The sequence below is a fragment of the Propithecus coquereli genome, unplaced genomic scaffold (assembly GCF_000956105.1).
Source record: "Propithecus coquereli isolate 6110/MARCELLA unplaced genomic scaffold, Pcoq_1.0 Scaffold243, whole genome shotgun sequence".
In the NCBI taxonomy this organism is placed as follows: domain Eukaryota; kingdom Metazoa; phylum Chordata; class Mammalia; order Primates; family Indriidae; genus Propithecus; species Propithecus coquereli.
The window spans coordinates 5,504,466-5,576,554 of record NW_012147986.1 but is presented as its reverse complement, the minus strand read 5'-3'; the positions used below and the strand labels follow the sequence as shown (position 1 = coordinate 5,576,554).

At 34.8% G+C, this 72,089-nt stretch overlaps 1 protein-coding gene and 1 pseudogene across 2 annotated transcripts; both read left to right on the top strand.

The window, feature by feature from the left end:
- The first annotated feature begins 23,916 nt into the window (after nucleotides 1-23,916).
- LOC105812120 lies at nucleotides 23,917-24,689 on the top strand (annotated as a pseudogene). Its single transcript, XR_001137598.1, has one exon. The product of XR_001137598.1 is annotated as an RNA-binding protein 3 pseudogene (transcript).
- A 7,150-nt stretch (nucleotides 24,690-31,839) lies between these two features.
- Nucleotides 31,840-44,544, top strand: ETAA1 (Ewing tumor-associated antigen 1). The gene is made up of 6 exons (XM_012646441.1): nucleotides 31,840-32,149; nucleotides 33,343-33,471; nucleotides 33,739-33,815; nucleotides 36,976-37,088; nucleotides 37,647-39,649; nucleotides 44,405-44,544. Exons 1-6 carry the CDS (start codon nucleotides 31,927-31,929, stop codon nucleotides 44,521-44,523), a joined length of 2,664 nt encoding a protein of 887 aa, XP_012501895.1. The 5' UTR covers nucleotides 31,840-31,926; the 3' UTR covers nucleotides 44,524-44,544.
- Nucleotides 44,545-72,089: the final 27,545 nt, after the last annotated feature.

Here is a 72,089-nt window from a genome sequence, read left to right as displayed (position 1 = left end):
ATTATTCCACAATCTTTAAATTTTTTCTCAAAACATTAAAAACCCTCTTATTGTCAGTTAAAATGTATAGGGAAATGGAAAAAATACTAAAATCATTATTTATTCAGGACATGGTAATTTAAAACATCAAAAACATTTAAAACATCAGAAAACCAGTGTTTTATTTATTTGTAAAAAACTCATCAAGAGTGGTTTGAACAGTGCTTTTCTTTTTTTTTAATTGCCATATAACTTACAATAATGGACAAGCATCTTACCTATGTCTTGGTGACTTATTTAATATTACACTTCTTTATAAATCTGGATCAGCTTCCAACATTTAATGTTTGCACTTTCAATGTCATGAAATACCTCTGAGAGTTTCTTTAATGTGAAGTTATTGCTCTGTGTCACTTTCTGTGGGGCATCTTCATCCTTTTTTTCACAACTACTTTCTTTATTTTTGTTGATTTGTCAATCTGAACTAAGTTCTTCTGGCTACAAACCTAGAGTCTTTTGAGGGATGGTAGTGCCAACATTCCCATGGATAGGTATTTCTTTTCCAACTCCATTTACATTTCATTTGAATTTCACTTCCAGCAGTGTCGTTTTTTTGTTTCTTTGCTGCACTTTCATCTTTATGGGCCAATTCCTTCTTTCAATTATCCATTTTTGTGAAATGTCATGTGGGGTCATCACAAAGAAGCAAGGAGGTAACACAACTACACACTTTGCTGTCTGTGCATGAACTGAATAACAGACGTGCAGTGACCAGTCACTGACAAGCTTAGAAAGAAGTCATGTGATTGGTCATTGATTATGATGAGCATCAGTTATTTGTGTAGGGATTTGTGGACTGAAAAGCCAGTAGTGAAGTTTGAACCTTATGTAACATTCAGTTAATATATTGCGGTAACTGAAATTTGAACCATATTGTTGGTGATCTGGTATTACGTAACTAAACTATGGAAACTGAAATTCAAGCCTATCGGAACCACAAAATGAAGACTGCCTATATTATGAAGTCAGAGACAAGAAGATTTTTTGGAAGAGGTACGTGGAGTGGGAAAAATAGTTTCTCTTTCATAGCATGTCACAAGTACAATTTTATATTCGTTAGTGATATCGATTATCTGATACTGACTGCCCCTCTTGACAGCAGTCTCCATAAAGGCAAGGACCATACTGACACCTCTGTTCACCATTATACAGTTGAAGTTCCACTTTCCCAAACTAGTCTCACAATAGCCCCATGCAGCAGGTATTACTAATGTCATTTTGCAGATGAGGAAACTGAAGCTCAGGTAAGTTAAGTAATTTATGTTCACACAACCAGTAAGTGACACACCAGGACTCAAATTCATATCCTCTGGAGTCAAGTCCAGTACTCTTTTTCTTCAACGACCTCCTCCTCCCTAATAGAAACAGAGCACATTCCTAAAAAGCCTTGCTTTGGAAACCATAGCACCATGTTTTCTGTGCCATAATGAATCATCATATGAAGCTGTAGAATATAAGTGAGAGCAGAAATAAAACAAACACGGTATGCTTGAATCTCCTGTCTATATAAGTGTTCTACAAATTGACATTTAATTTCTGGTCTTAACCTTCATGACAGAATTTATAAAAAGACAAAAACTGGCACCTATACCGATCAAAGGCAAAAAAAAAAAAAAAAAAAAAAAAAAAAACCCAACCACATCCTAGACTTCAGGGAATTTCCAGTATCTCCATAAACAATACAGATGAATGAAGAAGTGCTTTCTTGAATTGCTCAAACTCTAATGTGTGAATCAGAACATTAAGGACAGGTACCTGGAAGGCAGAAAAGGCTCACATCACTGAGCACACCTAACTCAAAGGTGTCTGAGTGCATTTACCAGAAATCCACCTCTTTTCTTCAAAGGAATTGTCTTCTAATCCATCAACAGCTTTCTGTTCTTTCACCACTTCCAAGGCTGTTCTTTTTCCACTTGCATCCAGATACCGTTCTTCTCAGGATGCAACAGTATCAGTAATCAAAAGCACAGAGCGATTTGAGGCAGACATGTTGATCCTAATACAGTGACTTAAGGAGACTCTTGTCCTGGCTATTTTACATCTAAAGTAGTCTTTCAGAATGTAAAATCACTCTTTGTTACTAGCATATTCTTATTTTAGCAAGGAAGATGCTTAGCAGAAATAACTCGACCACCCCAAGTAAGGGGCACTTTCACTTTTTCACTTTGATATGACATGAATTTTTTATAATTATGTATTACTTTAAGAACTAACAGTAATACTTCTTTAAATGTTATAACTGAATTAGCTTCTAAAGATGTACCAATAGCTCCTAAATCATTATTGTTCAATAGCCTAAAGAATTCAATTAAATGTATGTATGATATTGAAAACTCAAAGAACCGATGGAAAAAAAATATTTGAGAATATTCTGTATAATTTGGAGCTGACAATAAAACTACATAATGTAATGCAAATATCCCTCCCTTTACATTTTATAATTTTATAATACCCAATCAAAATACAAACTTTATGTAAAAAGAAACAAATTGATAACACCCCTGGCTGAACACAAAAAAAAGATGCTTTCTACTTGGGGAAAATTTCCCCTATATATATCAACAATAGGAATTAAGAAATGCATTTCTAAATTGTTCAAATTCTGCTTTGCAAATTGTAATCAAGAAGACTATCAAAAGCAGAGAGTTCTTTTAAATTTTCCAATGGAAAAATATGTACCATCATTAAGCTGATAAATGTATGCATTATTTAAAATTAAATGAGTATGACTATTGTTATTTTAAGAAAGAAAGGAGAAGATATGCATATCATGTAGGATACAAGTGAATTCTCAGAAAAGGAGCACATATTTTGCTCAGAATGGTTCTGAAAAAAGCTTGTGATTGAGCAGACATATGATTCTAGGTTTTATGCAGTTTTCTTCTGGATGTTGCCTGACACCCGCTTCATGCCTCACCATATGCACCAACCCCAGCCCATTCCAACCTCCCTGATCCTCAGACTTAATCTTCCTCAACCTCATGTCTTTCCCCAGGAGCTGGGGTGCCCTGGTTTAAGGTAAGAATATCCATGTAAATCATCACTTGAGTTTTCCCTTAAAACTGGAAATTTAATTGTTTCATAAAAAATGGACCTGCAGTCAAAATATCTATGTCAGTTATATAGCTAAAGATGGCAGATTGAACATATGCCTATAATTTTGCTCCCTTCAACTAAAAATGGCAATAAAGACATTCTTTTTTGCTTTTAAAGACATAAAATTCCAAAGCATGAATAGAACAGGAGAGGATATAACTTCATCAACCTTTTGGGAAAGGGAGAGCATCTGGTAAATGCAGGAAACCTGAATATGTTCATAGAATCCTCCAAAGGCTCAGGTGCTCCCGGAAATGGGGTGTTAAGATAGGCAAATGGATTAAGAGCAGTTTAAGAAACAATGAGAGACCAGATCCCCTTCTCTAACTCTGTGAGCTGGGCAAATTCTCCCTTATCACCAGACAAAACACTGGTAGTTTATTCTCTGCATATTTATCTTAGGTTGATATTCTCAAATATAAGTGGGATACCAACATTCCCAAACAGCTAAGGAAACCTTATAATATGAATAATCAAAACCAAGAAAACAGGAAAAAAAAAAAAAGCACTCAGAGGAAACAGAGACTTAGCAGAAAAAAAAAAAAACTTGAGAAAAAGACAATAATCCTAGAGAGAAAAGAGCATTAATAAGATGCTGTGAAAAGGAACATTTGTAGAACAAAAGAAAGGTCATGGAATTAAAAATACAAGAGCATAAATTAAAAAAAAACTGAATAGATTTCTTAGAAAATAAAATTTAGGAAAAATGTAGGAAATCTCACAGAAAGCAGCGGGAAAAAATAGAAAATAAAAGAAAAAAAATTAGAAAGCTTACGTGTTTGGTTGAAAGTCTTTGTTATTTTCATTAAGAAATAAATATACATGCTTTAAAATGTCAAATTGTACTAAAAGGCTCATAAAAAAAATTTATCAGTTCCCCATCCACTTTTTTATACTCCCTGCTAATTTCAGAGGCAATCACTTTTTATTCTTTCAGCTGTCTCTTTTGGCATTTACCTAACTTTTTATGTTTAAATAATATGTGTATTTTGCTGTGCTTGGATACATCAATGTTGGGCATTATCTAATTACTTTCTATTATGGTAGTTGAGCATTTTGCTCTCTTACTCTCACATTGCCTCTGCTTTCCCTTCTCTATATGATTCCATGTAGTTGTATTCATTTTTTAGATTAAATCAATATTCAGTTATGTCTGTGTAAATATTACTCACAGCTGAGCACTGTATTATGATTATGTTTTCTTTCTTATATTTTCACCAAAGTTAATTATTACCATCTTTTTTACTGAGGTACGATTTATACATCATAAAATGCACCCATCATAAATGTACAATTCAGTGAATTTTGGTAAATTTATAGAGTTATGCAACTATCATCACAGTGTAGCTTTGGAACATTTTCATCACTCCAAAAAGCTCCCTTGCACCTGTTTGCAGTCAATCCCCACTTCCACTCCCAGCCCCAGGCAAACACTCATCTGTTTTCCGTCTCTATAAATTTGCCTCTTCTGGAAACTTCATATAAATGGAATCATGCAATATGTAGTCTTTTGTGTCTGGCTTCTTTCACTTAGCATAATATTTTGAGATTCATTATGTTGTAGCATGTATCTGTAGTTTGTCCCTTTTTAACGATGAATAGTATTTTATTTTATGGATATACAACACTTTGTTAATCCATTCACCAGTTGATGGATTGTTTCTACTTTTTGCCTACTATAAATATTGCTGCTGTGAATATATGTGTACAAGTCCTTGAGTGGACTTATGTTTTCATTTTCCTTGGGTTGATATCTAGGCATGGAATTTCTGAGTTGTATAGTAAGTTGATTTTAACTTTCTAAAAAACTGCTAACCTGTTTTCCAAAGTAGCTATGTCATTTTTGATTCACAAAAGCTATGTATGAGAGTTCTAGTTACTCCACATCCTCACCTACACTTGATACTGTCAGTCTTTTTGTTTAAAGCTATTTAGGTGAATATAGAGGAATATCTCAAATCTGGCTGCTTACGACAATACAAACTTACTGTCTCATAGTTTCTGTGGGACAGACATCCAGGTGGACTCAGCTGAGTCTTCAGCCTAGGGTTTCACAAGACTGAAATTAAAGTCTTAATGGGACTGTGTTTCCTACTAGAGGCTCTGAGAAAGACACTTCTTTCCACTCACTCAGGTTGTTGGCTAAATTCAGTTCCCTGTGCTTCTAGGACTGACAACTCCATTTCCTAGCCGTCATCTAGGAATCAATCTGTTCCTAAAGGCTACCTGAATTCCTTCTCTTACTTTCTCTGTGGCCCCTTCCAGAAAAAGGGAATTGTGTTCCTCTCACACTTTGAATCTCTCTGACTCTATCTTTTCTAGATAGAGAAAAGATCATTTCTATCTTTCTAGTAAACTCATCTCTTCCTAGCTCATTTCTCTCTATCTCTTGCTTTTTTTTTTCATAATATATGCAGTTTTTATTATTTATCAGTGCCTGTCATCTGCACTCGAATGTTTATGGCAGCACAATTCACAATTGCAAAGATGCGGAAACAACCCAAGTGTCCATCAATACATGAGTGGATTAATAAAATGTGGTATATGTGTATCATGGAGTACTATTCAGCTTTAAGAAACAATGGTGATATAGCACCTCTTATATTTTCCTGGATAGAGGTGGAACCCATACTACTAAGTGAAGTATCCCAAGAATGGAAAAATAAGCACCACATGTACTCACCATCAAATTGGTTTTAACTGATCAACACCTAGGTGCACATATAGGAATAACATCCATAAGGCGTCAAGCAGATGGGGGGGAGGGGTATATACATACATAATGAGCACTGTCTGGGGGATGAACACTCATGTCTCTTGCTTTTAAGGGCCAACATGATTAGATTGAGTCCACTCAGATAATCTAGGATAATCTCTCTCTCTTAAAGTCAATAACCTTAATTGCATCAGCAAAAACTCCTTATGCCACGGCACATAACATATTCACAGATTTCAAGGATTGGGGCATGGACATTTGGCAGAGGAGAGTGAATTCTGCCTAAAACATCCACTTTTAATTGGGTTATTTGTCTTCTTATTAACGAGTTGTAAAACTATATTCTGGATTCAATTCCTTTAGCAGATCTATCAGGGCTCACAACCTTTTCTGTCAATAGATAGATAGTAAATATTTTTTCTCTTTTGTAGGCCATGAAGGATCTTTAAAAGGTACCCAAGGAAATGTATCATATTGTCATTATAGAAACATGAGGATTATAAGGTTGATGCAATACCCTACAACTGTCCATCCTAACAATACATTGGTGCAAATATTGCCAAAAAGGAGGTTCAATGTGCAAAGACTAGAATTTTATCAAGGTTGAATTAGTGCTGACACACAACCCTGTCTAAAAAGCATCCTCCAGATGTGCTTATCTTAAATTCAAACAAAAGAAGACCCTCAGAGCAGACCATGATAAAGCCAGGTACCCTGGAAACAACAGAACTGGCTGTGTCTTAGAGAAGAGGAAAAAAAAATAAGGCAGTACCTCTGACAAATGATTTTGTCCATTCCAGAATTGTTGGCCTTCTAATATTTTGAAGTATAATATGGATGAATTGACAACTATTTCCTTTACCTGCAGGATGCCATTTGATCCTAACATCCTTCTGTGTAGTCGAGCTCCTAGTTTTTATCCAATATATCCACACTGATGACATTCAAGAAAATTCCTAGTTCATGAACATCTTTTAAAAATTCTAACAGCTTCCAGGACATTTGAAATTGTAAAAAGTTCATTTGCTGAGCAAAAGTTCAATTCAACGGAACTATCTTGGTACCTAAGGTGCAGCTAGAGTGCCTGAAATAATTAGCTAGATATTTATTTTTGCTTCTAGGATGAAGATAAAAAGTGTACACACAGTGCTGAACCTCACTATGTTCTCCACTGGACTATGCTGGCATCAAGCAGCCATCTACATCCTCTATGCAGATCGTCTTCTGCAATGAAAATCATTTTATCAAAATCAGGGATAAATGTATCACCTTTTCAAGAGGTTTTATCAAGAATTAAAGGCAGAATATTAAGCTATTTTTTTTTTAATTTTTTTGAGACAGAGTCTCGCTCTGTTGCCTGGGCTAGAGTGCCGTGGTCAGCCTAACTCACAGCAACCTCAGACTCCCGGGCTCAGGTGATCCTCCTGCCTCAGCCGCCAAAGGAGCTGGGACTACAGGGGCACGCCACCACGCCCGGCTAATTTTTTCTATTTTTAATAGAGACAGGGGTCTCACTCTTACTCAGGCTTGTCTCGAACTCCTGACCTCACATGATCCTCCCTCCTCTGCTTCCCAGAGTGCTAGGATTACAGGCATGAGCCACCGTGCCCAGCCCAAAATATTAAGTTCTTAATCGCACAAGAGGTCATTATATTTCAGAAAAGTCATAAATGCTTTTTAGAAAGCTAGACAGATTTTTTGTTGTTGATGATGGAATGTTTGTTTGCTTATATTTACATTTTAAAACAAAAAAACACTCTCATAACCATTTAAAAAGAGCTATCTTTTGGTCTGGCTCACTTGGAAGATAATTGGGTCCATATGAATGAGATAAATCTTTCCCTTTAAGACAAAATTCAATGTGTTGTTACTATGCCAACCTGAAAACTCAACAGGGCCCATGACCTCCAAATACCACAAAGTGTTGTGCCAAGCAACAAGATGGACCACAAAGTGGCTAAGGTCTTCCTGGCCTCCATGTCTAAGTCAGCTTTTCCCTTCTTATTAAATATACTACGTACCTCCTCCTTATACTATTTTTCATTATTGTAATTTTACATTTTAATGGTCTTTTAAAAAACTGCTTTATTGATGTATAGTTAATATATAAAAACTGCACATATTTAATGTATACAATTTGATGAGTTTGGATATACGCTTACATCCGTGAAATCATCAATATAATAGACATATCCATCACCTACAGAATTTTCTTTGTTTCCCTGTGTTTTTCGTTTGTTTTTGTTTTTGTTATAAGAACACTTAACATGAGATCTGCCCTTTTCACAAATTTTAAAGTACACAAGACAGCATTGTTGACTCTAGGCACCATGCTGCACAGCAGATCCCTAGGACTAATTTATCTTGCATAACTGTGGCTTTATACCAACTGAATAGCTCCTCATTTCTCTCTCCCCTGATCCCTGGTAACCACTCTTCTAGTCTCTGCTTCTGTGAATTTCACTAATTTAGATTCCTCATATATGTACAATCATGCAGTATTTGTCCTTCTGTGACTGACATTTTACTTAGCACAATGCCCTTCAGGTTCATCCATGTTGTTGCAAATGTCAGAATTTTCTTCTTTTTTAAGGCTGAATAATATTCCATTGTATGTATATGCCACATTTTGTTTATCCACCCATTTAATGATGCAATTTTAGGTTGTTTCTATGTCTTTGCTACTGTAAATGACGCTCCAATGAACATGGGAGTGTAGATATTTTTTCAAGATCATGATTATAATTACTTTGGGTATACACCCAAAAGTGTGATTACTAGATGACATAGTAGTTCTATTTTTAATTTTGTGAGGAACCTCCATAATGTTTTCTGCTGATTGTAACCTATTTATATTCCCACCAACACTATACAAGGGTTCCCTTTTCTCCATATCCTCAACAACATTTGTTATCTTTTTTGTTTTTATTTTTGTTTTTTTATATTAGCCATCCTAACTGACATGAGGAGATATCTTGATTTGTATTTCCCTAACAAACAGTGATGTCGAATATCTTTTCATATGCCCACCGGCTCTTTGCATGTCTTCAACCATTCCATAGGCTGCTTTTTCATTCTATTGATTGTTTCCATTGCTGTGTCGAAGCTTTTCAGTTTGATGCAGAACCATTTGTTTATTTTAGTTTTTGTTGCCTGTGCTTTTGGTGTCATATCCAAGCAATTACTGCCAAAACTAATGAATTTGAATTTATTTATTTTCCAATCATGGTATCTGATAGCCTATAATAGTGCCTAGCTTACAAAACCTACCCAAAAATGTCTCACATTTTTACCTAAAAAATAACCCTGAAAAAAAGAAACAAGAAGAATTGAAGCAGGACTGTATCTTTCAAATCTCTGAAAGAAATGCAAATGAAAAAATATATAGTTTATTCAGTAAAAGGCAGATTATAAGAAAAAGAACAAGAAGAATAAACCTAGAAAAATAAAACAAAATTTTAAAAGTAGATCAAAAAGATTAATTATAACAATTAATGGATATGGATTAAAAGTTCCTTATTAAAAACAAAATGTTTAGATTTAGCTTTATAAAATTCAATTAGTTATTATTTGCAAGATACACATTTAAAACAAAATTCTTTAAAAATCTTAAAAAAATGAGATGGTCAACATTATTTTCAACAAATTTGTTTTAAATAATTTTTTGAAGTAGAAGCAGTGGTATTAATATTGACAAGAAAACCACCCAAGGAGGAAAAAAAAGAGAATATGGGACAAAGAGGATATTAATTTACAAGATTAAAAGGAGATATAAAAGTTAGAAAATTTTGTGCCAGGTTATAAAAACATAAAAAGTTGATGCTGATAAAAATAGAAGAAATTGGATTATAGCGAGATTATTGATAAACCACTATAAGTACAAAACATCAACTAGAAAGATATAATTGATGACAAATTAATTTAAAAAGCTGACTGACATATATTTTATCTATGACAAAAGATATATAATACTATTTTTTACAATGCCCTTAAAAATATAATTTCATCATTTTCCAGAAACAAAGAAAAACCTCAGTAAATTTTAAAAAATGGAAACTGTACTGACCATTTTCTCTGATCATAATTACATAAAACAAAACAAAATACAATATAACTAAAAGTTAAGAGTAAAAAATCAGACAAATATTCACAGCCCCTTAGTAATTAAGTAAACAATTCTTCTAAATAACTGTTGGCTAAACAGGAAATTAAATGCAAAATGACAGACTAATCGGAGAGTAATGAAAAGGAAAATAACATACACAGAATGATAAGAGATTCAACTAGAAGCAATATTTGAAAATAAATTGATAGACTCAAAAGCTTGCATTAATTTTTAAACATAACAAAAAATAGAATATAGACTGCTATGGACGGGAGTGGTTTGTCCATGCCAAAACTCACGTTAAAATGTGACCCCAATGTGGCAGTGTGGGGAGGTGGGCCCCTGTGTGAGGTGTTTCGGTCATGGGAGTGGATCTCTTATGAATAGATTAATGCCCTCTGGAAGGGGTGAGAGAGTTCTCATTCTCTTGGAAATGGAATAGATCCTGTGAGAGTGAGGTGCTAAGAAAGAGTATAGCTTCCTTGGTTTCTCTCTCTTGCTTTGTCTCTTACCATGTGATCTCTTTGCACACATCTGCTCCCCTCCTGCTTTCTGACATGACTAGACAGTGTGAGGCCCTCATCAGATGCAGCTGCACAACCTTGGACTTTTCAGCCACCAGAATCATGAGCCAAAGAAACCTCATTTCTTTACAAATTATCCAGGATCAGGTATTCTGTCATAGCAACACAACATGTAATAGACATAGACTAATCAGTTATTTTAAGATACTGTAAAACAAACAACTATAATAATGTTTAAAGTAAGCAAGAGGTAGAAAGCAATGATGGCTATATTTATAAAACAATGAATTAGAAAATAGAAAGAGACAACTGATAGATAAAGCCATGTCTAGTTCTTTGAGAAAAATATAATGCAATTATAATCCTTTAATAAATTTAATAAAAAGAGATTGTGACAAATATGGCAGTGATTTTCACAAGTGTATTCCACGTCCAATTCTATGCTAATAAATTTGACAATCTCAATGACAAGGAAGAAATTGAAAATCTAATTCAACTACAAAGAGACTTTTAAGTTATCATGAAATAACTTCCCCAAAAGACTACAGAGTCAGATAATGGATACTTGGATTTATATTATGCATAAATTATTTCAATCTTCTGAGAAATCAATAACTCCCACACAACACAAACTATTTTACAACATAAAAGATGAAAGTATTCCTAGTGTACCAAATAAATTAGGAATTAGTCTAGGGAATGAGAGTTTTAGAATTTCCTACATAGGTGCCCTTAGATAACCTCTCTCACACTGAGTTTTCTCTTCTGTAAAAGGAGAATAGTTAAAGCACAGACTTCATAAAATTGCTATGAAACTTAAATGAGATAATGCATGTAAACCTCAGCTTAGTAGATTCCCAGGGACATATTCTACACTTGATATTTTTTTGTACATCCAGAATAGCCCTGATATAAAAACTTAAAGTCAACTACATGCCAATTTATTAATGAAAAATGATGTAAAAATATAAACAAAATATATGCAATCAAATTCAATAGACCATAGGAGAATAAACAGACATAAATGCAATGATGATCTAGTATTAAGACATGTGCCAATACAATGAGTCCAGCTACATCGATACACCAAATAAGAAAAGCATATAATCACATTTAAAATCCTATTCCTTATATCCTTTTATTAGTGAGAAAGGAAAGTAGGTATCACCTTAATATTGTCAAAGAAAAACCAGAGCTGGAAAGTAGTTAAAACAGTAAAAACAGATTTTATTCAGGACTGTTAGAAATGAGACCTCAGTATAGAACTGGACTTAATTCCAAATACAACATGGACAAGTGGGAATTTGTAGCCAAGGAGCAGGGCGTGGGTTGATGGATGGAAAATTACTAAGAGGAAACATCAGGGGTAAGGGAGATTCTGGCTAACCCAACCCAACAGGATTCTTGCTGAAGGCAGCCCAGGGTGACCAGACATCACCTTGGGATGCTGGAAGATAAGGAACCCATTAAATATCAAGGGTGATCAGATATTGAGGGTGGAGGGTTCTGGTTAAACTAACTAAGTAGGATTTGTGCTAAAATCAGACAATGCGGAGATGAACACAAAAATCCAAAATTTGAAGAGAGCCTAAGTAGAGTTTGATCTAGGAGAGAGTCTTTATCAATACGGGAAGCCAACAACATCTTAATGATGAGACACTAAAACATTATCACTGAAATCACAAAGAACACATAAATGTCTGTCATATCCAGTTTTCTTCAGGGTAGCAGCGTACCCAGCTTAAAAAAAAAAATCTACATTGTCAAGTCACTAGTAAAGGTGGCTATGTGACAAAGTTCTAGCCAACCTAGATGCAGAAATCCCTAGGTGGAAGTTGCAGAAGGGGAGGGCAGTACAGATGGAGCCTGCTCCCCCTTCTTCCTGAACGGAACATGGAACTACAGGAGCCACCATGGGGGCATCAGGCGTAAAGCCACACTCTAAGGATTATGGAGCAGAAAAATTTAGGGAGCCGAGGTTCCCAAAGTATCACACAACCACAGTACTGGGCCTGCGGGGCCCACCTCTAGACTAGCGATCTTTTATCCATTGATCGTCATCAATCGCTTATTTGTTTAAACCAGTAGTTCTGAGTGTGGTCCTCAGACCAGCAGCATCAGTGTCACCTGGGAACTTGTCAGAAATCCCAATTCTTTGGCCCTGCCCCAGACCTCCTGAATCAAAAACTCTGGAGGAGAAGCCCAGCAATCTGGGTTTTACCAAGCCCTCCAGAAGATTCTGATGTTTATTTAAAAGTCTCAGAGCCTCTGGTCTAAGCTACTGTCTTTCAGATCTCTCTAAAAGCCAAATGCAATTCTAACTAAAAATGTATGCTACTGATGAGCATGCTAAGTCTTTCAGAAAAGAAAAAATCAAGCCAGATCTTCCCTTCATACACAAAATTGAACTTCGGATGGATTTAAGATTTTATATGAATATATTTTTGTGTGTGTATGTGCTTGTGTATATACACACATGTATGTATAGATATTTGTGTGTGTGTGTATACATGTGTATATGTATCTCTGGAAAAAGGGCAATTTTGTGGCTTTTTTTCGTCCTTGAGTTATGAAAAGATAATAAGCATAAGAGGAAGGAAAACAAGTCATAAACAAAAATGCCAATACATTTAACTATCTGGAAATTTAGATTAAATTTTAAAGCAAGAATATCCAAAATACAATCAAATTTAAAAGGCAAATGACACATTTATAGCTTTCTTTTTGGAAATAAAGAATTGACAGTTTTCCTATAAACAGTAGTATAAATAAGTAAAATGTTTCAGTAGCAAAGGAAAATGCTCATAACCTAATTTGGTATTAAATAAAAGCAAGCTACATATGCTAATATATACCACACATACATATGAATATGTGTATATACATACACGTGCACACCCCCATGCATATCCAAAAGTAAATATTTCAATATTAACCGTAGCTATCTCTGAATTATGGTATTTGACTAAATATTATTTTTTTTATTTTTCTGTGACTCCCAAATTTTCCGTAATGAATATGGATTGCTTTTAAAATCAGGAAAAAAAGGACAAAATATTATTGTCATGTTGAAAGGAAAAAAAAATTGTTTTCCTCTCTGCTCTCACACAAAATACAAAATACTCTGTGGCCAGATGTGTAGGGGTTTCTCCTCAAACACCAAGCAATTCTCGAGCAGACACTAATTGGGTGTCCTATAATTCAGTTCAATTCGGGTTCCACAGGTTAAGGGCTCTATCCCGCAAGACTGCCCCCCAACTTGAAAAACCAATCATAAGTCCCAGGTTGTGACCTGAGCTTCTCATGACCAGCTTAAATTGGAGTTTCCACAACTCCCTTCTTGAGTTTAATAATTTGCTAGGATGGCTTGTAGAATTCAAGTGTAGAACTCAAGTAAAGTGTAGAACACTTTACTTAAGTTTCTAGGTTTAATATAAAAGATATAAAGGCTGTAGATGAACAGCAAGATAAAGTGACAGACAGTGCCAGGTATTGTGGAGGCAGGAGGGGTGGGGAATGGAGCTTCCTTACCCTTTCAAGGTATACCACCCTCCCAGCACCTCCACATGTTCAGCCACCTGGAAGCTCATCAAATTTTGTTGTTCAAGAGTTTTTATAGAATCACCTAACCCCAGTGACATTGGCCTCTATCAAAAAATCCCAAAACAACAAATGCTGGCGAGGATGTGGAGAGACATGAACACTCTTACATTGCTGGTGGGACTGCAAATTAGTGCAACCTCTGTGGAAAAGAATTTGGAGATACCTCAAAGAGCTAAAATAGAAATACCATTCAATCCAGCAATAGCACTATTAGGCATCTACCCACAAGAGCAAAAGACATTCTATAATAAAGACATCTGCACCCGAATGTTTATGGCAGCACAATTCACTATTGTAAGGATGTGGAAACAACCCAAGTGCTCATCAATTCATGAGTGGATTATTAAAATTTGGTATATGTATACAATGAAATATTACTCAATTATAAGAAACAACAGTAATCTAGCACCTCTTATATTTTCCTGGATGGAGCTTGAGCCCATTATCTGAAGTGAGGTATCACAAGATCAGAAGAATGGGCTCCACATGTACTTGCCATCAAATTGGCACTGACTGATCAACACTGTGGTGCTCACACAGTAGTAATATTCTCCAGGGATTAGGGCTTTGAGGGCGGGGTAAACTCACAACTAATGGACGCGGTGAGCATTGTGGAGGGGAAGGACATGCCTCTAATCCTTGCTTGGGTGAGGCAAAGACATAAAATATAACCAAAATGTTTGTACCCTCATAATATCCTGAAATAAATAAAATTAAAAAATAAAAAAAATTGAAAAAAAAAACAAAGTTTTTATAGAGCTTAATCTCCAGCCCCAACCCCCATCTTCCTGGAAATTGGTGAGTGGAGCTGAGATGTCCAGCCCTCTAATCCTTTAATCACTAGGTCTTTCTGGTGAGTGGCCCCATCCCTAGGCTGTCTAGGGGCCCCACCCTAAGCTGTCTCATTAGCATTAATACAGGTGTGATCTGAAAGGAGCCATTAGGAATAACAAAAGACATGCTTATCACTCTGGAAATTCTAAGGGTTTTAGGTGCTCTGATGGGAACCAGGTACAAAGACCAAACATGTTTCATATTATACCACACATAGATACTAATAATAGGCATAAGAATACATACCATGTGAGGACTGAAGGGTACAAATGCTAAAAATGGACCTCCAAAAGATCTTACATAAAATTTCAGAATGGAATAACGAAGATTTGCAATTTTTAAAATAATCACTCTACTGTATTAAATATGCTCCCTGAAATGGCTATAGCTTCTCCCTAATTTTCTGGAGTTGGAAGCTTACCCCAACCAAATTTCACTGTTTTTTCTTTTTTGCAATGATTAATTTTATGTATCAACTAAATTTCACTTTTGACCTTACCCACACTTCTAGCCTCACAGGCTCCTACACTGTCTGGGAGAGAACAGTGCCTTTATAAGTATGAACTAAAATAAAATCTTAAGCCTCCCCCTTTCCCCAGCTGACTACACAGACCCTTCCTTGGCCAAGGGGATCCCAGAAATATGCAAAAGTTTAGTTGCTGGCCATGAGAAGGGAGGTCAGACAAGTCTCGTCATATCACCCTCCCTTCTTGGAGATATCCTTTGTCACTCATTAACGGACCTAAGGCTCTACAAGACAAAGCTTAAACCACCCTTACAGGTCATCCATTTACTTAACAGATCACTTGAGTCCGAGTGTATGTCCCATATATACCGGGTGGCTTGTCTCTGATTAACAGACTTCCTTATCTTAAAACATTCCAAGCTTTGAGACAGAGCTTCATTTCTCTCACCAATTACAAATCAAAGAATCTTTAAACCCACCTATGACCTGTAATGCCACACTTTGATATGTCCTGCCTCTTTTGGCCAAACCAATGTACACCTTCCGTGCACTGATTTATGACTTATCTGTAATTCTTATCTCTCTGGAATGTATAAAACCAAACTGTAACCCAGCCATGGTGAGATCACTTGCTGATGGCTTCTTGGGCATGGCTCTCCAGGCCATGGTCACACATATTTGGCTCAGAATAAACCTCTTTAAATTATTTTACAGAGTTTGGGCTCTTTTCCATTAATATAAGTGTGCCCAGAACAATAGCCTGGCAGCCTCACATAGAACAGGCTCCTTTAATGAGAGGAAGCAGCAACCATTATCATCCTTTATCTCACCCTCTCTCTGGCTGTCTAGTTTCCCATCCTGACTTACTCTCTGTCCATTTTCAAGTGTGTAACTCCAGTTTGTCATCATTCATTCTTATTTTTCAATATTCAAGCTTCACCCCTCTGGATTTAATCCCTGCTGATATGGCATCTCCATGGGCTTATAGTACCACCATGGCCAAGCCCAGAAACTCCCATAATTACACACTGCTCTCAGGCGCAGTTCTTATACTGGACAAGGTGAAATCCGTAGGTTCCGTCACGTAGAGTTCTGATAAATGGTTAACAAGCAGCTCCCCCCATGAAAAAAAAATTAATATAGATATAGATATAGCTGCTATTGAAAGAGGTCACATCAGAAGAACAAGGACAAGTGGCTTGAGGAAAAGGAAAGAGAAATTTATTAATTTGCCGGAGAATGGCAGACACTTGTCTTAAAGTACCATTGTCCTATCTATAAGCAGAAATACAGAGCTTTTATTAAAGGGAGGGTTTTCAGCTTCAGGCTATTACTGTTTAACTATAGTTGATGGTTCTGACCCACCCATCCCATCTCCACAAAGACAATCTCATGACTGACTTCATGACCTCTACCTACACAATTCCGTGAGCCATCTTCTGTGGTACAAAGAACAAAGGACACTTCCCTGCTCCTCTGATTACTGGCATTGGGCAGGGATGCAGGTTTGAATTCCCAAAAAGAATGTGGGGAAGGGAATTTTAAAGAGACAACTCATAAAACATTTTACCCCTTTTCAGGCAGTTCCCTCTGTTACATAGCTACATAGATCCATGTATACATTTATTATAAATTTTTACTGATATGAAAGATGCTTAGCATGCAATTTGGAAATAACAAAATACACAATATTCTTTACTGTGAATTTTATATAGCTAATTGAATCTTACAGAACGCTTTTGTTGATTTTTATTAAACTCTTGCATTCATTGCCAACCTGTGGCAGCAATTGATGAGTAAGAGTATAGTTCTGACATGAATGTTGGTTGATATATTTTTTTACATTAATGAGAAAGTGAAACAATGAAGATATATGTAGGAGCATCAATAGTTTGTCAATGATCTGAGTGACTTCTTCGCTCCATCAGAGAATTCTTTTTAAATACTGGGAGAGTATTTCCTCATTTTTTGTGTTATCACACTGTACTAGTTATAGTCAAGGCATACTTTTAAGTTTAATTTGCATTTCCTATATCACATGCTAAGGTCTAGACAATCAACAAACAATAAATCAAGTCTTGGTTTTGTAGTGTTCATCAGTTCCCACAGTGCAAATATTTGCATCATGGGTAATTTCAAGCTGCCAAGGTGACACTGCTGAATATTGAGCTGAGAAAATATGTGGAATGACAGCAGCAGACCAGGGTAGAGCACTTCTCCAATATAGACACAAGAGACACAAAGAAACTCAAAAGCATAGATATTAGCAAAATATAATAAAATAATTAGGAAGTAGTACATATTGAGTATTTATAAACTGTCTTTTTAATATCATTTATTGAGTTGAACTTTATATAAATTCATTTTTAATAATTTTTGAAATCTTTTTTCATGAGCAAACCACTGGCCCTAGCTCCCCCATATTCCCCTAGAAAAGTAGATTTCAACGTTATTTAAATACTCACAAAGAGAACTGTGTAGTACATACATTTGTGAGTAACCCAAGCATCTTCCATCTTGCTAATGTGCTCTTCTAAGAAAAAGATAAATATTGCAGAGCATTACGGAAATGTCCTGGAAATTTAGGTCATCTTGGCTGCATCAGGCCAACCCCATACAAGTAGTAGACCCCTACCAGAGGCTTGGGCTTTTGCCCTCATGGCTCAGCCTAAACATTTGTAAGAGGCCAGTGTTCACGAAGGGAGTCCAGGGTAGGACTGAATGATCATGGAACATCAGGCTGGGGTTGTCTTGTTGTAATGGACTCATGGAGCACGAAGCCAAAAACGTTCCTCTCCACCTTGACTGTGCTGTATCTTATTCTTATACATAGGACTAGGTTCTGGTCAAATAGGGACAATAGCTAAAAATAATAAGCATCATTTACTGAGTACTTATTCTATGCCAGGTACCATGCTAAATGCTATACATACATCATTTCTGTAACTCTTAAAGCAACCCTGGGTAGTAAGGATTACTTTTTCACACTTATAGTAAAAAAAAAAAAAAAAAAAAAAACCACAGAGTAATTAGCAAATTTGCCCAACATCACACAGACAGCAAGTGGATTTGAACCAGCCATGTACCTCCAAAAGTAATGCTTTGCTATACCAGCTCCTTCTCAAGTCTGAAGATCCAGAGTCCTTGAGAATCCATTGATAAAAACTTGGATGCTGGTTCATTCATCCCTCAACATTTCTCCTTGATCCATTAGTTAAATGCCCCTGGTATCCACCTTTTATCCAGATGAAATTGTTAACAGCATACCTTTCACTGTAAGAAGTGTCCTAGTTTGGGTGTTAAATCATATGTTCCCCTACATATAGAAGAATCTGTTCTGTGTGTAAGCAGGAACTGAGACAAGTTATGTCTCTGCCATGTGATTCTAGCAGGCCCAAGATAGCAGCAGTACAAAACCAGCATCTAGTCTGTTCATCTCCATAGAGTTTGCACAACCACACCTCCAGGGGACCATTGTATTCACGTGCATGTATAAAGAGGAAACTGGAATTTTCCAAACACAATTCCAGTAATTAAAATGTGGGGTCATGCCCTTTGACCTTCACAATTACCTTCACTGGTTTCAACCACCTAAACATCGTCTTGAATGAATGACTCCACCAGACTCAACCTCCTGTGAAGACCTAATCCTGACGGTCCTGAACACATTTCAGAGCAACTATCTCTATGCCAATCTTGAAAATTATAAGTTTTCACATCCAGGAAACCCAGTGATGCCTGCAAAAGGGGCAGCCCTCAAAATGATAAAGATTCTCTGAAGCTTCTGGGATGTGAGGTCAACTACATTCGGCTTACAGTGGACTTTGCAAACCAATCCACAGTGTTGTGAGATTATTAAAAATAATTCAAAGGAAGGAAAAAAGACGTGCAAATAAAATAAAAGTTGGATAGCCTTTAGGGGAAACGTACAAAAAACACTGTGGGAAAACAAACAAAAAGTACTTTATTTGATTATTTGTAGATTAGTTATTAACTAAATTCTTAAAGCATATGCAAATTAAAGTCCCTCTTCTCATGAATATATCAAGCAAAACCTAAGCTTAAAAAGATATGAACGCAAATAATCCACCTTTAAATCTTTAATATTATATAGTCTCTTTCTGTGTAGATGAACAACGTATTAAGAAAAATTATTTATCATGAGAATAGCAAAGTTTTCACAACTTTAAACTATATTCCATGTACTCTTAATTAAATTCAGATCTTCAAACATAGGCCAGTTCTTCCAATATCAGTGAAAAAAACAATCTATAGACTATATGAAAGTAATGTTTTTGGTGTTTCCTAACAAGAAAACTATTTTTTCTGCTCTTAAAAAAAAAGCTTATTACTGGTTTTTTTTACAAGGGTTAAAAAAAAAAAATTCACAAAATACCAGCCTAAACAGAAAAACCATTTCTCTTTCCAACATCGCCTGCAGCAGTAACACAGGTCAGCTGGCTCTCATGTGTGCGTGCCTGTGTGTGTGTGTGTGTGTGTCTGTGTGTGTGTGTGTGTGTGTGTGTCTGTGTGTGTGTGTGTGTGTGTACTACATATATGCTACATTGCTCTTTTTCCTGGAGCAACATTATTTCATTATTTGCTAACATTATTTCAATTCTTTAAGCATTAATACAATCTGGGAACTAATTCTGATGGATATGTATTAATACTTTAAACATAAGGGATAGCTCATAATGATAGTAAGTTGCAATCTTATGAGCACTTAGAAATTAAAGAATTAATACTGTGGTCAAGTCACAAAGTAGATACTGCCATACAAATTTTTAAACTAACTGCTGTGCCATATTATCTTTAATCTTTTTGCTATTGATGTAGTTATATTGGGCTAGAATAAATATCAACTTTTTTGCTTTTACCAATATGATCTTAAGGCAAACTTAAGAATTATGATTATACTATAAACTTTTAGCCAAGCGGGGACATCTGGTTTACTCTTATGTTTTGGCATTCATAACAAAATAAAACTATTAATATATATGAAGTTGTGTGAAATCTTCCATTCTTATTAATGGCTTCTTTCTAAAGTATGTAAATATTATCTTTATTAATATTAGGATAATTTTTAATAACTTTTTCTAAACCTGACCTCAAAATGTTTTGTAACATAAGACAGAAGGGAATATGAAATGGCTTTAACAAACAATGGAATAATAAGCATCAATTGCAAACCTCTGTAACTGTCAGCATTGTACTAAGAGCCCAGTATACAACAACATTGGCCCTGCCAACCCCAGATTTAGGGATATTGTCAGGAAAACAAGATATGCACAACTCCAATAATTATTGAGAAACATAAGATGATATAATCAAGTGTTAAATTATATAGAACAGCAACGTAACCTGAACATTTGTACCCCCATAATATGCAGAAATAAAAAAAAATTATGGGGGGAGGGGGAGGCAAGGGCAACATACATAACCTAAACATCTGTACCCCCATAATATGCTGAAATGAAAAAAATGATATTTGGAAAAAAAAATTATATAGAACAGACCAAAGGTAAAGTGAGAATCCAGAAAAAAGGGGCATTAATCATTGTGGGCAAAAATCATTAGGGAAAGTTCCTGCAGAGGGTCCCCTGTCCAGCTGCCTGTGGTTGTGAATGGCCTAGGATCTTGTCACCCTGCAGATTCTGAATCAGTAGGTCAATGACAGGCCCAAGGTTCTTCATTTCTAACCAGCTCGTAGGTGATGCCCGAGTTGCTCTTTCACATGCTATACTTTGAATAGCAGGAACTTGGAAGGCAGGGAGGGTTTGGAAACATGAAGAGTAGCAGGTCCAGGGGCCTTCCTCTTGAGCACTTAAAACCCATAACCGGCTTAGAAAAGCCATTGAACAGCAAAATAAATGTACACATGTGGTTTTCACACATTTTTTTGCCAATGGGATGACAATCCTAAGACCCAGTTTTCCCCAACGACTGTCACCTAGATTATTAATACTAGACCAAAGTCAAAGAGTCCTTTACATTCATGTGACATACACTAATCAACTTTTCTAGTAGTCTGAAAGATAGGAAAAGCCCTGTTGAAATGAAAATTTTCTTACGCTGGGAACTGAACTGAAATGAGTAGTGTTAGTTTTGTAATATAGGTTTTGCCATTTAACTAATGTCTTTCCTATCTATTTTTTTTACATTCAAATTGCTCTAAAATGTTATTTAAAATTTTAATGTTTTAAATGCAATGAAAGGCCATTTCCAGCTCTGGCCAGAATATTCTGTGTAAATAACCATTCACCAAAACAACTATTTGCATCTGGGACATTTCTAGCATTCCTAGGCATGTATTTGGCTAGGCTAACCTAAATACTATTAAGCTGTAAAAATTTTAAGATTTTATTTTTACTGCAAAATAAAGAAATTTATAATAGTCTCAGGCATGGTTTAGGAAGTTTAGGAGTGTTTTACATTAAAATTATGGTGACAGATTGAATGATCTGGATCTGGCTGCTTGAAGAAGAGTCAAGGACAAGCTTTAAAATCAGGCCATCTTTCTGGTATTCATAAAAGCAAAAACACATAGATGACGACTAAATTCCATTACAGCCAGTGGAAAGAAAGTTATTAACCCTGAATAAGACATTTTGGGACTGCTCAGGTTTTTTTATATTCTTAAGGTTTCACTTAAAGCAGGAGAGGAAAATGTCTTTTCAAATTACCTCTATGACACCCACAGTCATTATTCCTGAGTAGATATAGGCCAGATGGGGGCTGGTACCTGAAATGATCAGTGGGTTTGAATTCAATTAGTGCTACTAAGTGGTGCTTGCAGAAAGCACAGTGTGCAAAAGTTTGCCCCACACCAGGATTGGGTAACCTGCTTCACTTTGTCCTCTTACCGACATTCACAGACAAACTCCCAAGAGTGACTTACTTAGAAAGGGACCCTTTCTATGGTAGAGCTGTCTTTCCCAGCAACCTTCCAATTTCTCAACCCTAGTAAATTGCCCCAGGCTTTCTTTTCCTTTAACATTTACTGCTTGGCTTCATTTTTAAGCCTATAACCTACAGTATAGGACAATCTAGGCCCCAGTCTGAGCTCAACCACTGAATTGAGAGGCTTAAAACTGATGAAAGGTTTGAAAAATAAGTAAGAGGAGAAAATGTCAAAGAAACTGAGGTTACTTAATGTGGAGAAAGGAGAATGAGAGGTAGCAATCAGTGGCGTGCTATATCCACTCATACTAGCTCATAAGAGCTGATCATTAAATTCTTAGGAACTTTTCAAACTGGCTGCCAAACAGCCACGAATCAGAAGTAAATTAAATCAACTTACATATTACAAACAAAAGTAATACAAAGGGGCACAAAGAAACTTTTGAGGTGATGAATATGCTCATTATTTTGATTGTAATAGTAAAGATTTCAGGGAGTATATTTGGTACTATAGAGTGATTGCCAAAAACATTGCAAATCTTGCTTATTTCATTATGAACTTTTATGTACGATTTCTCTTAAGTCTATTCTTAATTAAAGCCTTCTCACATGGTGTCTATTCTAAAATCTATTATTTTCATGCCTAATATATAATACTTTATGCATATTTTTCTGGTTTTCAAAGCAGTACATCCTTATTGTAGATAATTCAGAAGAAAAAAAAAAAAACAAAAGAAAATAACCATTAATCAAATACCATAATCCAGAGATAAATACAGATAATATCTTGAATATTTTCTTTGAAATGTATGTGGGTATATGTACATACTCATGTGTATATGAATAGTAGATAAAGGATGCGTAACTTGCTTTTCTTCCATACCATATTTACATTATAAGCATTTAAATTTATTACACAAGTTCTTATTTTTTTACATTAGCTGTTAGTATAGTACACATAAGAATGCTGTTTTTTTTAAGGGTAGCCAATTTTTTCAGCACCATATATGCATAATAAAACATTTTTAATTTGCATTTGGATTTTAGAAAGACTGAAAGACAGTGGCTTAAACTAGGGGTTTAAGGACATAAAAGGAGCATCAAAACCACCTGGAGGGCTCATGTTATTTAAAATCTGAGAAAACTCAGATTTCTGGACCCACACTCAGTTTCTTAACCAGTAAGTTTGGAGTGGAGCCCAAGAATATGGCTTTCTAACAAGTTCCCAGATGACAGTGATGCTGCTAGTCTGGGCACCACAATCAAAATTACTGGTTTAAACAAGTAAAGGACTAATGAGTGTCAAAGGATAAAGGATTGACAGTCTCAAGGTAGGTCACTCAGGCCAGGTACTGTGGTCTTGTGATATCCGGGGAACACAGTCTCCTTGAATTTTTCTGCTCCACCATCCACAGAGGTGTGGCTTTAGACTTCATAATCCCATGATGGCTTCTGCAGTTCCTTATTTCTATCAGGAAGAAGGAAAACAGGCAATTTTTAAAGATTTTTTCCAGAAGCTTCATCTAAGGACTTCTGCACTTTGTCATGTGAACTCCTTTACCTGTAAATAGGCTTAGAAATATAGTGGTTTCTGTGGCTGGTCGATTTGTTTTAAAACTCGCTACATCGCTGTTCTCCCTGCTCGCCAGTGCTTGCGGTGTGTCCGGTCCAGTCCTTTTGCTTTTTAATTTCCAGGACTCGAATTTACTGTCATGTCTTCTGAAGAAGGGAAGCTCTTTGTAGGAGGGCTCAACTTTAACACCGATGAGCAGGCGCTGGAAGACCACTTCAGCAGTTTTGGGCCTATTGCTGAGGTGGTCGTTGTGAAGGACCGGGAGACTCAGCGATCCCGGGGTTTTGGCTTCATCACCTTCACCAACCCAGAGCATGCCTCAGATGCCATGAGAGCCATGAATGGAGAGTCCCTGGATGGTCGCCAGATCCGTGTGGACCATGCTGGCAAGTCTGCCCGGGGAACCAGAGGAGGTGGCTTTGGGGCCTATGGGCGTGGTCGCGGCTACTCTAGAGGTGGTGGGGACCAGGGCTATGGGAGTGGCAGGTATGACAGTCGACCTGGAGTATATGGATATGGATATGGATATGGACGGTCCAGAGACTACGGTGGCAGAAGCCAGGGTGGTTATGACCGCTACTCAGGAGGAAATTACAGAGACAATTATGACAACTGAGATATGCACACATAATATAGACACAAGGAATAACACTTCTGATCCAGGATCGTCCTTCCAGATGGCTGTATTTATAAAGATTTTTGGAGCTGCACTGAAACATCTGTTTTAATACACCAACTTCTATTTTTGAATTGCTCTCCCAAGGTAGCTTGTTAAAGACCTTTTAGAAAGCTCTGTGTATTTTTTAAGATTTTTTTTCTCCCATTTAAAGGCAAATTCTGAGACATTTGTAAAGTCTGGGTATTTTTCCTTTTACCAGTTTTGTTTGGGCTCTTAGGATTATTGGTTCTGGCAAGCTTAGCCAGACTGATTTTTCTTTTCTTTTAATTAATGATTATGTAGTATATTTTATTTTTTTAAGGGACATTTAAAAACACATACACAATGTTTATCATGGTTAGAAAACAATTTCTAAATGTACCTGAGAGAAATCTGCATTATGAACATGGTTGCCTGGTTTTTTTGGTTTTTTTTAACTGAAGTTAACCAACCTGATTATATAGAAGAGCTTCTTAAAAATGTTTGTAAATGTTATTTTTTAAAAAATACTGGAAGAAAAAAATATTCTGTTGTGTCTCATGTAGTATTTAGGTTATCTTTCATGAAGCTGATTAAAAAGATGAAACTTCAAAAAAAAAAAAAAAAACTCGCTACATCCCACCCTGAACAAAACTGGACATGATATGCATTCTTATCTTCTTCATAATTTTAATGAGGAATTTTACATTTCATAGGACAATTTTTTTCTCTAGGATGTAGGATGCAAAGAACTTGAGCTGATCAGTGACACTTGGTCATGTGCCATTGAAAACTCAGGTGCTAACTATAGGTTCATGGTGGTGCAGTTGAGAACCTCTCCAACATACTCAACAGCTCAGGTGTAAGAGCTGAGAAAACAAATGTCATGATTGATCCAAAGTTGGAGGTCAGTGAGAAAAATGCACTGATGGGTTCAGAAGGTGAGGAAATTGAGGATAATGATAAAGCAAGGGTCACAATGTCATCCAGTAGTATGGGCTACAGAGAAAACAAATACATTACTTATTTCTTTAATGTTTAGGTCTTTACAAAATAGTTGAACCAAAAAATTTAAGAAAAAGTGATTCCAGATGACAGCCAGTGCCCAGTATTAATTGGTCTCATGTTCAAATGAGTCCCTGAAATATCTTAACTTCCAATTCTATCTCAATTTTTTTATTTATTTTTTTATTTTAGCATCTCATGGGGGCACAAATGTTTAGGTTACATATATTTCCTGAGTCAGAGCTTCAAGCATGTCCATCCTCCAGATGGTGTGCACCAGATTCATTAGGTGTGAATATACCCATCCCCTCTTCCCTCCTTCCACCTGCCTGACACCCAGTGAATGTTACTACTATATGTGCACATAAGTGTTGATCAGTTAATACCAATTTGATGGTGAGTACATGTGGTGCTTGTCTTTCTATTTTTGGCATACCTCACTTAGTACAATGCGTTCCAGCTCTATCCAGGAGTATACAAGAGGTGCTATATCACCATTGTTTCTTAAAGCTGAGTAGAACTTCATGGTATACATATACCACATTTTATTAATCCACTCATGTATTGATGGGCATTTGGGTTGTTTCCACATCTTTGCAATTGTGAATTGTGGTGCTATAAACATTCGAATGCAGATGTCTTTTTCATAGAATGTCTTTTTTTCCTTTGGGTAGATGCCCAGTAATGGGATTGCTGGATCAAATGGTAGTTCTACTTGTAGCTCTTTGAGGTATCTCCATATTGCTTTCCACAGAGGAAAACTAGTTTGCAGTCCCACCAGTAGTGTATGAGTGTTCCTATCTCTCTCCATCCACGCCAACATTTATTATTTTGGGACTTTTTGATAAAGGCCATTCTCACTGGAGATAAGTGATATCTCATTATGGTTTTGATTTGCATTTCCCTGATGATTTTAGATATTGAGCATTTTTTCATACATTTTTTGGCCATTGTCTATCTTCTGTTAAAAAGTTTCTGTTCATGTCCTTTGCTCACTTTTTGATAGGGTTGTTTGATTTTTTTTCTTGCTGATTTTCCCGAGTTCTATACAAATTCTATTTATTAACCCTTTATCCGATGTGTAACATGAAAATATTTTCTCCCATTCTGTAGGTTGTCTGTTTGCTCTTGTGATAGTTTCCTTGGCTATGCAAAAGTTTTTTAATTAAATGTAATTCACCACATAAATAGAAGCAAAAATGAACACCATATGATCCTTTCAATAGACACAGAAAAAGCATTTGACAAAATTCAACATCCTTTGATAAGAATGCTTAACCAAATAGGCATAGGCAGGACTTATCTAAAATGACACAAGCCATATATGACAAACCCATAGCCAACGTCATACTGAATGGGGAAAAATTGAAAGCATTCCCACTTAGAACTGGAACCAGACAAGGTTGCCCTCTATCACTGCTTCTATTCAACATAGTGCTGGAAGTCCCAGCCAGAGCAATCAGACAAGAGAAGGAAATCAAGGGCATCCAAATGGGGGCAGAAGAGGTCAAACTATCGCTCTTTGCTGATGATATGATCTTATATCTCGAAAACACCAAAGATTCTGCCATGAGACTACTGGAATTGATAAACAAATTCAGCAAAGTCTCAGGTTACAAAATCAATGTACAGAAATCAGTAGCATTCCTATACGCCAACAACAGTCCAACTGAGAACCAAATCGAAGACACAATATCCTTCATAATAGGAACGAACACAATAAAATACCTAGGAATATATTTAATTAAGGAGGTGAAAGACCTCTACAGGGAGAACTATGAAACACTGAGGAAGGAAATAGCAGAGGATGTAAAAAGGTAGAAAGCCATGCCATGCTCATGGGTTGGCAGAATCAACATTGTTAAAATGTCTATTACTACCCAAAGTGATCTACAGATTTAACACAATCCCTATTAAAATACCAACCCTATCTTTAAATGGGATTCTGTTGCATTCAATTTTGAACTTTTCAAAACAATATTCTTTTAACTTATTATAAAAAGCCACTCAAATCATTTATAATTAAGTGTGATTCTGCCAATTTTACAGCAATCATCATGTCCATAAGGGTGGCTTTGGTGTTTTGCAAATAGTATTTAAAAATAAAGCATTTTGTACCTTGCATTTCTCTGTTCCTAATTCATTCTCAAGAATTGAGAAACAGTTAGACTATAACCCTTGATCCCAATGCTGGTGTTTTTGCTCTGTTTTAGGAGGTTTTTTTTGGATATAAGGAATAGAGACCATCAAAGACAGGAAGTTTACTGTAAGGGCTCACATTGAAAAAGAAAAGAAAAAGATTGGAATCGCAATAGAATGTGGCCTGAGAGACACTGGAGCTGAATGGTTGTTTGGGTTTCAAGATATCCAGAATCAACAGTAGTTAATTCAGCAGTTCTCAGTCTGCATAATTTTGCAGCTTCATTTGGTTCCACTCTGAGCAGGCTTCTTCATAGTTTCTGAATCCCCTTCCTAAGCTCCCTCCCCTAACAACCTGTGGTTTTGCAAAGGCTTTTTAGCAAATTCTTAGTTCAAATCTTCAAGAGAGAATATGGTTGTCTCAATGTGAGACAGTCAGATCTGGCCAGACACATCACCTAGACAGCAGAGGCTCTTGATGGAGCAGTTAGGCATGGTGGGTGGTTCTAGTTACAAATGCAGATAGGTCAGGACTGAGCAGAAAACAAGCTCAGCACTTACCCAGGTGCATTTTGGGGTAAAAACACAGCAGTAACAAGGCTGTAAAAAAAATCTCTACTCATTTTGTTGCTTGTTCACTTTCTGCCAGTTGTACCCTCATAGGTTTTCAGCTGGAGCTTTGTATGTATGATGTAAATATAATCACATAATTAGTGATCATATTATTTTTTTCTTGAAACAAAGACTGCTCACACTTAGACATTGATCCAGCAGATAGCATCATTGTCATGTAAGTGAGGAGAACAGCACAGGCAGAGAAGCTCCTTAGCAACTCTCAGTGTCACAATGTTTGGCTTAATAGTTACCTTCAAGTTTGTGAATAATTTCATAAGTGAACCAAGCAAGAATTTTACTTACTGAAGTTTTCAGTTGTATTAAAGCTTACTTATATATATAAATTATTCAAATGCCCAGAAATGCCAAATTTTGGCTCTTTTGCATTCGAAAGTCTATGGGACTTTTGTTTCACATTAAAAACATTTTATTAAGGAGTTAATTGTACCATACTTATTTCAGGAGTTATATTAAGGAAGTACATTTAATGTGAAGTACATTTAGAACTGTAACAGATTGTGTGAAATAAGTAACTTTTAAGCTAAAACTTATGATAGTTTCCTACCAAATAATAATTACAGATTATAGCCACCCTGGGTGTGCTAAAATAATAAGCCTGTTCTTTAGGCTTAAGTTGTTCCTTAGTACAATGGTTACTTAGGCCCTATAGAATTTGGACAGTCATGGTAAATTATTCACTGTTATTTTATTTGCAGCATTAATGTTTTAAAGGATTATCACATGGTTATTATTCCTATAAGTACCACTAAATTATTTAAACCATTTCAACTATTTTCTAAATGTAAGTTGGGTATTTCTTTGGGTAAATGAAGTCTTTCTTTTTTATGCTTTTAGTATTTGGGGGCAGTTCAGAGGTAGGAGAGATTGCAGAGAGAAATAACAATATTCCAACTCAGTTAGACAAGTGGAGGTTCAAGTAATTAATTTGAATTTTAAGACGTAACATTACTTATACTCTTGTCATATCCAGTTACAAAAACATAAAACAAACAATAGTGTGTGTGTGTGTGTGTGTTTGTGTGTGTGTGTATAGATAGATAGATATATACACACACGCACATATATATAAATATATGTTAAAAACAATCATGGAAAGGGAATATATTAGTAGAAGGTCCAAGAAAATGGAATTATTTGGTCATAACAGTTTTTATAATTTGCTAGAACTGAACCTCAAATTTAGTTCTAGGATTTCTGTCAGCCAAGCTGAAGAGTAAAAACAGAGTAAGTTACAAAGATAGAAGAAATATATTAGTTCATCAGTGGAAACTAAGATTTTTGCCTTACATTAAAATTTTAAAACATTTTTTCTTCATTAATATAATATATACAGAAAGTACACAAAATAAAATGTACAGCTCAACAAATTATCACAAAACGAGCACTCCTGTAATCAACAACTAGAACAAGAAAATAAACAAAGCTAATAAATATTAATACAAGGGATACTCCCCTCCCTGTCCATTTCTAATCACTATCCCTTGTCTTCTCCCAAAGGTAACTATTATCCTGACCTTTACGGTAATCACTTCCTAGATTTTTCCTTATCATTTTAACACTTATGCTTACATCCCTATACATTATAGTTGAATTTTGCCTGTTGGAATTTATATAGTATTTATATAACATAATGAAGGAGGGATGAGGGCATTTAGCCTTTTTTCCTCAACTTTATGTTTGTGAGATTTATCCATGTTCTTGCACAGAGCTGTAGTTTTTCATTTTCTTTACTATGTAGCGTTTTGTTGTGTGAATATAGCTCAATATATTTACCATACTACTGTTGAAAGGCATTTGGTTTGCTTACAGTGTGGGGTAATTTTGAATTTTACTGCTAAAAGTATTTTTATAAAATGTATCTTGATGAACAAGTCCATGCATTTCCACAAGGTATATTTCTAGGAATGGGACTCCTAGATCAAAAATTATTTTCCAAAGTTGTACCAAGTTATACTCTTACCAGCAGTACACAACAGTTCCCCCATTGGTCTACTTCCTTGATAGCTGTATTGACAATCTTTTTAATTTAAGCCATTCCAATGTAGTTTTTATTTGCATTTTTCTAATTAAAAATGGAGCTGAGCACCATTCTACAACTTTGTCGATCATTTAGATCTTCTCTTGTGAAGATCCTGCTAGAGTGTCTCATCCATTTTTCTTAATTGATGATCAATCATTTTCTTAGTAATTTATATCAGTTATTTATATATCCTCTATATGGGCCCTAGACTATATGTCTTATAAATATTTTCACCCAATCTGTGCCTTGCTTTTCATTCTCTTTAATGTTGTCTTTGAATGGACACAAGTTCTCAAGTTATCAATTTAATGTAGTCAAATTTATAATCATTTTCTATATAGCTGGTGACTTTTATGTTCTATTTAAAATTGATTCTCTGTCATGAAGACAATTTACATCTCCTAAAATATTATTTTACCTTTTATAATTAATTCATAATAAATACGCACTTGATTTGGGGATATGGTTTGAGGTAAAGATCATGTTTCTTCCTTTCTTTATGTGAATGCAAAATTGAGCACTATTTATTTTCAAAAGTCCTTTTCCCATTGCTCAGGAGGGTCACCTTTATCTTCAGTCTAGTGTCCTTTGATGTGGAAGGCTGTTCCTAGGCTATCTATTCTATTTCTTTCATCTTTGTCTATCCTTTCACCATTTTAACACTGTTTTATTAATAATTACCGTAACTTTACATAAGTCTTGATATCTGGTAGATATCCAATTTCATTATTCTTCAAGACATCTTCAAGAATTTCTGGTATATTTTTGGTCCTTTGCATTTTCATACAAATTTTAGAATAAATTCGTCATGTTTTATACACACACACACCCCTCTACTGGGACTATGAATATATTTTCATTGAATCTATAGGTCAATTTGGAACGAACTGACATTGTAATAATATTGATATTCACAACCCATGAACATATTGTAGTATAACCCTTCGTTTATTTAGGGCTTAAATTTCTTTCAAAAATGTTTTACAGTTCTCTCTGTAGAAGTGGCAATCTTTGATTTAATTTATTCCTAATTATTTGCTATTTTATATGCTATTATAAATATTTCTTTAAAACTTCAGTTTTATGTTACTAATCTATTGAAATACATCGATCTTTGAATATTGACCTTAATCAGCAATTCTGTTAATTAACTGAATTTTGTTTACTTTTTTGGATTTTTCTATGCACTTATCATCTATGAAAAATTAGTTTTATTTTCTCTTCTTGACAAATTCACAATATGAATCGAATGTGCAATTTTCGTTGTAAATTCAATACAAAGCTGCTAGTGTATTCAACCTCCTTTCCACTTTAACAAGTTCCCCCCCTCAGCTAAGTAGACCTGATCACCTGCAAGCTCTTTCTTCCAGTCCAGAGCAGAATCTTTTCCCCCTACCGGCCCGCCCCAACAGAATCAAGTTCAGGTTGCGGAAGCAAGCGCGCCGCCTGCACTCTGACAGCTCCGCCCCTCTCCCGGACGCAGCCTATGAGCGGCTGCCTGTTACGCGCGCCCCTTCGGCCAAAATGGCGGCGGCCGTTTGCTCGGAGTCCTGCGTTTAGTGCTGTTGCCCTACTCGTCCCGTTGCAAAATGTGAGGAGAGAAGTGGCTGGTGGAGGCTGGTCATAGGCCATGAGTCGGCGAAGGAAACATGGGGACAGCCCTGGCCTGAAGAACACGCCGCGAAAAATAGAAGCGGCTGAGGAATGCGGCTCGGTGGTCGAGCCAGGGAGGAGGCGGCTGAAGTCGGCCCGCGGCTCTGGGCTCCTTGGGGCTGAAGATAGGCCTCCCGGGCCAATGCGGCAGCAAGAGCAGCCTCCAGCAGCCGCTTCGTGCAGTAAAAGTAACCCCGAGGGTGAGACGCCGGCAGCGTGGCCTGCCTGGGTTTGGGCGCTGCACCCCCACAGCCCAGCTCGCAACAGGGAGATCGGGGAGGGGGTGGGGTGGAGTCCGGAAGTGTGTTTTCTTTCTCTGGGGTTCCAATATAACCCTCGCGAGTCCAAAAGTAACCGCGTACCACTGCCCCACGGCTTTTGTCCCCGAGTTTGAGCACTGCCCCGTTAGGTTTGACCAGCCACAGGAATACGTCGTGTGGTTTACCTGTTTGTGGGAGGGCCGCTGCTGTCTAGGCTGCTCCTCCAGTCAGCAGCGGTGGTGGAGCCCGGAGAAATAGCTGATAGGCTTGTTGCCCTCAGCTTATTCCCAGGGAATTTATTTGCCCTTAAACTTTTTGCCCTGACGTGCTTTAAGGACGAGGCCATGTGAAAAGCTATAGCTTGTCTCCTCAGAGCTGTGGCGATGTCTCATCTCATTATGAATAAACCGGAAGTTGCTGTGTGTAACATCCCTGGAAGTAGGCAATGAAGGGTCTCACATTCTGATCAGTCTTTGGTGTTTCATTTTAAAAGAGTTCTAAAAAATCCTGGTAGGGGTTGAAACTCATACAAAAGCCTTTTGCTAGAGCGTGTTCTTAAAACACTGCTTTTGTTACCTTACATATCTCTTAATTTACTCCCATAAAGCAATTCGGGAATGAACAAAAACAAAACATTGTAGAAATATAAAAATGATTCTAGGCAAAAGTTCCCAAGGATTGGATGACTAATGCTTTCTGAAGTACTGTAGTTGATATTGGTTGGACAGAGTTGGTGAAACAGACTTTTACTGAAGTTTCTGTTGGGACATTTAATTTTTGAAATCCACCTATAAGTTACATAGAGGTGGTTCCCCAAAACCTCCAAGTCCCAGTGATAATGAGTGAATGGAGTGACTAAGTTATACAGTATTGTATAATGCATTCAAAGAGCTTCTAGATCATCTAAGAATACTTGCTATTTACAATGTCAAATTTGTGAAGTGCTACATGGATTTTTTTTATGTGAAACAAGCATTTCAATCGTGGTTCAAGTAGTACAGTTGTCTCTGGGAAAAAATTTTGTATTTGACTGTAAAAATTAATCTAATCTAAGCTATTTGACTTTGGGATATTATGAAGTAAAGTAATGCTTTAAAATGCAACAGTTGTTATTTTAATCATATTTTATGTAGAAAGGTATGAAACACCAAAGAGAATGCCGAAAATGGATTTATTGTCGTCTACCTTCAGTTCTCCTAATGATCCAGATGGACAGAATGATATCTTCTGGGATCAAAATTCTCCATTGACAAAGCAGTTAGGTAATTTATTAACATTTTTATGTGGGTAAATCTTGGATAAATGATTCGGATTTAACTGCGGAATTTTAGTTGGGTAACAACATCAGAAACTTTAATACAACAGATGTTTTTTGAGAATCTTATGTGATTTTTATCCATATGTATGTGATATCATATAGTGTGTAGTCATCTAAGCTACACTAAAATCATTTTTGAAGAAGTGACAGCTATTTTTTAAAAATAAGCTTTTTTTGTTTAAAATTTATAGAAACGTCTTTGTTTCTTTAGGTAAAGGAAGAAAAAAACATATTTACACCACAGATAGTGATGAGATTTCACATATTGTTAATCGTATTGCTCCTCAGGTAAATATCAGTTTTATAGTTTGTAAAACAGTGAAAAATGTGCCTCTAAGTCCTTGTACAGTTCCTTTAAATGAAAAATAATGTTTTGTCTTTTGTAATTCTCTTTCCCTAAAATAGAACAGCAAAAATTGCTTTTACCTTTTCTACTTCTGAAATACATGTTTTGAAAAAACAAACATCATATAAAATTGGTAATATATATGTTTTCTCAGGCATATATCTTGCTTTAATTTTTTTAGAGTAATGATTTTTGACTAGAGCTTTGTGTTTATTTTGTCTTTTAATGTTGTGTTTAACATATGGCATCATTTTTCAAGTTACTAAAAGAATAGGGAAATTAATAAAAATTTAAACTTTTATAATTTTTGTGATCAGTATTTGTTTACTATCTATAGTACAACGTTTCTTCATTGAAACTGCTCTTGTTAATACTCATTGACTTACCAAGAAACACTTATAAAAGTGGGAAGAGCACTGGATTTAAATGTAGTCCTCATTCAGCCTCCTATGCTGTGTGACTTTAGGCAAGTTACTTAAACTCTCACAACTTCAGTTCATTCAGCCATAAACTAGAATTATTACTTGTCTTGCACTCTTCATTAGATCACTGTGAGGATGAAATTAGATAAAAATTCTTTGTAAACTATAGAGCACTATAAGGTTATGTTAAGGTTGTTACTTACTGAAATAGAACCATTTTCAAAAGTTTTTTTTTTTTCTTCAGTTCTTGGACTGCTTGGGTGAAATAGAAATATAAGTTTAAGTCAGTCATTTGACACAAAGGAATTCAGTGACTCTAATATTATTCATCATACCACTAGAAGAAGCACAGGCTTGACACATGAAACTGTTCTGAGCTTCTTTACTTTTCTGCCTTCTTTTTTCTTATTTAACAATATTTAAATCTAGAGAACACCCAATTTTTACTTAGTGTCTTTTCTGAAGGAAGTATGGTATTTTTCCTTAACATATCCTTGGAAACATAACATTGTTACCTTAGCCATAAACAATTGATGGCTGTGGTCCAAAACATGGTTATAAGGAATCACCATCATCCAGGTGGAAGAGACAGGAAATAAAGTTTTTCTTTACAGCTATAAAATATCCAAAATTACAACTAGCACAATCAAAACAACTCTGTTGCTACTAGCTCTACATTCCACATTTGGCATGTAATAGAAATTCACTTTACGTATGGTTCATTAGTTAAATAGCATTTGTGCCATAATACTACTTACTCTATAAGTTAACAATAGATCTTCATTAATTGTGGGTTTCACATCAAAGAAGCATAATAAAATGTGTTTGGGCTGGCCAGCCTAAATAGTGATAAAAAGATAGTTGAGTAAATTATTGGAACCTTTACCTAAATGGGCTGGAAATAATAGCTCACATAAAGAAATGGCAACAGTACACAAGTGGTAACTTGTAACAAAGAAAAAATACAGTGAAATTAGTTGCTTTTAAATGTTACCCTCTTCAACTGAGCACTTTTAAAGCATTATCAAGGTCTGTTTAAAAGCTTGTCATGTTCTCAGAATGACAAACACTTATGTTTATTTTTAGGTGAGTTACCTTCCTCAAATCATTATTTCATTTCTTCTCAGTGTTTTCAGAGATAGCATATTTTTTAAATATGTACTTCCATTTTAATTGGGTAGTTATTTCACTTTTCAGGGATACTTTTTATACAAATGTTTATTTGAAGATGGTATATATCTTACCATCATTCATAAAACTTTACGTAGTATACTCTTCAGGATGAAATTAAATAATTAGATACCTTATACAACACCTGGATTGTAATTGGGAATCACTAATTTATGTAATTATTAATGAAAAAATTTGTAAAATATGACACTTACAAATAGTATACAGACATACATAGGACCCATGCATATATAAAGTTGGACACATAAAGTTGTCATAATTTAATTCTTTGAAAATCGGTTGAATTTTAAATTATTTGGTAAATGGTAGAGTCCATAATTAAATCATTAAGAATGTTATTTTTCTTAAAATTCAAAATTGTTGGTGAAAACAAAAGGGAAAATAAATATTGAGTTCTAAAGGGAAATTATTTTCTTGAGTATTTTTAAAGCTAAAGTCAACTAGATTCAAGTGGACATTTAAAAAACTGCTTGTTGATTCTATGAGGATTTTGAAGTACCAAGTTGTAGGGGTCTTTTCACCTAAACCTTCTAGTAAATAAATGTAAACTAACATTTTTATGCCCAGTGTTGTGGTAGATGCTAAGCTATCATAAAGTCTTTGCCTTTCAGTAACCTATAATCTAGTGATAAGACTATTTTTACCTTGTGTTATAGTTATTTATGTTCATTCTAGGTACTATAACATGGAGTAAAAAATAGTTAATCAGTTTGATTTGTTGGTTTGGTTTACAGTTAATGCATAAAGTTCATCTTCAATTTTTTATGTGATCAAGTGATTGAAAGGCATAGCAAAAATATCCAGATCTAAAATGGCTTTTTCCTAGATTTTATCCAGATCTGGAGTAGGTAAACTTTTTCTATTTCTCTTCTTACTTTTTGTTCTTATTCTTACCTCATTCTTAGCATCAGTTCTAACCTCGCTCCTATGTGTAACTTAGCCCTGACCTTATTTCTGAGTGTTCTCAATTTAGGTCAACATGGATTGTCCAACTTTAGATAAAGATTATAATGAGGATGAGGAAAATTTGGAGAATCAGATGATACAGAAATAATTCCATATGTATTTCTCTTTATTCTCAATTCTGATGATTTCTGCCACAGTTTGTTGTTTCTGATACTAATGTTTGTATATCTTATGACAACTGAAATAAGTCCATTTTATTTTGATAAAAACATGTGCTCTTGTTATTAAATATGCATTTGATAAATAATTTAATTCTTAAACCTTAATTGTTTTGAAAATAAGCAATATCTAGTTCAGAATGTTTTCATTCTCTGAAACATAAATGGATCACTTCTTGCAACTTTTTATTGCCATCCCCCAACTTCTCATGGTTTTTGACTATCACCCACCAGAATTTATTGCTCTAAGAAAAGAATTCAAAGTAGTTAGGTTTTATTTTCTTCCTTCCTTTTTTCACTTCGCTCTCCCTCTCTCTTTTTTTTTTTTGGTACTTTATACCTCTTTTTTCCCCCTCTGCCAAAAGGATGAAAAACCAACAACAAACTCTATGCTGGGCGTGTGGATCGGCGAAACTGCTATTCCTTGTACTCCCAGTATAGCAAAAGGAAAATCGAGAGCAAAAATCAGCTACACAAAGTGAGTTCTGACTTTTCAGATTTTCTGAGTTTCAGTGAAGTAAATATTTTTTTATAGTATTCTGTTTTGCCAGGCATGGTGGCTTACACCTGTAATCCCAGCACTTTGGGAGGCTGAGGCAGGAGGATCACTTGAGGCCAGGAGTTCAGACCAGCCTGGGCAGCACAGTGAGATCCCATCTCTACAAAAATAAAAAAATTAGCCAGGCATGGTGGTACGCACCTGTAGTCCTAGCTACTCAGGAGGCTGAGGCAGGAGAATTACTTGAACCCAGTACTTTGGGCTGTAGTAAGCTATGATCATGCCATTGTATTCCAACCTGGATGACAGAGTGACACTGTCTCTTAAAAAAAAAAAAAATTCCGTTTTGGTTTTGTGAATATATCAAAATAGTTAATAAGATTTCCTTAGTTTTAATCTGTAAAATTTTGGAATTAAAGTAATTATAATGTTAGTGCTAAAATTTTTGAGTGTTAACATCAAAATATGTTAAATAATAATTGAATATAATGTCTTTTAGAATATTTCTTAGTTATAATTTTTAATGTTGTTTAACAGGTTAAAAACACAAAATCAAGAGGAAGAACTTATGAAATTGGCTAAACAATTTGATAAAAATATGGAAGAGCTAGATGTGATTCAAGAACAAAACAAGAGGAATTATGATTTTATCCAGACAATTTCAGAAACAGAGACTTTAAATAATTGTAAAGATAATGTACAGATGCAGTCATTATATAATGTAGGTACTGAAATAGATAGTGCTGTAATAAAGAAACCAATCAAAGAAAACACCAAGATATCCATGGTAGATGATCAAAATAGCAGTCAGAAGCCATTCGACCAAAATGCTGAAGCAGCCTTTAATGCCATTTTCGATGGTTCTACTCAGAAATGTAGTGGACAGTTAAGCCAAGAATCTTCTTTGAACACCAGTAATACTACCTTTGGAAAGAAAAATGCTTTGAAAGAGGACAAAGTCATTAATGAAACTCTGGTCACTGAAAAATTACCAAATAAAAGCCTGGGTTCACTTTCTCCTCAAGCGGATACTACCATAATGACAAAATCATGTGTGACTTCCTGTACTAAGGAGCCAGAAACTTCTAATAAGCCCATTGATGCATTTAATGCCAGTGATTTTGAGGATGAGTGGGAAAACTTACTAAGTAATGAAGCTTTGGTTATGCAAAATGTCAAAATGCCTGAACTATTCCCTTCTAAAACAGCCTGGGTTACTGATCAAAAGGGAATTTGTACCTTTAATAGTAAAAATGATAAAAGTAAGTCAAGAACAAGTCTAGATGTCAGATTAAGAGATTCAAATATATTACAGGGTCTTCCTTCAAAGACAGATAACAGAGAATTAATAGATGCTGGAGAATATAGATTTTCACCAAATCCAAATGATAAATCAAACAAATTACCATCCACTGAAAATAATATGAAATTTGAGAAATCTTTCAATAAAATCGTTCAAGATTATGCAATTGCATCTAATCTGACAAAAGTAAAGGAAGATATTCATACTAAATTTACTTCTAGTGTAAATGCTTCTGAAAAGAAGTCTGCTTTGAACACAGGGTATTCCAATGAACAAAAAAATAAGCCCATTTTTAATCAGTCTATTAAAGCACCTGTTGATATTGATTTTTTTGGCTCTGCAACTCTAGGCAATGAAACCAGTGTTAGTAATGCAAATCAGACTAATGCATCAAAATTGGGTTCTTTCTTTGATGATTGGAATGATCCATCATTTGCCAATGAAATTATTAAAACATGTCATCAGTTAGAGAATACCTGGGAAGCAGATGATGTAGATGATGATTTGTTGTACCAAGCGTGTGATGATATTGAAAGACTAACTCAGCAACAAAACGTTAGAAAGGATAGCAAGACATCAGAAAGCATACTTGTGATCAATAATAATTCCAAACATGTAGCCAAAAACATGTTTACTGCATCTAAACAAGGAAGTCATTTGGTACAATCAAAGCAGTTGAATCTGGGCAGCATTTCAGTGCAAACATCTTCCTTAACAAATAGCTCAAAAATAGATAAATCAGTAAAGATGGACAAAGGGGAAATATGTGGAAATTCTCCAGGTTTTTTAGGCGCTACAACAAATTTCACTATGTATTCTAAGAACTCAAATTGTCAGATCAACAACCTGCATGCCTCTTGGAGTAACACTAATGTTCCAATACAAGTGAATAGTTCCAAATCAGCTCTTGCAGGAAGTTCAAGTTTGAATGTGAATTCAGATCATTTGAGTACAGAAATTGCTGCTTATGAGAAGAAATTGAGTACTCAGCAGCTATCCCATAAGACCATAACAGATGAAGCTCAGAGCAACCTTAACAATACAGTTAGATTTTCAAAGTATACATTTACAAAGATGAACAATTCTCAGATTGTTTCTCAGTTTAATCAAAATTGTGTAACAGGAAGTATGTCTGATACCAATATTACACAGAGTTTGGAGAAAAAGAAAACTACTTCTGTCAACCCATTACTGGGAGAGGCTGTTCTGCAACAATCTTTGGAACAGTCTTCAAAAGGTATGTATGAAATAGTTTTCGTTGAAAAGTAGTAAAACTAGTTATTTGTTGTTTTGAGTGTAATAAGGTAAAACTATTCTATGATGTTTAACTAGAATTCTTAAAGTGATTCTTACAAATAATTATGCTGTAGTACGTGAAGAATAAGTGGTTTATTTTTCAAAAGTTTACATCAAATTCTTTCCCAGCACTTAATACAGTGACTAACATGTAGTAGTTACTAAGTAAATATTTACTGAATGTTTTATGAATTATTTTCTGGAAAATTATACATTTAGATATATGTCTTACACTGTTTTAAGATTGTATTTACTAAATATGCCATTGTTTTAAAACTTAAGTGATCTTACTCCTACTTTTAGTAGAACAGTGGGCTGAGCGATACTTTAAAATTTAGAGCATTCTAATTAAACACTTTTGCTAAGTATAATGTCTAATATAAAACATTATAATTGTGATGGTTAAAATTGTGATTTACTTAATTGATAGAACCTGTCATTTCTGATTCCAATTCCTCTTTTCCCCAATTCTCCATTCTATCAATGAGTGCCACTGTTTCTACCTCAAAAATTATGTCTCAAGACTGTCCATTCTCACTTTCTACTGTTGCCACCCTTATCCAAGCCAGCATTTCTTGACTTTTGCAGTTCTTTTACATGTCCCCTTTCGATTCTAGTCTCCAAATAGCAGAATAGTTTTTTAAAACCAGATAGGCAAACATGGCATTCCTATGCTTAAGACAACCTTCAATGGCTGCCCATCATATTTCAAATAAAATCCAGACTTGACACTATCATCTACAAAGCCCTGGGTTATCTCTCCTTAACGTGCCTCCTTTTTTTCCCCTTACCTACAAAGCTTCAGCTACACCAGCTGTCTTTCCATTTCTCACATGTTCTTTTTCTAGTTCAGGAACTTAGACTGTGCTATTCCCTTTGACTGAAACTACTTCTTCCCAACGTTTTACTCCCCCACCCTCACCTTTTTCTTGGTGCTTTCTTATATCTCAATAAAAGCATTAATTTGTCACAGAGGCCTCCCTAGAAGAGTCTGTAAGTAGGTCTTTTCCTTGATTATTTTTTGTTTCTTAATTTCTTTCATCACAGTTGCATTTAAATATTCAGTGACTCTTGTCTGTCCGGTTGTGGTGTTACTGCTATAACTTTACTATTTAAGTGACTTTATCCTTTTTAACTTATAAGAGTAATATGTTGATTGTTTAAAAAGAAAGAAGTAAAACAGTATAGAATAATTTGAAGTAAAAAGTTAAGTCCTCTATTTCTCCTTTCCCACAACCATTCCTCAGGGGAAACCACTATTAACAGTTTGGTATACGTCATGTAGCATTCTCTATGCATATAAAAAGAGAGTTTGTGTGTACATACATACATGTATATGTGTGTGTGTGCCTTTAAATTTATTTAAGTAGCTGGAATTATATACTATATACACACTATTTGGGGCAACTTGCCTTTGCCTTTACTTAATATATTATAGCTATCTTTTCCTGTTAGTATATATAGATTTACTTCAGTGACCTTTTAATGACTACATGGTATATTATATGGATGTACCATAATTTACCTTTCTCTATGATGTTTAGGTTGGTTGCAGTTTTTTGCAATTATAAATAATACTCCAGTGAATATCCTTCTACATAAATTTCTGCATGTTTATATGATTTTATCTAGTCAAAAAAATTGATATAAGAGAGAAAGTTTTAAATTTTGACAGATATCATCAAATTTCGCTCCAAAAAAGTTATACCAATTTATATTATCAACACTGACAATGGATAATTCTCTACATTACAGCCCAGACTAGATATTTGAAACTTTAAAAATTGTTGTCAATCTCTAATAATTTTAAATATTTAAGTTTACACTAAAATGAGTATATTATAACTAATTCAACCATGTTCTCGGCACGAATTTACTTAGATATACAGTTGACCCTTGAACAACGTGAGGGTTAGGGGTGCTGATCTCCCACATAATCGAAAATCTGTATATAAATTTTGATTCCTCCAAAACTTAACTACTAATAGCCTGCTGTTGACTAGAAGCCTTAAAGTAACATTAAGAGTCGATTGACACATATTTCTTATGTGAATCATATACTGTATTCTTAAAATGAAGTAAGCTAGAGAAAAGAAAATGTTATTAAAAAAATCATAAGGAAGAGGAAATATATTTACTATTCATTAAGTGGAAATGGATCATCATAAAGGTCTTCATCCTTGTCATCTTCATACTGAATAGGCTAAGGAGGAGGAGGAAGAGAAGGGGTTGGTCTAGCTGTCTCTGGGATAGCAGAGGCAGAAGGAAATCTGCATATAAGTGGACCTGCACCTGCACAGTTCAAATCCGTATTGTTCAAGGGCCAACTGTCATTATAATTCCATTAAAGACTAAATCTTTCTGGAGTATTTGAGTTTTTCTAAAACTCCTATCATTCTATATGAATTTTTTATGGATAGTCTGCCTTTTAGCTTACTTTATCAATTTTTACTTTAAGTTTATTGATAGTATGTAATCTCTTAATTAATATTAACCTTGTTGATGTTTTCTAGTGTTTCTACTTTCTTTTACTTTGGTATATAGCAATCTGCTGTCCAGGGAATATCTTTGAAACAAAACGCACTTCCTCATTGATTTCAGGAAGGAGTTGGCAAACTATGGCCTGTCCAAATCCAGCCTGCAGCTTGTTTTTGTACAACCAGCACACTAAAAATGGTTTTTACATTTTAAATGGTTGAAAAAAAATCAAAGGGAGAATATTTTATGACATTTGAAAATTATATGAAGTCCAGACAGATTTAATTGTCCATAAACAAAGTTTTATTTGAACACAGCATATCATTTGTTTATGTATTATCCATGACTATTTTTATGCTACGGTGGTGGAGGTGAGCAGTTGCAAAAAGAGATCTCAAAGGTTAACGTACTTTCTGGCCCCTTATGGGAAAAAAATTTGCTAATCCCTGCACTTTAAGATAAAAATGAAGAAGAATCACCTTTTCTTAGTACCTTGAAATAGTTTGAGACTTTGCTGTGTATTTTTATTATAGATTGGGGTGAAGGAAAGACCGATGGGAAAAATGGATGACTCCATAAATCAGTTTTCATGGTGTGACTTGATATCATTTGAAATTACTTTCTAAAATATCACCAAGCCAATTATAAGACCAATTTTAGGAAGTTATATTGTTTTCTGCTGTTGTGGATTATTAATCTGTTTTCCCTTCATATAATCAATTGAATGAAAACTCTCTGTGTATATGTGTATCCTGAGTTTTTTGTGTGTCTCAACTTTGAGACTAAAATATTAAATAATTAGTCAAACTAATTATAAAGTATCTTCTAGTATCTTTCTGTAAGGAAAAATAGCTACAGTCTGTTAGATAACTAGCTTAGGAAATAAAATACATCAAAATTATCTGGGGAATTTATTTAAAGTATATATTTCTTACCCTGAATACCCTCTCCCATTTCTGATTATACCAAGAAAGACAGGAGAGACAGAATGTATTTTGGAAACTGCCTCTTTTAGTTAACAAGAGAAATGTCTTATAATAAATTCTGAATCTTGATGTCAGTATAAATAATATTTCTCTTCTGACAGTATTACAAATTCTTATTTCTTACAAAGTATATTTTACGACAAACAATTTTACCAATAAAAGTTCACTTAAATATGTATTAGGGGATGGTCTTAAACTTAAAAATATTATTTAAATGAGAAAATAATTCCTAATACAAAGCTTCAACTTTCTAAGTTAATAGAGACTATTTTAAAGTTTCTACAAAATACATCCTTCAAATAAAAATCTAGCAGTGAGTCACAGGTGGCCAGTTTGACATGAGAGATTTCATTCTATCACTCTAAAATATTTTTTCTCAATAGATGAAATAAAAACTTTATAGAGAAAAAAAATAGATATGAATATTCTTTTTTTTTTTTTTTTTTTTTTTTTGAGACAGAGTCTCGCTTTTGTTGTCCGGGCTAAAGCGAGTGCCGTGGTGTCAGCCTAGCTCACAGCAACCTTAAACTCCTGGGCTCAAGCGATCCTCTTGCCTCAGCCTCCTGAGTAGCTGGGACTACAGGCGTGAGCCACCATGCCTGGCTAATTTTTTTATTTCTATTTTTAGTTGACTTGCTAACTTTTTCTATTTTTAGTAGAGATGGGGTCTCGCTCTTGCTCAGGCTGGTCTCGAACTCCTGAGCTCAAGCAATCCTCCCCCCTCTGCCTCGCAGAGTGCTAGGATTACAGGCGTGAGCCACCGCGTCTGGCAATGAATATTAATATAGCTTATTTTATAGTACAAACACAGTATTTGAGATATTGATATCCAATTCATTATATTTGAGCTAGTTTTCTGTTAAAGTTTATATAACATTTAAAATCCCAGTCCTTTTTTAAGATATTTGTTCATAGGTCATATAAATTAGATGTCATTATTCACAAGAATTATTTGATGGGGAGTCAAAATAAACAGTTTTTAATCAAATTGAATTTTATCACACTGTGAAAAGAGTGTATCAGATAGGGACAGATCGATCAGTGCTTGATTTCCTATTGACCTGGAGCATTGTATCTATTTGTATGCACTTGGAATCTTGTATTTAGTAATTTAGTTTGATTTAATAGCCAGTATGGCAAAACTGGGTAATAAAATAGCGAAAATTAAAGCTCATATTCAGAATGACTTTATAGGCTATAAAACTAAAACCTGTATTTTTTTTAATTTTTAGAAGAAGAAGAGAAAAATAGAAAATGTTCTCCTGAAGAAATTCAGAGAAAAAGACAAGAAGCACTGGTTCGGAGAATGGCCAAAGCACGAGCATCATCTGTAAATGCAGCACCCACTTAATTTCTTTAATGAAATATTAGTTGGAAGACTTACCAGACTATTGATAACTATCTATGATAGGAAATTTTTTTTCTTTAATTCTCTATGAGAAATGTAATGCTGACTTATAAAGCATGGACTTTATTATTTAATAAATCAACGTTTGCAATGGTAAATGAAAACTTTCCTTGGATACATATGGGAAAGTAATTACATACAAGTTTTGGAAATTCAGGAAAGTTAGCAATTATGCACTAAAATCATGCAGAAGAAAGTAGTTATATTTTTAAGTACTGTGATTACAGAGGTTCATCAAAAAATAGGTAATCTGCTTAATTTTCTAGTGTAATACCTTTTTCTAATGCAAAGCTTCAACTTACTAAGTTAATAGAGACTATTTTTACAGTTTTACTTTCATTAATTGTTGCTTTAAGGTTTTTATACAGTTCCAGTTTTTAAATAGTGTTTCCATATTTCTAGGAACATGGTATGAAATAAAGGACTTTATTTGTAAGGAAATTATTTTTAATTCTTAGAAGTAGATTTGAATTTTGGTATTTCTAAAATGTGAGACATTTTGGAAACTTTCCACTATAATTAGGAAAAACACTGATTTAAGAAGTATAGTTTATGAAAAAGGAAGTAGTGGATTAGCTATATAAGCAATGTAGAATCATTAACATTTAGAACTGGCAGAAATTTCAGATATCATCTGGTCTAGCTTCTTTCTTATCTAGATGAGAAAAATTAATACTGTTATTTTCCAAGTAACAGGCAAGCTGTTCTAGGATTAGAATGATTTCTTTGGACACTTAGACAATTATACCATTTGCTTCAAAGTGTGAGTATGTAAAATAGTTCAAGGGGAGCATTATTTTATAGAATAAAACAAAATATAATTAAAAGCATATTAAGGACTGTTTAATAATAATCTTTATTCCATATTTTGTCTTAAAGAATTAATCTTTCCAGGATAAAAAATGAGAATCTTTGTCTTTCCAGTTTTCCTGTAACAACGTAATTCTCCCCTCAATTAATTTCCTCACTTTATAGATTTTTTCTTCTCTGTTACTCTTTTTCCCTCCTTTTTGCCTATTTGGAATTTGCTGAGCCAGTAATAGATATCTAACCAAAGGGCTTAAGGCAGTAAAGATGCTTTATGCTTCCTAAGTGGCTTTAGGAGACCTCGGAAAAGTTAAGAGATATGAAACACCTATCACGGTGTGATTTTTACTACTATTCAGGTCTTAGAGCTATGATAATATGGTAATTATTGCTCTGTAGATATACAGATACTCCTCGACTTAACCATGGAGTTACATCCCAATGAGCCCATCATAAGTCGAAAGTATCATAAGTTAAAATTGTATTTAATACACTTAACCTACCAAACATGACAGCTTAGCCTAGATTACCTTAAACATGCTCAGAACACATATTACCCAATAGTTGGGCAAATCATCTGGCAACACAGTACACTGTAGAGTATCAGTTAAGCTACTGCCCAGCATGATGAGAATATTGTACCACATACCTCTAGCCTGGGAAAAGATCAAAATTTAAAATTCAAAGTACATTTGCTGCTGAATGTCACTTTTGCACCATCTTAAAGTCGAGCTATCTTAAGTCAAGGACCGTCTGTATATCATTTTGTAAATGGTATTTTCATATATACAGTGGACTAACAAATTTTTGCTAAACTATATTATTTGTCTAAAAATATATAATAAACCTAAATAAATGCAAGTAGTTTCTATGTAAGAAAATAAAAAAACTGGAAATCCTTTTTCTCTTTCTAAAGTATCTTCACTGTGTTCTGACCGTGTTTTGGATATCTCTAACCTCGCTTAAGCTCCTCCCTGCTTACTGCTTGCTTGTATTAGTGTTTTTAGCCTCTTCTGTCCATTCATTTAGACTCAGCCTAATAATTCTCAGTTTCTTTGAATCTTGTACCTAACCATCTTCACTGGAATTGATTTCTTCTCTCTGATCATTATGGTACTCACTTCTTCTATCTTTCATGGGGCAATTTTATAATGCCTTATATGTTGTTTAGTTGTATATATCTTACAGTAGTATTTTATAATTTGCCATTTTATGTCTCTCATAATTCTGCCATATTCTCATATAGCCTATAATGTTATTTACATAATAGTTTTCTCTAAGTGACTCCCTTTTTCTAAAAGGAAACTTTATAGCACTTGTAGGTAGGTGGGGTTATAGTGGCCCAGTCCATCTGAACCTGACTGTGATTGGGTTTCTAGGGTAATTCCTGCCATTTATGCCACTCTTCTTTCCTATCCTGCTTCTTCTTCCTTCAGCCCTTTTTGCAAACACTAGAGGGTGAGTGGCCCATGAATGAGCATGCAGAGGGCTGTCTGTGGGTGAGTGGCCCATGAATGAGCATGCAGAGGGCTGTCTGTGGGTGAGTGGCCCATGAATGAGCATGCAGAGGGCTGTCTGTGGGTGAGTGGCCCATGAATGAGCATACAGAGGGCTGTCTGTGGGTGAGTGGCCCATGAATGAGCATGCAGAGGGCTGTCTGGTTTACCTGGCTTGGCTCTTTACAGTCTGTAGGGAATCTGTCTCCACAGAGGGAAGGGGGCAACTGGTAGGCCTGGGAAGTTGGAGCTCAAGTTCTACTGCTGTTTCTGCATCTCAGAAAGACTGATACCAGTAGTGCCATTATTACAGAAAAGAGCCTATTGCATAGTAGTGGCTATCATTACTCATTTCCTATTGTACACAGACAACCCTGATCCCAGGAATACTTGGGTTGCTTATTATAGAGCCAGCAGTATGCAAACATGTACCATACCATGGGAAACACTTGCCTTATATCATTATACACAACTATTATCACCAGCTTTTAAGTTCCCAAGAACAGAGACACCTTATTGGTCTGTGTCCACCTGATACTGATACTCAGTGGTTACTCATTAAATGTTGAATGAATTTAGACAGATTATGGTGGCAGAGATTATGTCTTCCCCTGCTTGAAACAGTTTGACTCTGCTGCCCTGAGCTTCAGGGTTGTGAAATATTTCTCGGAACAATTTTAATTTAGTCTAACACTGATTAGTATAAGTGATAATTTATTTAAAATCTGACCAGGGTTCGTTTTTGTTTTGTTTTTTTTAAGAGATGAGGTCTCACTGTGTTGCCCAGGCTGGTTTCAAACTCCTGTGGTCAAGGGATCCTCCCACCTCAGCCTTCCAAATCTCTGTGATTACAGGCATGAGCCACTGTACCCAGCTGACCGTGCTTTTTAATTCTTGTCAGGTATAATCGTAATCACTTATGGGATTCAGAAAACATCAAACTTGTCCTTGTGCCTTCTCTTAGAGCTCATAAATGAGTATGTGTAGAAGTTGATTTCAGATGTGTCTTTTTAAAGTACATTGACTAATAGGCATATTGAAAAGAAATCATAATTGCCAAACTTATATAACATAGCTAAATGTTTTATTTACCAGAAATGGTTTAAGCACTTTAACTATTTAACTCATTTACTTCTCAGAACAACCATAGAAGTAATACTTTTATTCCCATTTTACAAATAGAGAAAATAAAGTAAGCACATTGAAGTGACTGCCTCAAAATCACACGATTAGAAATTTGAGCTGGAGTTTGAACCCAAGTAGTCTTAATTCCAAATATTGTGATCTTAATCATTGAGTATTCTGTCACCTGGAAACAACTCATAAGAACCAGTGATCTATGGAAATTATTTGTATAGGAAAGAGAGCATTTCAGGCATTTATGCCAAAAATATCATGATTATAGGTCTCCTAATTTTATAGGTTAGGAAAACTTTTTTCCAATTCCAATTTCTATTACAGATGACTGCTGCTATACTTTATGTATGTGGATAGGTAGATATTGATTATATTAATCTACATAGAAGTTGCATTTTTTTCATTCAACTGTTAAACAGAAGAATAGAAAAATACATAAAATGCATAGCTATTTTGAAGTGCCATCATTTTAATTCATTATTTTACTAACTTTTAGGTGTTCTAGTTTTAAATCTATTGGGGAAAACTTAATTTCCTTGTCCAAGATATAATGGTATACCTCAAGCTGATAATAAAACTTCAAATGGTAAAATTAAGGTTTCTGGTTAGATAAACACTATATAGAGTACTGGTATTCAAATATTATAGTCCTAGGGCCTGAGGACTCCAAAAACTTTTGCTTATGTGGGTTTTATGTATTGATATTAACAAACATGCTTTTTGTTGTTGTTGTTAGAAACAGGGTTGCCCAGGCAAGAGTGCAGTGGCACAATCATAGCTTACTGTAACCCTGGGCTCAAGCAGTCCTCCCACCCAACACAGGTGGCACACACTTGTAGTCCTCTCAAGGGGCTTATTTTTTTGTAGAGGTGGGGTGTGGTTATGTTGCTTAGGCTGGTCTCGAACTCCTGGCCTCAAACAGTCCTCCTACCTTCGCCTCCCAAAGCACTGGGATTACAGGCGTGAGCCACGATGACCAGCCCAAACATTCTTTTATGAAAAATATATTTTCTAAAACAAAAACTTGAGTGAGAAAAATAGCATAGTTTTTATTTTTGACTAATCTTTGATGACTGACTTTATAGAAGATAGCTACATTCTCATACTTGTTTCTGCATTTAATTTGATATAATATGTTGTTATAGTTGAAGTGTACAAAATAAAGCCCAGTCTCACACAGAAACATAGTTGGGAAAGAAAGAGGTCTTATAATAATCTCTTCATTTAATTGTGGATATTCTTTTATATTACACCAATACTTGAAAAGTGGTAATTTCTTAAAAGTTAGTTGTGTTAGTTCCAAGATGGAATAACAAGGACTGCATGTACCCTTCATGCTGAAACAACCAAATAAGAGAGACAAACTATGTGAAAAAATAGGTTACAAGATACTGGATATCAGACAATTAGGAAAGTGGAAATAATGGATCTACACAAAGGAATGATGAGTACTAGAAATGATAAATATGGGTAAATATGTAATTTTCAAAAAGTTATAATTTAAGTCTCTTTAAAAGGTAATTGACTGGTTAAGCAAAAATAACAGTGTTGTGGAGTTTATAACATGACAGTAGCATAAAGGCCAGGAGAAAAAAAATGAAAGAATAGGTATTCCTTTTTTTGCACTCTTGACGTGCATGAGGTTTATTTACGTGACACTAGTCCCTGAACAACACTCTTCAGATTTCTGTTAACATGGTATATTAACTATGAATAATTGTATGAAGTACAAACTTTACCACTTACCCAGTCCATGAATCACTACATAAATGACAGATGTGAATCCTAAGTGACCAATCATGTCACTTTTGAAGTCTGTCAATGATTGATGACTGCACACTTGTAATTCAGTTTATGCACAGACAGCAAAGTTTGTAGTTGTGTGCCTCCTTCTCTCCTAGTGATAAACAAAATTTTATAAAAATGGGTATTTGAAAGATGAAATTAATAAAGATGGAAGTGCAGCAAGAAAAGTTATAACATGGAAGTGAAATTCAAATACAACATAAATAGAGTTATAAAAGAAATAGCCAGTGATGAGAATGTTGGCACCATTCAAGTATCTAGGCATTTAGGGAAGGCAAACTTATCAACATGAATGGGCAAAGTAGTTGTGATTAAAAGAATGAAAATGTCCCAGGGGAAATGACATTGGCAAAAACTTCACATTAGAGAAACTGTTGGGGCTATTACATGACATTAAAAGTATAAAGTTTAAAATATTGGAAGCTAAACAAAACTTAGGAGTATGACGAGCCAGGTGCAGTGGCTCACATCTGTAATCCTAGCACTCTGGTAGGCCAAGGCAGGAGGATCACTTGAAGTCAGGAGTTCAAGACCAGCCTGAGCAAGAGCGAGATCCCGTCTTCACTAAAAATAGAAAAAATTAGCTGGGTGTGGGAGTACACCTCTGTAGTCCCAGGTACTAGGAGGCTGAGGCGGGAGGATTGCTTGAGCCCCGGAATTTCAGGTTGCTGTGAGCTAGGCTGATGCCACAGCACCCTAGCCCAGACAGCAGAGCAAGACTCTGTCTCAAAAACGGAAAAGAAATGAGTATGACAATTCACCATGGCCTAAAAAAGATGTTCACCTCATATATGGGAGGAAGAAGAAGGCAAGCACTGTTCAAACCATTTGATAAACTTTTTACAAAAACTGAAGATCTCAACATTTCTAATGTTTGTATTGTACTAACTTTTAGTTTTTCTATTTTTTATTTCTTCATTTACCACTAACCCTGAGGGCTTTTTGTTTTTTGACAAACATTTTTAAAGATCATGAAACATTTGTAAATTTTCCCATTGATTATTATTGTTTTATATAGTTTAGCTTGCACAGTCATTATTATGGTCTTGCATTCCCGTGCAAGGCTTCAAGTGCCTATAAACTGTGGTAAACTTTTTATCCTATGCATGAAGTGGTATATTATCACTTGAAGATAGACTGCTAAGTCGAAGGTGTATACTATAAACCCTAAAGCAAACAACTAAAATAACAAGAGTTGTAACTATTAATAATAATCCAGCACAGAAAATAAGATGGGATAATAAAAAATAATTCTTAAAAAGGAAGAAAAAAAAGAATAAGAGCATATGGAACAATGTAATCACACCTGTAATTCTAACATATTGGGAGGCCGAGGTGGGAGGATTGCTTGAGGCCAGGAGTTTGAGACCAGCTTGAACAAGAGTTAGACCCCATCTCTACAAAAAATAGAAAAATTAGCCAGGCATGGTGTTGCATGCCTATAGTCCCAGCTGCTGGGGAGGCTGAGGCAGGAGTATTGCTTGAGGCCAGGAGTTTGAGGTTGCAGTGAGCTATAATGATGCCAGTGCACTCTAGCTTGGGTGACAGAGGGAGACCCTGCCTCAAGAAAAAAAAAAGAAAAGAAAACCAATAGCAATATGATAGACTTAAACCTAACCATATCAATAATCATGTGTAATGTAAATGGTCTAAATATTCCAATTTAAAGGCAGAGATGGGCAGATTGGATTAACAAAACAAGAACACGATTAATTATATGCTGCCTACACAAAACACACTTTAAATAGAAAGACACAAGTAAAGTGAAAAGATTTGTTATGCTAACAGTGAAAAGTGAAAAAATTTGTTATGCTAACACTAGTCAAAAGAAATCTTGACTGACTATATTAATATCAAACAAAATTTTATAGCAAAGAATATTAGAGATGAAAGTCATGTCATAATGGTAAAGTGATCAATTAAGAGGACATAATGTTCTCAAATATTTATGCTTCTAATAACAGCTTCAAAACACATGAAATAAACACTGACAGAACTGCAGTAAGAAATGGACAAATCCGCAGATACAGTCTGATATTTGAACACCCCTCTCAATAATTGATAGAACAAATAGGCAGAAAATCAGCAAAGGTGGAATAGACTTGAGCAACACTATGAACCAACTTGACATGAGTAACAGAATACTCCACACCCTGTAACAAGAAAATACAGATTCTTCTCATGCACATGCAACATTTATCAAGATAGACCATATTCTACACCATAAAATAAGTCTCAATTTTAAAGTATTCAAGTCATCTAAAGTAAGTTCCCTACTCTCAATGGAATTAAATTAGAAATTTATAGCAAACGTATCCCTAGAAAATCCTCAAATATTTGGAAACTAACAACACATGCCTAAATCACCCATAAAGAAAAATTTTTTAAAAATAAAGCATTTTTAAACAAGTAAAACCAAAAACAACAGATTGTGATGTGCTGCTAAAGAAGTACTTAGGGGAAATTTATAGCACCAATAAGTGCTATATGAAAAGGTAAGAGAGGTCCCAAATTAATAATGTCAGCTTTCTACCTAAAAAACTAGAAAAAAATGAATTAAAAAAGCAAGCAGAAGAAAGGAAACAATAAAGATAAAAGCTGATTCAGTGAGATAGAAAAAGGGAAAAAATGACACTAAAAGTCAGTAATTTAAGGAGATTTTTTAAAAAGACACAAAGTACTAATATCAAGAATAAGAGAAGTGACGTCAATATAGATTGTACAGACAGGATGATAAGGAAATAATATGAACAATTTTATGCCAACATATTTGACCACATAGATGAAATGGAAAAATTTCTTGGCAGTTACAAATTACCAAAGCTCATTTAAGAAATAATAAGGTTGGGTGCAGTGGCTCACACCTGCAATCCTGACACATTGGGAGTCCGAGGTGGGAGGATTGCTTGAGGCCAGGAGCCTGAACAAGAGTGAGACCCCATCTCTACAAAAAACAGAAAAATTAGCCAGGCATGGTGTTGCATGCCTATAGTCCCAGCTACTGGGGAGGCTGAGGCAGGAGTATTGCTTGAGGCCAGGAGTTTGAGGTTGCAGTGAGCTATAATGATGCCAGTGCACTCTAGCTTGGTTGACAGAGGGAGACCCTGTCTCAAAAAAAAAAAAAAAAGAAAAAAAAGAAAAGAAAAAAAGCTAAATAGCTAAATATTTCTTAAACTGATGTCATAGTTAAACATCTTCCCAGAAAGAAAATTTCAGACCAAATGGCTTCCCTGATGTACTTTACCAAATATGTAGGGTAGAAATAATACCATTTCTACACAAACTTTTCAAGAAAATTGAAGGGAATGTTCTCAACTCATTCTATGAGATAAGCATTACTCTAATACTAAACACTGAAAAAGGCATTAAAAGAAAACCACAGACCAATATCCCTCACAAACATAAATGCAAAATTTGCTTTAAAAATTTTAGCAAATAATATCCAATATTATGTAAAAAGAATGCATCATGACCAAATGACAAAACATGGCTGATGGAAATTTAGAAGACCTAAATAAACAAAAAGATATTTTGTTTATGGTTCAGCACATTCAATATTATTAAGATGTCAGTTCTCCCCAAATTAATCTACAGATTCAATACAATCTTATAATATTAATATTAGCTGCTCTTTTTAATAGAAAATGGCAAGCTGATTTTAAAGTTCATGTGGAAAAATAAAGGACCTAGAATTTCCAAAATTACTTGAAAAAAAATGAAGTTGGAGGGATAACATTAACTGATTTTTAAGACTTGTTAAAAAGGCTACAGAAATCAAGACAATGTGCCATAAACATAGAACAATAGATTAGTGAAACAAAATAGTTCAAAAATAGACTCACACATACATGGACAAAAGGTACAAAGGCAATTCAGTAAAGAAAAGATAATGTTCTCATCAAAATTGTGCTGCGACAATTGAACATCTGTATGAAAAAAACTTTAATCCATACTTACAATGTATACAAATTAAAATATAGGTATAAATACAAAATTTAAAACTATAAACCTATAAGAAAACATAAAACAAATTTGTAACCTTGGACTAGCCAAAGGTTTTTTTTTAAGATAATGACAACAAAACACAACCTATAAAAGAAAAAAACTTTAAAAGGACTTTATCAAAATTAAGACACTTCTCTTCAAAAGACATTGTTGAGATTTTCAACAAGGGTATTGTCTTAATCTGGTTTTGCTGCTTAACAGAATACATGAGACCGGGTAATGTATAATGAACAGAAATTTCTTGGCTCACAGTTCGGAAGGCTGAGAAGTCCCAGATCAAGGGTTACTACCTGGCAAGGACCTTCTTCCTGCGTCATCCCATCAATGGAGAAAGGCGAAAGGTCAAAAGAGAGCAAGCAGAGGCTATGTTCACTCTTTTTTAACAGCACAAATCCCATCCATGAGAGTGGAGTCTTCGTGGCCTAATCACCCATTTAAAGGTTTCACCTCTTAATGCTGTTACAATGATAATTAAATTTCAACAGGAGTTTTCAAGGAGACAAATATTCAAACCATAGCAGATACCAAAAATTGTTCAATCAGGAAAGAAAAGTCTTTTCAATAAATGGTGCTGAGACAACTGGATATCCACATGAAAAAGAACGGTTAGACCCCTATATCTTATCATATGCAAAAATTAATTCAAAATAGATCATAAAACTTAATGAAAGAGGAGCTAAAACTGTAAAACTCTTAGAAGAAAGCATAGGATTAAATCTTCATGACTTTGAATTAGGCAGTAGTTTCATAGCTGTAATACCGAAAGTACAAGTGGCAAAACCAAAAAAATGAGGTTTATCTAAATCAAGACTTTGTGCTTCAAAAGACACCATCAAGAAAGTGAAAAGAAAACCCATAGACTGGTAGAAAAATCCTTGCAAATTACATAGTGATTAGGGACTTGTATTTAGAATGCCTAAATTACTCCCAAAACTCAATCTTAAGACAGAAAACAACCCAATTTTTTCAAAAATAGGTGGCCAAAAGACATTGAGATACCATTACACACATATTAGAATGGCTAAAATTAAAAAAGACTGTCTTACTCCATTTGTGTTGCTGTAAAGGAATACCTGAGTCTGGGGTAATTTATAAAGAAAAGAGGTTTATTTGGCTCACAGTTCTGCAGGCTGTACAAGAAGCCTGTTGCCAGATCTGCTTCTGGTCAGGGCCTCAGACTGCTTCCACTCATGATGGAAGGTGAAGAAACCAGCACGTAGTAATCACATGCATGGCAGGAGAAGAAGAAAGAGGACGGAGGTGCCAGAAAGTGAGAACTCTCACTCTCCTTCCCCCAGGGAAGGCATTAATCTAGTCACAAGAGATCCACCCCCATGACCCAAATACCTCCCACTAGGCCTCACCTCCAACATTGGGGATCAAATTTCAACATGAAGTTGGGAGGGTCAAATGTCCAAACTATAGCATTGACCATATCAAATGTTGGCAACATCTAGAGGAACTGGAACTCTACAGTATGATGGTTTATATAAAACTTCAGGAAATGGAAACTCATATATTGTGGCACAAAGCAAATCAGTAATTGCTTGAGGATAGGGGAGGCAGGAAGGAATGGGTGGGAAGGCTTAGGAGAAATTGGGGGTGATATGTTTACTGTTTAATTTTGGTGTTTTCATGGCTATCTACATACTTCAAACTAATAAAATTGTACAATTTAAATATGTGAAATATGTTAGTTATATATCAATTAAAGATTTTTATTAAAAATTTAGTTGTGAAAATTTGAAACCAAATGAACTTTTTATACTTTATATTAAATTATTATAAATATAATATTTATATAATAATATAATATAATGATATGTTATAAACATTATAAATATTAAATTATATTATACTTTATATTAATATCAATTGGTCTATATTGTGTTTGAATAGAACTTTTACACATGTGTAAAATATGCAATGATCATTTGGAAAATATTGGTTCACTGAGTTATGCAGATCTTTCAAATGTTGGTACATTTCATTATATAATCATCTTTCTATACTAACACTACTGATATCAAGAAATACTCATGTTGGCTGATACAAGTTTTCCAAAATTCTGATTTTTGCTTGAAAGCTTGAATTTTATGATTGGCAAAAAAAAATTCTATTGTTTTCCTTGATGTGACATACTAATTTGGTTCATGTTTGAAATAATGTCTGCCAAATACCTAAGTCTGAATAACCATACCTTGTCAGTCATTCTTTCAAATGAAATTGGTATTCCATTTAAAACAAAACAAAACAAACAAACAAAAACAGTGAATTCTTCTTGTACCAAGTATTTTCCTATAGATAACCATTACAGTTTAATTACCTAGCAAAAGGGCTTTATGTGTACTCCCCATTTGACCTCACAGAATTAGAAAGAGATATGCTCAAGAGTTTAAATTTGATGAAATTAATAATTATTACTGCTTTGGTATAGGAATTAAGTGAAGTGTCTTTATTTTTTTGACTGCAAGTGAATAGCAGTGAAAAATTCTCCTGCAGAGCCCACAGGGTCTGAGAACCATTGCTGAAGAGCACATTATGCAACAATTAGAAGCAACAGGCCAGAATCATTACATTTGACAGTATGAATTATACTAAACACAACTATGGGGGGAAGATCTTTAATAGGATACTATATGGGTAGATTAAAAATAATACATTTATAAAAGAACAGTTAAAAAATTCATATGAAACACTAGAATGGTTGCCATTGGGGTTAAGAAACACTGTTTCTTTCAACCAAGAGAAATTGCAAGGTCAATTTTTATGTTTGTTAATGTATCAGGCCAATTATAGGTGTTTGCATTACTAAATAGTATTGAGAATAGTTGTAGTAGTTCCTAAATATTAATGAAAGTCTGGCAATGGAAAGGAACATTAAAGAACACCTGTATAACATGATGAAGCACACCTGTATAATATGATGAACTTAATCAATAAATGTGTGTGTTCTTACTGCTTCACTGATTAGCTGTTCCTTCGTCTCTCTCCCTCTCCTCAGACCTCCCTATTCTTGGAGACACAACAATATAGAAATTAGGCCAAATAATAACTCTAAAATGGCCTCTAAGTGTTCAAGTGAAAGGAAGAGTCACATGTCTCTCATTTTAAATCAAAAATTAGAAATGATAAAAGTTAGTGAGGAAGGCATGCCAAAAACCGAAACAGAACAAAAGCTAAACTTCTTGTGCCAGTTAGCCAAATTGTGAATGCAAAGGAAAAGTTCTTGAAGAAAGTTAAAACATAATACTCCAGTAATCATGTGAATGATAAGAAAGTGAAACAGTCTGATTGCCGATGTGGAGAAAGTTTTATGGGTCTGGGTAGAAGATCAAAACCAGGCACTACATTCCTTTAAGCAAAACCTAATCTAGAGCAAGGCTCTAACGCTCTTCAATCCTGTGAAAGCTAAGTGATGTGAGGAAGCTGCAGGCAAAAAGTTCAAGTCTAGTAGAGGTTGATTCATAAGGTTTATGAAAGAAGTCATCTTCATAACATAAAAGTGCAAGGTGAAATAGCAAGTGCTTATGTAGAAGTGGCAGCAAGTTATCCAGAAGATATGGCTAGGTCATTGATGAAGGTGGCTGCACAAAACAACAGATTTTTCAATGTAGACAAAACAGCCTTCTATTGGAAGAAGATACCATCTAGGACTTTCATAACTAGAGAAAAGTCAATGCCTGGCTTCAAAGCTTCAAGGGACAGGCCGACCCTCTCGTTAAGAGCTAATGCAGCTGGTGATTTTCAGTTCAAGCCAATGCTCATTTACCACCCTGAAAATACTAGGGCCTTTAAGAATTATGCTAAATTTACTCTGCCTATGCTCTATGAATGGAACCACAAAGTCTGGATGACAGCACATCTATTTATGGTATGGTTTCCTGAATATTTTAAGCCTGCTGTTGAGACTTACTGCTCTGAAAAAAAAGATTCCTTTCAAAATAGTATTGCTCATTGACCATGCACCTGGGCACCTAAGAGCTCCAATGGAGATATACAAGGAGATGAATGTTTTTTTCATGCCTGTTAACACAATATTTATTCTTTACCTCATGGACTAAGGAGTAATTTTGACTTTCAAATCTTTTTATTAAGAAATACATTTCATAAGGCTACAGCTGCCATAGATAGTGATTCCTCTGGTGGATCTGGACAAAGTCAATCGAAAAACTTCTGGAAAGGATTCACCATTCTAAATGCTATTAAATACATTTGTGTTTCATGAGAGGAGGTCAAAATATCAACTTTAACAGGAGTTTGGAGGAAGTTGATTCCAACCCTCATGAATGACTTAGAGGGTTTCAAAACATTGGTGGAGTAAGTAACTGGAGATGTGGTGGAAATAGCAAGAGATCTAGAATTAGAAGAAGAGCCCAAAGATGTGACTGATTGCTGATATCTTATGATCAAACTTTAACAGATAAAGCTTGTTTCTTATAGATGAACAAAGAAGGTAGTCTGTTGATATGGAAACTACCGGTGAAGATGCTGTGAACATTGTTGAAATGACATAGGATTTAGAATATTCTATAAAATAGTTGAAAAAACAGTGCTAGTGTTTGAGAGGATTGACTTCAACTTTGAAAGAAGTTCTTCTCTAGGTAAAATGCTATCAAACAGCGTCACATGTGACAGAGAAATCTTTTGTGAAAGAGTCAATTGATGCAGCAAACTTCATTGTTCTCTAATTCTAAGACATTACTACAGCCACCCCCACCCTAAGCAGCTACCACCTGATCAGTTAGCAGGCGTCAACAATGAGGTAAGATCTTCCACCAACAAAATCATTACAACTCACTGAAAGCTCAGATGGTTATTAACATTCTTTAGCAATGAGGTATTTTTAAATTAAGGTATATACTTTTATTAGACATAATTTTATTGCACATTTAATAGATTACAATACAGTGTAAACATAATTTTTAAATACACTGGGAAATCAAAAATTTGTGTGACTTGCTTCATTGAAATATTCACTTTATTTCAGTGCTCTGGACCCAAACCCACAATATATCTGAGGTATGCCGGTAGTCTTTTATGGGCTTACTTATATTATGTATTTTAATAAATTATGTTACTTTTAGGAAGGCCATGACTAAATTTTTTTCCTCAGCTTTTTAGTACAATTTTGTTTGCACACTTTATTTAATGAAATTTCTTATACCTTCCTAAAGCTATGCATAAATATGTAAAGAAATTCAAGATGAAAATGTTTCCACCTCAATTATATTTTTAGAATTATTTATTTTAAAATCAGCATCATTAAGTACTTTATGTGGTCAAAACCATTTGGCTTGGTCTTCTGTACTTTAACTATGATATTTCTAGCTTAATTTTCTTTATAGTTATTCTGGTTTAGATTCACTGAGCTGTTTGTAGCTGTAATTATCTTTCACTAAATTGGGAAAGTTTATAGTCATTTTTCCTTATATATTTTTCTGCCCCATTATTTACCTCCTTTCCTTTTTTATTTCTAATTACCCTTCTGATTTATACAAGTAGTTGAGACTCTTTATACTTTATTTATATTTTTCTCTCTTTTTTAGGTTGAATAATTTTTAATGATCTTCAGGTTAACTGAATTTTTACACTATCATCACCATGCAGTTATTTAGCCCATCGTATGAACTTTTAAAATTTTAGATATTGTATTTTTTAGTTCTAAAATTTTCACTTGGTTCTTTGTTATAGTTTCTTGGCTGATATTTCATATCATTTTATTCATTGCAAATATTTTCATGTATGTCACTGAGCATACTTTTAAAGCTGCTTTAAAGTCCTTGCCTGATTATCCTAACATTTTGATGATCACAGAGTTTGCCTCTGTTGATTATCTTTTCCCTGGAGATTGGATCACATTTCCTGGATCTTTGTATGTCAAATCATTTTTTATTGTATTCTGGACATTGTGTTGGTTATATTGTGGAGACTGGGTTTGGTTATATTCCTCTGAAGTGTGTTGATGTTTTTGTTTGTTTTAGCAGGCAGTTAATTTGGTTAGACTCGACCAGAAAATTCTGCCTTGACAGTGGTGGATGGAAGCTCAGATCTGAATTCACATTTTTTTCAGTTGGCTCATCACATGTATGAGTTCAAGGGTCAGCCGGAGATTTGGACAGAGTTTATACACAGAATTTCAAATTTGCCTAATCTGACTATGTTCTGATATTTTTTCTCTGGCAGTTCTGTTTGCCTTGGCTCCTTCTCTTAGTTCATCTGAACAGAAAAATGGTAGATTTTTTCTTGGCAATTTAGCTACTTTGCACTCTGCCACAGCTGTGTTTCACTTCAGAGCAAAACTCAAATAGGAAAACTTTCTTTCTACAGGTTATTGCCTCCACATTTTAGCTCCCATCCAAAATCTGCCCACTTTTGTTGACTCTCTAGAGCTTGCAAGTAGCTGAACATTTAATTTTGTTCAGAGTTTTTAGCTGTTATCTAATGGAGGATCTGTCTATTAGATACTTTCTCTTGACACTACAGGAAAAACTGTCAATTTTTGATACTTTGAATAGAAAAAAATGATACACTGACTGTTCATGAGAAGGTCACAGTCTGTGATAAACATGTCATATTTCACAAGCCCCCCCAACACAAAACATCCAGAAATTCATATTTTCACTTCTAAAATACCTAGGAGACCAAGGTTGTATGCCTGGTTTTGCCATTTATTAGTTGCCTAAATAAATTTCTTTGGACATCTGTACACTCTCTATGAAAATGAAGGTATTAAATTATATACCTAAGATCCCCTCAAGGGTTTGTGATTCCAAAAGAAGTAGGTTCATTTGAGTCTCCTATATATGTCATGTCATACACACATACATACACACACACACACTATAGATTTTGTGTATGTGTGCTACTGTTGTTAATATATTTTGAAAATCATAATGCTTCAATTCAATGTCAAAATTTTAACCATGACCTTTTCATTATTTAGCTTGATATAATAGATGGCTCTTAGGAAGATTACATGTAAATTTATGTCAAATGATATTTAGAGTACGTAAGAAATGATTGCCGTTTATAGGACTTGTGTGGATTATTTTTTATAAAGATCTTTCTTGTTATAATAATCACTTCCTAATTTAACTTTTGTATAGATCTATATTCCAACAAAAGACTGATTACAGGATACATGCTTTATACTTGTAAAAGGGGATAATCTTGATTATCCTTGCTTTATGTTAAAAATATTAGAAATAATAGTATCATTTATTGCCATAATTTGAGGTAGCAATAACCTATTAGCTTTGTTGAATAGGATTCCTGGCTTTTACCCATAGATAACTTTTGTTAAATAAAGTACCTATATAATTTTAGTTAGTTAATACATATTTTAAAAAGAACCTGAAATTTTAAAAACTTAACATTTTTGGTCTTTTACTCGATGATAAAGAGGTTATATAGACATTACCATCATTTAAAATTCATTCTAAATTTAAATATCACTTGTCTTATTATTGCTTAATTTATTGATATTTGCTTAAGCCCTCATTTTCAATTCTATGCTGATGTTGTAATTCTTGATATAAGTAGTCACTTATGTACTTCAATGTAATATAATTCCCTCTTTATACACATTCAGTCTATTTCAACATACAGATTTCGATTTATCTTGTGGTGGAGACTTTTTGTTTTACTCTTGTAGTTCTCAACTACTCTAATATATCATCAAATTTGCCTTCTTTTAAAAAAATGAATAAGCAAAAAATCATTTTGATGTCGATATAGTTGTAGCAGAGATTGGTAGCTGTCAAAAGTATTTTTTTATATGTCACTTTTAATAATTGATTTATTATAATTTTATTTTAGTTATAGTCATTGTCTTAACACTACCTACAATTAATCCCTTATTTTTTCCTCATAAAATACATAGGAGACATGTGAAAGTTGAAGACTAATTAGTTGAACAGTCAACTTAAAAAAGAGGTTTTGTTTTCAAACTTTAAAATTACATAAGCCCAATAATGTTAGCACTTTTTAAATTCTGTTTTCCACTCGATTTTGTAAAATATGGTCAAAATGTGTTAAAATAGTCAAATAATTGCACAAACACCACAGTACAAGGATGGTAATGCAGACGAAACAAATCTGTAGGCTTTTGTGAAGTGTGTAAAGATAACTCTAATGAGAGTTGTAAACAAAAAAATATAGGTCTATTGATGTGTGGTCTTTACACATTTAAATTTTTAAGTTTAAAGTAGTATCCTCCAAATAATGTTTTTCCCAAAATAGTTGATAATAGCTTAATGAAATTAAATATTTTGTCTTTTTATTTGAATTTTTTAATTATAATCCATGCTTCAGTTATAGCTTGATCTAAGTGCTCAAATGATATCCTGAGGTCAGTCTATCCATGTGTTTCTGTGTTACTATCTCTCTGTTGAATTCAACTTTAGCCAGGCTCTCTCCACAAAATGAGTAAGATGGATCCTAACATTCCCATATCTACGTGATTTTTTAAGCTCTATCTCTCACAAAGAGAGATTCCCCTCTATTTTCCAGCTCCCGTCTCAATCCCTGAACAAGAACCTTGATTATCCCTGCTTAGTTACATGCAACCTTTGGAACAGGTAAGTGGCCCCTTAACTGTACCAGAATCATGTGACATGTAATAAAGGTGGTTTTCAAAAAGAAGAAATATGGGACAGACAACAAAGTAACATTTTTATTTTCTTGAATTGCATCTTATCCAAAAAACCAAAAAGATGTTTATCATTATTCTAGATTTACTATTCTTTTTTTTCTGAGATAGAAAGAAATAACATAGTTTATCAACACCTGTGTTTGTGGCAACTATGGCCACAAACACATTTGCCTCTTTTGAAATGTTGGATGTGGTCTTTATATTTGAGAGAAGACAGAATACTGCTGATGAAAGGGGTGGGTTACCTTAGGAAAATATTATTGAAATCTCATGTAACTCACATTTTTGATTCCAAATTGGATATAGTCCACATTAAGGAGAACCAAATACTTTAAGCAATTTATGGGATAAAACATATCATGTTATTCATTTATACCATTTTCATTTCTCTGATACTGGGCTTTTGAGCAAGATTCTGCTTCTAGAACAAGCTTCTGATGTGTCTAGAACAATAAATGCATGAGTCACAATGTCTTTGTATACGAAGTTGAAAAAGTCAGTTTACAAACTTAACCATAGAAATCTTGGGTTTGGAACATAGCTATTATTTAGTTAAAAGAAGAAAAGCTAAATATTGTCCTACTTTTCTTCTTTAAGTGTCCACTGTAAAGAGGGAACATGTGACTATAGACCTCCAAAGACCTACAGATAAAATTTGTCCTGCATTGAAAATGTTTCTTTAAATATTTAAACATTAAACAGTTAAACATCATCTAATATTAGAATGTTATATTAGAATTGTTAACTATTTGAGTGATTTAGAATAGAAACTTTGAATTACTCTAGAGAGCAAAGCAGAACTATCTGGTTAACCCACATAATCATAAGAGATAATCAATGTTAAGTGCATAATTTTTAGGTGGGTGTTGTACGCATGAATAGATGACCAAAACAATTGAAAGTTCTTTTCCTCCTTTATAAATTTTATTTCTCTCATTTATATATTTTTATTAGTATTGGTTAGTGCCTGAAAGAAAACTGCTGAATAATTGTGGTTGTTATGAGTATCCTATCATATTCCTGATTTTAATGGAGATGCTTCCAGTTTTATTTTTTTAAAAGCTACATTTCAGGGTTTAGACTGAGTTACATATCCTGCTAGTAATTTTCATTATATTAATTATCTTATTTTTTTCTAAAAAAAACTAAGATTGTTTTTTTAAATGCCTTATTATCATCATTAATGAAAATGGTTGTGGCAGATACTAATTTACGCTCCCCAATATCTACTATCCCTTTTTGCATTTATTACTAGAATCCCCCAATCTTAGTTGAGTCCATCTCTCTTAATAGATGAGTTAACTGATTTGCATTTATTATGATAATAAATGTATTTAGTCTTAGTTGTCGTATCATTTTATGTGTTTCTTTTTGTTTTTATGCCTGTTAAAAACCTTTCATGTAGGCTCCCCCCATGTGTCTGTTTATTGATTTCTTGTGATAATTAGCAAGTTTTATACTTTTGTTCTAATGAGTATCTTTATAGCAAGAACATCACATAATTCGCTAATTTTCTACTTCCCCATTTCTTTAAACACACCTAAGTTGTTTTATTAGCAATGATAAAGTTACTATATTTCCTTTTCCCTTCTCCATTCCCTCTCCTGTATCATTTGATTTGGGTTGATTATATTATATTTCATGCTATTAACCTCTCTATATATAATTATATTTCTACTAATGATTTGTTAGCTTTTAGTGATGAGCTTTGATCTGCAGCTATTAAAGATGAGGAAATTAAAAAACTTACACTACTTCTCATCTTCTTCCTGCCCTTTCCATTTTTGGTAGTTATATTATTTCTGAGTACCACAAGAGCATATGACATTTGTACTCTCCTGTAACTCTAATCCTACATCTATATTTTTTACTCTTAGTCCTCAATGTTGAGACTAAAGGACATTTTCAATCATCTTTTCCATAGATTTTATCATTCTAGTAGATTACTCAAGAAAGACCCATGGGAACAATATTTTCTGAGTTCTTATAGTTTTAGTATATTGCTTTATTTTTTAAGTCATAGTTTGACCAGGTATAACATTCTTAGGCTCCCTGCCCCCACCCACTTTCTTTTCTTGAGGATGTTATAATATTCCTCTATAATATCGAGCTTTGATTTTTTTTTCTATGGAAAAGCCTGAGACCACCTTTATCCCTCACCCCCACCCCTTGATCTTTGTGCTTGGTTACCCAAGTACTCGTTTCATGTTAATTGGAATCCTATGAATTTGCTAGGATATGTCTTGTTTATTATTTTTGAATATATATCTCTTTGTCAAAGTTTGTTCTTTCAGTATGTGAGTCCAAATCTTTTATTTGAGTAAATTATTCTTAAGCTATATTGTTTGTTTGTAAATTATTTGTTCATTTTTTGTTTGTTTGTTTGTTTTGGGACTCTGTGCAAATCTTGGGTCAATCTGCCTCTATTCCATTTTACTTGTTTATTTTAATTTAATTTTCCTTGCTTTTCTTATTTCTGTCTTCTATTTATTTTATTGTGTGTTCTTCAATTTTTTCTCCATTGTGCTTTTTCCTGTTTTGCTTTTATTTTTGTAATGGCTATGTTATTTTTTTCTTTCACTTTATAGGTGAACTACATTTTATCTCTTCCTATTGTCTTATGCTCTCTTCCCTGAAACCTTCAATGCATTTTCATCTTCTTTCTTCGTAGAAGGTATTGCTTGATTGAACTTTTTAAATTCGTGGTGAAAAATTTGATCCCAATTTTTCTGTTACACAGTAGAACATTTTTCTTCCTAATATTCTTCGTCAGCTATTTCTCTTGTTTCCTGCTTTTCCTTGTAGTGTATGTGTGTGACTCTGGTGATGCTTCCTTTTTTCATTAATTATCTTTGAAGTGGATGAATTTCTCCAGCATCAGTTATTTTCAGGGGTTTTGTGTATGGGAGACTTCAGAGCTACATTCCATGTTAGCTGGAATTATCCTGAGGACAGAGAATTGTGTATATGAATGTATCTAGTCTTAATTTTCCCAAGTCAAGGAGAATAGGCACTATGGAGGTTATTCACAATGCCAAATTTCTGTTCTCACTTTCTGCAAGAAAGACTTCTTTCTGCAAATATAGCTAATCTGAATAATTCCTTGTTTATTGCCATCCTTTCCATTTGCAGAAGTGAACCAGGTCCAGGGGAGTTCCTTCCTCCAGCACACGCATCCTATCTCCATTGTTTCCAACAAGGCATTTGGAGGTTGCACCTCAGAGAGTGCCCCTTTCTTTTAAGAAGTATCATTTTGTTGACTTTTTTGGGGATGTTCTTTCTCCTGTCCCTTTTGCATACATCCCTGCTTGATCTCCACTCTTACAGAAACCCTAAACTTACTTTTTAGTTTATGGCTTTAGTACTACTTTTGCCAAAACAAGGTGTTTGTGTTATTACATCTCTTTCTCTATGTTAAATGATTTCCAAGAAGAAAATGAGGAAATACTGATGTTATAGCATCACCTTCATTTTTGACGCCAGCTCATTTGAGATATAATATTCAATACAGTAGAAGTTTTCTCCATTGTCTTGTTCCAATCGACAGAGATTATTAAAGCATATTTCAGGGAATGCAGTTTTCAAACACAACTCCGCATTTGAATTTCTATTTGTTTCTTTTTGCCTGTTTAAGAAACTCTCAATTATTTATATCTCTAATTTCTCATTCTTTGTCACCATTATTTTTTTGTTTTCTTAACCAGTCAAATATTTAGACCTCAAATATATAATAAATGAATTTAAATAACATGGTAGCTATGTTTAATTGTAACAAATTATAGTTCAACTATTTGAGGAAAAAATCTCTCTCCAAGGTGCAGATTTAAACCCTGTACTTTCATGTATTACACATAAATACTCCTGGAACTCTATTGCAAGACTCAGATTTTCATTCATCAGTTGAATAAACAATTAGAATACTTGTTTTCCAGACAAGCTTGCGCTAATAGTTTAACTACGTTACCATCACATGCAGAAATGTTTGGACAATTATGTAAACAACTTATTGCATTTTGTTGTATTTCATAAAAGTCAATGGGAAACAGAAGAATTAAGGTGCTAAACTAGTGACTTTAGAGAAAGTATATAAAGTCCGTGTTTAAAAATTAAGCTTTCTGAACCTTGAGACCAAAAGAATGTGGCTTAATGTGAGGGGAAATTGAGATACAGTGAGACAAGAAGCTAGGAGATGGTAAGAAAACAAAATGTCTGATGTCAAGTCCTATTCATTTTCATCTGTGGGACAGAAATTTGGCTTTTAAGCTTTTTAGCATGAGAAAGATCTTCTGGATTTTTTATGTAGGAGAAAATGTTCTGGGTGAGTTCTGTTCTGGTCTACTGTTGAGCACTATTACAAGCCCACTATAATTCTGCATTATTTCATCTATTAATCAGGAACACCAATAATGAACAGAATTTGTATTTTGTCTTCAAGAGCTGCAATTTTATTTTTTCTCAGTTCACTTTTAAGAGTCATATGCTTTTTATTTGTTAGTCTGATATATTTATGCTGGACATGGTAGATTCCAGCAATATTTTGGGGTGTCCATAGGTGCAAATTTTATGTCATAAGATACTGATTAGGCCTGATGTATGACCCAGGTAAGTACTTTACAAAAAATGTAACGGATATGCACCACATTTGAAAATCATGGACCTAAACTTTAGCCTTATGATTTAATTTAGTTAACATTTTCAGAAGAGCCTCTTCTACCGTTGGAGCATCATATTCTTAACAGGTAAATGAGCTCACTATTTATTTCTTCAAATTAGGGGATGGGAATAGAGTGGTGAAAGAACTAAGGCTAAAGCCATTAAATAACCAATTAAAAACAGCTGATTTTTCTAACCAGGCAGTAAAGAATCTCTTTCTCTTGTGACATCTCAAGCCACAGAAGCCATGTCTTTGAAAAACTCTTTTGTATCAGAAGGTCTCCTTTTACTCCTTTCTTTTAAGGATTGTGGATTGTGGTTGGGGAGAATGAACCTTGAGCTTTTGGAAGCAGAATTGATGGGGAATTTAAAAACCTCATGGACAGTGTAAAAGAAAGGCAGAGATTTAAGAACTTCAAGTGAAATTGATACTTCCTCATCTGACAGATCCTAAATGGCTGGATTGAAAGCAATCTTCAAACTATAAATTTTAATTTTGTCTATTGGAAATAATTTTATGAACTGCAGTTAAAGCCATTATTGTTGATTTTCATGCCTCTTGGGCAATCGTTTATTAGTTATATTTAGTAATTTAATTTTTCTATTAGATGACATGATAATCGCACATTTTAGAAAAGTAATTATGCATATTTCTATTTGTGACAGAGTATGAAGAAAAACTATATATGTGAATGAAACTAGATTCTGTATGTGCTTATGGATACTTAATCAATGTCTCAATTCTTTTAAATAAGAGAACTGTGTAAAAAATAGCAAATGTTTTGTTTAGTGGGATTTCAGGATAATGAACAAAAATCAAATTCAAAAATAGGTTCCTCTTAATCTTGTGATTGAGGCAGGAAGTATTCTAAGCCACTGACATTGCCCATTAGAATCACCTGGGAAGCACTTAAATCAATGCCAATATCCATGTGGGAATTTCACCCCCAGCATCAGTATTTTTTTAAAACTTCCCAGGTAATTTTAAAGGGCATCAGTGTTCAGAGCCACTGAACAAGGCTATTCTTAAGCAGACTCATCTAAATATTGACTTACCCCAAAATTGCTAAAAATGAGATAGGAATTATGAAATAAATTTATTCCATGATTGAAGTAAGTCTTAGTTACTTTGCTTACGGATTTTACATTGCACTGGGAAGGATTAAAGTGAAACAAATAAAAAAAATTCAAAAAGTGGCATTGTTAAGAGGTAACTGTAACAGAGAATTTGTTCTAAAGGTTTTCTGAGAAGAAAGAAATCATGGAAAAGTAAAGACTGTGTCCCAGGAGAGACTGGGACACAGTCTGGGCTTCTAAGTGTGGCGCCCATGGTAACCAACCTCCAGGATGACTCCCAGTAAGCCCCACCTCCTGGTGTTCATATCCCTGTGGCTTTGATCTTGTTCTCTCCCTTTCTTCTCCTCTCTCTCTCTCTCTCTCTCTCTCTCTCTGTCTCTCAATGACTCTGGAGGAAGCCAGATGTTTGGATGCTGAGGCAGTTTATGGAGAGGCCCATGTGGTGAGGAATGGAGGTGCTGGCCAACAGCCAATGACCACCTGAGTGAGCTTGTAAGTGGATACTTTAACTCCAGGCAAGTCTTCAAATGACTGCAGCATCAGCTGACAGTTTGACTGCCTCATGAGAAACCTTGAGCCAGGACAATGCAGGTCAACAATGGAAGACAAGGCATTGGGCAGAACATAATGAGCAAAGGAATGAAGTGGGACTGAAATGCTATGTTGTAGTATTCTGGGTGGAAACACAGGCATGTTGTCTAAGAAGTGTGTGTGTGGAGGGGAGGGGGAATGTAGAATATCAACGATACTGAAAAATGTACTAAATAGTTAATGTAAGCAAGAATAAGGAGCCATTGGGCATTTGTTTTATTTTTTCTCTCAAAATTTTGGGACCTTTTTTTTAAAACACCATAATGCAAATACAGAAGGGGAAATTACTGTTTATAAGTTAGCAAGAGAAAACTGAGACCATCAATTTGTATTAAAAGAGGTGAGCACACTCATGAAAAATATTTAAGTGGGCTGAGCTCCTTGAAGCAAAGGGTTTGAGTAGAATAGGAGATTTGGTATATGAGGTGAAATTCAACAATCACTAGTAAACACTGAAATCAACAACAAATTTATATACCATAGGCCTCTAATAGCCTGATCTTCAATCTAAAAACATCTAAGTATGTATTAGAGAGCAAAACCTCTTTTTTTACTAAGACTTAATTTCCAATATTGGCTCAAGTTGATCCCAAATATATTTATTAAAACTTATCACACTAACAAACATTAATTGGGTGCTTTATACATTTTTCACACACTTCTGTCCTACAAAGCATATAAATACTAAATCAAAAGTCCAAGAGCAGCAGTTTTAAATTTTTTAATGATGTTGTAAAAGGAGCTGGAAAGAAATTTATGAATGAGAATTCACCTGGTTTAAGTACAAGCTCATTGCTTTCTTTTAGCTGTTGGAATGTTTTCCTAAGGAATTTTGCCTTAGGAAAGTCCCGGCTTTTAGAATAAATCAGATCAGGCTCAATTTTTTATCTGTGTTTTGCTTTTGGCTCACTATTTATTTTGCAAGTAAAACTCAAAATCAACAGTTAGGTCTAGGGTGAACATTAAGGAAATTGTGACCACACTGCAGGGGCTGTATGAACCACTTTTGTGGAGTAATTTATTTGCTATTTTTCAGAAAAGCAGCTAATATTTCTTCTTTAGTTAAAACAATTATTTCCATTTTAAAAAATGATAATTTATTATATAAATTTCAGAAAATCAGAAAAAATAGAAGTTATTGTTTTTAACTGTGTATTGTAATACCACCAAGCAGAACATACCACTATACATTTTTCTTTCTTACCTTCTGGCATTTTTTTTTCTCTAGCCTTAAGGGGTTTTAACATATAAGTTTAAATAATCTGAGTCTCCATCTCACTATGGAGGAAAATGCAACATGTACCCCAGTGTAATCTGGGACTTATTTCTTATAGTTACATCTAGTTTGGATTTTGGGATTTTGCTGAATTTTTTTCTTTTTCTTTCCTTTTTTTTTTTTTTATTGAGATGAGATTTCTCTATATTGCCCAGGATGGAGTGCAGTGGCTGTTCACAGGCACATGGGGTCCAAAGCAATTTTTCTGCCTCAGCCTCCCAAGTAGCTAGGACTACTAGTGTTCACCACCATGCCTAGCTAATTTTTTCTATTTTTAGTACAGACAGGATCTCACTCTTGTTCAGGCTGATCTGGAACTCTAGAACCCAAGCAATCCTCCTGCCTCGGCCTCCCAGAGTGCTAGGATTACAGGCGTGAGCCACCACTCCAGGCTGACCTGTGGATTTTAACCAACTCCTCCCACCCCCATCTCAACCCTCTCTAGCAGTGCTGATCAGTTTAAAACATACTCCTAAATCTGTAAGCAGGATGAGTCAGATAATGGGCCTAGTACTTGCATGGCCTCCCCTCCTGTATTTTTAAGCCTTCTGATAATGTGGCAATTACCTGCCTCTTCTGTTGATGGAGGAATTAGATTGTTGGGATGCTAACATTATGTATCTGTCAGCAACATTGATTCATCAGCACTGAATGCCAAGGCTTTCTCTGATTTGAAAAATGGAGGATTAATTGATCAGTGTCTTTCACCTCTTCCCCCTGCCCTGTTTTTAATTCTCTCTGTATTCCTCGCCTTGTGTTCCTGCTGCCAATTTATCCTCTGAGAGAGACGTCCTAGTATGTGGGTGGAGGGAGGGAGGAGGATTGGGTATAGTGTAAAAAAACACATTCATTCTTTCTTTTAGGCATTAATCTAACCTCTGTTTTGTTTAGAATCGTTCTTAACAACAGTGGGATGGGTGTTATGGATTGGGCCTTCTTCCCTCTTTTGTCCTATAAACCCTCCAGCCAAGCATCCCTCTGTGCCTCCCACTGGCCTCTCCAGGACCATCTCTAGTTGGATTATATTTTGTCCTCTTTATATATGAGGGATAGGAGTTATTCTTAGAGAGTCAGACACAGGGACTATGGTCCTTACGTCATGTGTGCTCAATTATAAATATTAAATTGAGCATAGAACAGTGAACTCCACAAGCAGTAACAGTTCAGCCAATCTGAATGTTGGTTTGTCTCACAGGGCCTGCACCCACAGTGCAGGCAAAACTTTCCTTAAATTTCTTAGATAGGACTTTGGACTTGGCTCTCCTCTCTTACGGCTAATCTCAGCTCTCCTGCCTGCCAAAGATGCATTCCCCCCACCCTGTCTGCTCTGCCTGGAGCCAAGTGGACAAGAACAGCAGCACAGATCCTGAGAGGTCCAGTCAGGAAGGGTGAGGACTGGCCAGGTGGTGGGAACTGGAGTCATAGAAGCAGGTGCTATCAGGAGTAAGTGCAGAGAAAGTAGGGTCACAAGTCAAGGATACGTTGTGCATTGCCGAATGGGGAGAAGAAGCTCCAGAAGTACCAGAAAAGGAATAATCTAATTAAGTAGGAGTAATATTGTGTTTAATAACATGCTCTAATTTGTGCCACAGTGTTCTCCCAACCCTAATTAGTAAGGGGGAAAATACACCCAAAGCACTCATCTCTGAAATCATTTGTTTTAATATAGATAAAATTTGTATATGATTAACTCCCTTATTTATATTAATCAGAGATGGAACAGACATAATTCTCAAACTTCATTTCCACATATAATTCTAATCCATTTGCTACTTGTTTTTCTAGCACAAATAGAGAAATAACTTATCAATACTTCTTCTGTTCTCCCATGTCTTGGGTGAGGATACAAGCTGCAGTGAAATGATCACCATCTGAATGGACTTGAGGACAAAATAGAAGCTAGTAATAAGGATCTTGGCAATTAAAATGCAGAATGATAGGTTCCTGAAGCGTGATTATTCATTGTCTTAGTGGTTGTGGGTTCAGAGTATTGCATTTAAACTCT

Coding starts and splice junctions, on each gene's coding strand:
- ETAA1 (XM_012646441.1), top strand. CDS start 31,927: ATGAGTCGGCGAAGGAAACATGGGGACAGCCCTGGCCTGAAGAACACG. Junction 33,472..33,738: donor TCCATTGACAAAGCAGTTAG/GTAATTTATTAA, acceptor TTGTTTCTTTAG/GTAAAGGAAGAAAAAAACAT. Junction 37,089..37,646: donor GCAAAAATCAGCTACACAAA/GTGAGTTCTGAC, acceptor GTTGTTTAACAG/GTTAAAAACACAAAATCAAG.